Consider the following 72,089-nt stretch of genomic DNA (forward strand, 5'->3'; position numbering starts at 1 on the left):
TCTGCAGTTGCTCAATTAGCAGCTGAGATGGAGAGAGAAGAGGTCGCGGAGCTGACATATTTGATGAGAATGCTTGTATCACAAATGCAAGAGAGTGATAGGGATATGGATACTCGAATCCTTGCATATTTGAAGTCACAAATAGCTCGATTAAAGTGAGATGCAAGAAGAAGAGGTTTATCTTCTTTGAGAGCGGTTTTTCTCCTAAGGAAACCGTGTTGCCCAATGATGAGGATGACTTCTATGACTCGGACGACGAGTTCCTATCATATTTCACTACCCCACGCGAAGATTTCAGCGGCAGAGGGAGGAATCACTCGATCGAGTGACAATTATTGGTCGAACGAGTGATTTTCCGGAAAGACGATCCTCGATCGAGTGATATCCCTTCTCGATCGAGTGACATGCAGGAGGATAGTTATCGATCGAGTGATGTTTGTACTCGATCGAGTGAATTGCGGGAAGAGATTGGTCGATCGAGTAGTAATTCTGCTCGATCGACTGATTTGGTCATTGGGAGCTGTAATTCGTCATTTAGGCTTGATTTAGATGACGACTTTGATGATGACAACGGTTATGGTGAGTCTCCCTTATTCAAAGCCGAAGCTGGATGCACTTGAGGTGAGATTTACGGGACGGATTCGAGGGCGACAAAAGGCGGTGAGTCGGTAATTACTCCTAGCACGGAAGAGGTAATGAATTCTTTTATCTATGATTCCGTCATTAAGAGTGATCCACCTGAGGTAGTAAACGGTAATTTTATTATTATTTGTAAATTGCCTCGTCTTATTCATGCTTCCTTTTTCAAAGCTATACCCCCTCATATGTGGACGCATAAATTAGCAATTTCTCACCATCCTTGTCATTTTAGAATTGTTAATCTAATTTGGAGCCCTGAATTATTGACAATTGCTCCCGCGCTCCTTTATTTGGTGGATAAATTTAGGAGCGCCCATAGGAAATTTGTTAGACTTAAATGTCTACATATCTTTATTTCCTACTTTGCTATTCCACTTTTGTGCTACTTATGCTTTTGTGTAGCACATGCGCAGATGTATGATTTGATGCTGCGCGCTTTGAGCTGTTTTGATCGTGATTAATTATGTGGCTCGAAGAAAAAGAAGGTCGAGCTGGGACCTGACTGAAGCTAGCGCTACCCGGGAGGCAACCCGGAGATTTTATTTTGCTTTTTATTTACTTTCAGTTGTAATAAATGGTTTTATACCATAGACTTTCTCAGTATGCTTGTCTTGTTAGTTTGCGGGCTGTTTACATTGTGTTTTGCAGGAAATACATTGAGGATCACTCGATCGAGTACTTGTTTTACTCGATCGAGCACTTTAGCTGAGAGATCTTCTCGATCGAGCAGTCAATCCTCTCGATCGACCACCTGCAGAAACAAAACCACTCGATCGACCACACCACCATTCGATCGAGTTGTTCTTGGATGCCCACTCACTCGATCGACCAATGTTGGACGGATATCGAGTGTTTTTGACTTGGATTAGCTTCCTGAGACGGTTTTCCGGGCCTTTAGCAACCTCCCGTGTTCATGGTCGGTTTGGGGAGGTCCCCTTATTCGCGCATTTTGTGAGTTTTTCCGCATTTACTCTCCTTCTCCTTTCAGTTTGCATTTCCTTTCCATGTTTTGGTACAATGGGGGCATTGTACGGTTTGGTTTGGGGAGGTTATGCATCCATATCTACGTCTGCATATTGTTTTTATTGCATTTCAGTAATCACGTTTAATTTTCTGTTTGCATTGTTTTTATTTCATAAAAATTTAAAATTCCATAAAAATTCAAAAAAATTGAAAAATTTCAAAAATTTCACGTTTATTTTAGCATATAGGTTGAGTCGGAACGGTAGATTTCCATGATGATATTGCTCTGCAATTGTCTTTTGCTTAAGCCCTGCATTGAACTATTATCTTTTTAGCTTTGTCTTTTGCATATCTACGAGTTAATGTTTAATTTAGCTGAACGAATAGACTTGACCTGAAATTTTGGCAACCTACTTATAATTTCTAAGATATTAGAGCCTTATAAACTGGTGTCATTTATGACCAGTTTCATGTAGGATTGTGAGTAGTATACTCCTTGCATAACATGTTCATCAATTTGCACGTACATGAGATTCAATTGCTTTTTGCCGTCATACATTCGGGTTAGTGGTTGGTGTCACACGCAGGGAGGTGCTTACAAATTCCCTTTCTTTCATTTTTACCCATTTAACTCCACATTAGCCAAATTTGCCAGTTGACCCTTAGCTACATCCAAATTTAGCCTGCCTTGTCAAGCTAGTTTAGATTGTTTTTGCGGTATATATTTCATTGTATCAAATATTGGCGCATATTCGATTGAATCGGAGTTGGTAATCTATGAAGAAAGGGAGGATGATGAAAAGAAAAAAAAACGTGATGAAAAAAGAAAAAAAAAAAGAATCGAAAAAAGAAGATGAAAAATGAAAAAAAAAGGAATGAAAAAGAAGAAACCGAAAAAAAATAGAAAAAGAAAGGAAAAATTTGAAAAAAGATGTTGTTTGGTTGACGGTTTCTACTCCTATGTTCTATCTTACATTATTTGAGGAGTGAGTTCAGTTTGGTTTGGTGAGTTTTATGCCAAATGAAGGGCATTGTGCTTATTTCATAATTGAGTTGAGAATTGGATTTGTTCCATATGGTTTTGTTTAGGTACTAGCTTGGCCGCCTATACCTCCACATTCCCATAAATGTTTTGCCTTTTCTTACCCATTGCCTCACTTTACCTTATTTTTGTAAGCCCTCTATTTGTGTGGGACCTTGTTGGTTGGAATGTATGTTCGGTAGCTAGAATTGTCTATCATATTAGTTGCATGCATGTTTATGTGGGTCGTAGTTTAGGTGAGCGACTATTTTTCTTTCTCTCTTACATATATATGTTCACCCTTTGCTTCATGAGAGAAGAGTGACCCGTGAGAGTCCATTATTAAAGGTCTTGCAAGGTCGAAGGTTCAGCTTTGTTTATAAACATCTTATAACTCGTTTGCATTTGACTGTTTAGCTATAGATGTTAGTTTGCTTGCATTAAATTGGCTTAAGCGGGCATTTGTAGCTAGCTCTGAGTTATCTTTTTCCGTTCCTTTAGTTGCATTTTGGTTTACTCGGGGACGAGTAAAGGTTTGGTTTGGGGAGATTTGATACGTGCATTTTATATAGTCTTTTTAGCCTATTTTATGCACGTATTTCTATGCTTTTATCGTGGTTTTATGCTACGAAATGCCCCGAATATGCTACTTTGGGTTATTTTGTCTTATTTGTAGGAATGGACCATAAAGTAGTGAAATCAAGCCTTTTACCGCTCATTTAGCATGCATTTGGAGGAAGAGTGGATTTGGAGCGGGATTTATTGCTGTCTTGGGATGCGTGAAGGTGTTTTGGGCGCTAAAAGGACAAGTCAAAGTCAACTAACGATAATTACAAGCTGCTGAAGTCAAGTACCACTTGATCGAGTGATTTATTACTCGATCGAGTGGTTTTAGGTGCAATAATCAGTCGATCGAACTGTTATATAGTCGATCGACCAGTTCTCTATATGCCCTTACTCGATCGAGCACTATGCTTGGTCGATCGAGCTGGTTTCGAGGCAAGTTTGCTCGATCGAGTGATTTCTTTACTCGATCGAGTGGACTATGCCACGGGTTGGGCTTTTTAGTCTAAATTCCGTCATTAGGTTTAACCTTTACTCCTAATTTCTTATAAATAGGAGTAAGGGTTGTCTTTTGCAAGGAGCCAATAATCGGGGGATCACGTTGCTTTTCTCCCTTTTCTCTATACACTGTTACTTTGTTCTCTTATTTCCGGATCGCTTAATTTCAGTAATTCTTCTTCCCTTCTCTTATTATTTTTCATATACACTGTCACTGTTACCTTTGTTCTACCTTCATTTTCCGGATCTCTTAATTTAGTAATTCCTTCTTCCTTTCTCTCTTTTTATTTAATGTTTATTGTTCTCTCCCCCTCTTTATTTATTGTTCTTATTTACTCCATGTCTAGCTAAATCCCCCTAGTATGTTAGGATTAGGGAAGCCGTGGTAGCATGTTTTAACTGTATTAAATAGATTAGCCCTGCGATAAGAATTGTATTAGGCAATTTAACTGTTATCCGGTCGAATGAATGCATGCAGGAGACCATAAACCTAGTTAACCCCGACCTAGATCGAAAGATTGGAAGGGAAGGCTTGCTTAATTACAATAGGGTATTGCAGTGAGGGCGAAAGTTAAGCTGTTTACGCTCTAGGGCGGTTTAAGGACCGAAAGGTGACGACCATAGCTCTTCTTATCAATAGTCTAATCGCCTTAATATTCCGATAGTATAAGATCTGATAGCTGCCACGGTGGACCGACTCCTAGCATACTCCCTTCTCTCTTGCTGTTAATTTCTCTTATTTATTTCCCTCGTTTTAGTCTCTAGTTAGTTCACAATCAATTCAACCCCCATCGTGACATTAGACAGATAAATCGACAAATAGATAGTACACCGCCTCCCTGTGGAGATCGACCCTACTTACCGCTGACTTCTGTTAGTAGTACTTAGGTATTTTATTTTTGGTACGAAACGACAGTATCAATCTTCATGTAGCTTTTGAGGTGATCCTCCGTTTGATTCATTATGAGATAAAATTTACCTCTGACTGGTTCCAAAGATCATTGACAAATCACTTTTACCCTTTGAAAGAACACACTACAAACCATCAAGGAACTATTCTTGATTATATTACTGATGAGACAAAACCCACGAATAAATGAAAAATGTAAAACCCGCCCCGTTAGGACCCGTTGACTGCCTATTGACTGACCTTGGACACATGTTATACCCTTAGAACCTTTCACACAAGCGACCTTGCGTCATTGTAACCTATGGGATGTGGGAACACGATCTAGCGTAGGCTAGTCGATCGAGTAGTCTGGTGACTCGATCGAGTAGAGGCCACTCGATCGAGTAAGTCCCATACTCGATCGAGTACGGCGAGTTTAGCATAAGTATAGAAGTCGTGAGTGTGGACATGGGCCACGTCTCGGTCTGCGGATTTGGGCCGAAAGCCGATATGCAGTCTCGGGCCACCTGCACGCCAGGCCAATCTGTGGACATGCAGCGGTCTTTTGAAAGCCACGCTCGGCGGCGTAAAAATGCTTTCGACCGGATCGCTTTAGATCGGTCGATTTCATCTCGGTAAGGGTCTCGAACGATTAGAGATGTTCGGAGTCGCCACCAAGCATTTGTGGGATGCTTGGAATCCGTTCGAATCAACTTTATACCTCGGTCAAACGAAGCACAAAGCAGTGTTTGACATAGGTACTAAAGATAAGGACTCGTCCCCCCTTTTAGCATTCTATATCTAAAATGACTCTCGTACGCCCTGGATAAGGTCGTCCACTATCCAAAGTTTCTGAGTAAGGGGTGAGGGTACGTATTGGGAAGCCCTTTAATCGGACACCCAATCCCGCCCGCGTTAGCGGCCTCTACTGATCGATCGTGGTTGTTTAAGTGCAAAAGTTGATAAAACGATGTAAATGAATGAATGCACATCCAAAAGTGTTAACCTAATATGTGAGCTTCCTAAGTCGGTTTGTTAATCCAAATATCCAGCATAAGATGTCAAGTTGGATTTATGGTTGATTTTCATGTGAGAACGGAAATTAAACATCCATTTACCAAGTTCGGGTTATGATGCTTGACACGATCCATTATTGAAAAAGGGTGTCAAATGACAAAGTGTAAAAACGTAAGCTTGTCAATCTGATCCGTCATGTATTCGGATTAACCGTAATCGGGATCGTCCAAGATAAGTGCTAAAACCGAGGCAGAACAATGCCAGGCAGCCCTGTTATGGCGCGAGCCTATTGGCGAGATAAGGAGCTCTGCCCAGGTTTTGAAATATGAAAGCGAAGGGCTTCTTGTGGCGCGAGCCATGGGGCGACCCAAGGGGGCATCTTCTGGTTTTGAAAAGGTTGTTTAAAACCGTATTTATGATTAAATAATTTGCAAGTATTGTTTGCGTGACTCGGAATAATTACTATTATGTTAGTAATATTCGTTGTCGGATTTGCATGTTTGAAAAGTATAATTTACAAATAAAAATGTAAAATGTGCAAAAGGAAAATGTTTGATTTGAACTAATTGTGTTAAGTTCAATTATTTGTAATTAGTCAAGTTTTTCATCGTACTCGGATTAAACCGACATGGTATAAATAACCAAGGTTGATTATGAATTATGACTAATATGTTTACAAATGTAAACAAGTGAGAAAAATGCTAAATAAAAGAAAAGGGTGTTAAAATACCCATTAAAATGTAATTAACCAATAATATCACCGAGTCACGGAATAAACCGTCATGGTATAAAGAACCAAGGATAATTATGATTTATGGTTAAAAGGTTTATCATAAAAATGATTTGAAACATGTGAAATGGTAAAAACCGATTACAAATAAAAAATGAAATAAAGAGGAAAGACGAGAACAATCACGGATGAGTCTGACCCGAGACCCACAAGAGGCGCGAGCCACTTTTGACAAAAACGGCTTGTCTCGGTCCAAAACTCGGTTTTGGCTCGTCTAACCTATATTTGAATCGTGTTATGCATTGTTCATGCTTATAGACTCATAAAAACAGTAAAGACATGAAATAAAGTGAGTTTTTTACACCCTCAAACTTACGTGTATTGATGTTTGCGAAATAGACAACTTTAGAGACAGTTTTCTCGTTGTGACTAATCGCGATCAAAGAAGTTTAAAAAGGTGACTTAGAAAAGGATTTTGTTTTGAAAATATGTTGATTAAAACATGTTGATTGATTAGTTGAGTTGGTCGAATGGGTCGGTCGAATGCACGGCGACGGTACCAAACAATATGTGTAAGGTTTGTGTTTACGATCGGTAGGTCGTAAACACGTGTCGATTTTGTGACTTAGGAAGTCGAGTATAGAAGTTTAAGGGAGAAGGAGGGGACGGACTCTCGCGTGAATATTATGGTGTGTGATGTTGGGTATTTATAGAGAAATGTGGGATGGTAGGTCGGTTGTATTTGCTTGGAGGCTAAGGAGACACCCCATTGAGGCGCGAGCCACCCCGTGACTCAATGGGGTGTACTGTCCCTTTCGCGAATTTGGATTTTGCATTTGTTCTAACCAATGTTTTGTTGGTTGTGATTTGTGGCCTTTGAGGTTTTCTTAGCCGTGTAAGCTTCCTCTTAGGTGATATTTGGGGTAGGTATTTTGCGTCTTTGACTCGGGTTTGACCCGTGTGAGTCGGGATTTGAATTTCGAGTCGGTTTTTGGCTCGGTGTCGGTTTTGACTCTAAATAGGGTCATTTTAATGGAAATTACACGATGAAGACATTCATGGCATTACTTTTGACATTCGAGATTTGGGTTGACTCGGGTTGACTCAGGTTGACTCGAGTTGCGGGTTTCTGAGTCGGTTTTGGGTCCGAAGACGGTTTTGACTCTAAATAGGGTCATTTTAATGGAAATGACACGATCAAGACATTCATGGCATTATTTTTGACATTCGAGATTTGGTTTGACTCGGGTTGGCTCAGGTTGACTCGAGTTGCGGGTTTCTGAGTCGGTTTTGGTTCCGAAGACGGTTTTAACTCTAAATAGTGTTATTTTAATGCAAATGAAGTTAGAAAACTTTTGAAATCATTTTTCATATCCGAGTAGTGCATTAAACCGTCTCATATATAGCCAATCCACACACGCATATCAAAAACACGTTATAGTCCGATCATCATCGGGTGGTTTTTGGAAGGTGCAGATACTGGGTATCTACAGAGCCCCTACTTTGACTGAGGCTTGGACAGGGCAAAAGTCAAAGTATAATCTCCAGGTCAATCGAAGATTACAACCTGAAGACCATTGCGACGTCGAGGCGACTCAAAAGGGTTTGAGCCAAGGACCTGCCTTCGGGATGGGCGACGTCGAGGCGACTCGGGGATTCGAGTCAAGGACCTAGCGTCGGGAACATTTTAGAGTATGTCGACTTCCGATTCGGGTCGCTTAAAGTCCATTAGACTATGTATAAAGGCTCGCCAGCCATAAGAAGGAATCATACCTGAGGCATCTTCGGGATACGTCCTTCAATCATTTGCGCGCAAAGGCTCGCCAGCCGGTGTTCAAGGTGGTGCGTTTTGAGGCTCGCCAGCCATAAGAAGGAGTCATACCTGAGGCATCTTCGGGATATGTCCTTGAGTCGTATCTCGTGTGCGTGCAAAGGCTCGCCAGCTGTGATAAGGAGTTATACCCGAGGCATCTTCAGGATACATCCTTGAGTTGTACCTTGTTTACGGACAAAGGCTCGCCAACTTGTGAAAAGGAGTCGTACCTGAGGCATCTTCGGGATACATCCTTGAGTTGTATCTTATTTACGGACAAAGGCTTGCCAGCTTGTGAAAAGGAGTCGTACCCGAGGCATCTTCGGGGTACGTCCTTGAGTTGTATCTTGTTTGCGGACAACGGCTCGCCAGCCATGGTGGTCGAAAGATCGACTATGGGAAATAGCATGTGTGACATCCATTTGAAAATCGGTACTCGCTGGGGAGTTAGAAACTTCTCAGGACTCGCCGGGGATCTGAGTTGCTGCTCGCTGGGAGGTAGCGTATGCCATATAATCGACGGGGTTAAAGCCCTTGGACTTGATGGGTCGCCGTTTGTTGGGAAGAACCCAGTACTCAGTTGGAGTGAGTTTGTCTTCTCAAGATTATCTGCATGGTTAGTGACCACACAAATCCGCAGTCGCATAGACAAGCACTTTGAATGCAAGCATATAAGCACGTACGCACATAAGCATGTGAGCAATTAGCATAAAAGCAACTACCATGTAATATCTCACGCGAAGGGAGATAGAAGTTTTGAATGTTGTGAAGCTTAAAGGTGAGCCTTGTTACTCGTAGATCTGTGATTTGATAAATTGGAGACACGTGGCTATTGGGACACTGACTCACACAGACGCATACTGACAGACTGACAAATGGGCAGTCGTGAACGTGATGCCTACTCAGTATCGACACGACACGGGGGTGACTCTGACAGACTTCGCACATGTAAGTGCAACTCCTTAGCCAAGAAAGGGTGATAACGCGCATCAGATCCCTGGATTGGAAGGTCCGCTCAGCTGGAGAACATGAGATGATCATCTTCTCCAGACATCTTTGCCCTTGTTTGCTTACTTGAGATCCCTTCTCGAGGTATGATGATTCGGAGGGCGGAACCAAGACCTTGTCATCGCCCGAACCGAGCAGTAGACTATGGGCGATTTTATTTTGGACTGTAGTTGAGACTCAAGAGATGTTTGAGGATAAAGGATGGGTGGCGTCTTCAAAAAGAAGCCCCCAGAGTGAGAAGGTGAGATTCTGACAAAAGGAGGAATGGGCAACGAATTAAGGAAGAAGCCGCCAGTAAAGAGGTATAAGATTGATTTTTGCAGCTGGGTGGGCGGCTTTGAGGATTGATGTTGATGGTTGAGATTGAAAGGGATATGCGGTTGTGTCTTTGTAATAGGATTGCCTACGTATTCGCGTGTTTGCGAAATCAAACCAGATCGTAGTTCTGAGCTGGTTATTGAGGATTGAAAATTGGAAATGTTTTGAAAAGGATGTGAGGTTGTGCCCTTGTAATAGGACTGCCTACGTATTCGCGTGTTTGCGAAATCAAACCAGATCGTAGTTCTGAGCTGGTTATTGAGGATTGAAAATTGGAAATGTTTTGAAAAGGATGTGCGGTTGTGCCCTTGTAATAGGACTGCCTACGTATTCGCGTGTTTGCGAAATCAAACCAGATCGTAGTTCTGAGCTATGTGTGCAGTGGGTTGCAAATTGAAGGTGTGCAAATTGAATGTGTGTGGGGGTGTTGTTGTGTCTTAGTAATAGGACTGTCTATGTATTCGCGTGTTTGCGAAATCAAACTAGATCGTAGTTCTGAGTGTTTGCCTAAGCGAGATGTTAGGACCTTGAAGTGATTTTGAGTTGTATGGTTGTGTCCTTGAGGGACTGCCTACGTATTCACGTGGTGTGAAATCAAACCAGATCGTAGTTCTGAATGTGTTTGTGTGCCTAAGCGAGATGTTAAGACCTTTAAGTGTGTGGGTCATGACGGTAAAAGCCGTTTGGTGACTCGAAAAATTGATTTGAGATAATTCCTTCTTGATCATGAATCGAAGAGGTGTAATTTTTGAAAATGTTCCTTATCATGTGAGCACACTAAAAAGTGGACCCTAAGGGTAGATTGGGTATGTCCCATTTCTCGGTAGCAAAGCATTCGAGGACTCCGTATATGGGTCAGGGTGAAAATGGCTTCGACATTATGGAATGTGGAGCTTGGTAATAATGGTGTGTTTGACAGATAAAAATCTGGACTTGAGCGTCACGACGGGAAATTCCGTTTGGTGACTCGAAGTTTGATTGGAGATAAATACCTCTTGATCATGAATCGAAGAGGTGTAATTTGTGAAAATGTTCCTTATCATTTGAGCACACTAAAAAGTGGACTCTAAGGGTAGATTAGTTATGTCTCGTTCTCGATAGCAAAGCATTTGAGGACTCCGTGGGGTTTGTGGTGAAAAATGGCTTCAACATTAGGGAATGTGGAGCTTGGTAATAATGGGTTTGCTTAACAGATAAAAATCCGGAGCAAGAATTTTGTGGTGTTTAGGCCGAAGGGTAATGGCTTGTAGTGTGGTGCGGAATGGGTTCTCCGGCTTGATGTGGCCTGAGCACGAAATGGTTGGTAAATAACATGGGATCAGATTTACATGTCTGGTCCTTAAAGGTTAAGGTGCGATATTGCGAGCTTGATGGGAATCCTCAGAAGCCTAGATAGGTCTCCCCGTAGTAGTATCTGAAAGGACTTAGGGATGAAACAGTTTTGATTATGATCTTTAGGGGAATCCCCAGGATCCCAGATAGGTTTCCTTGTAGTAGTCTGCAGAAGGACTTAGGGGTGAAGGAGTTTTGGTTGAGGTTTTGGTGTTTGGTGTTTTGGACTCGTGGGTCCGGGACTTGATGTGTTGGACTCGTTGGTCCAGGCTTTGGATTTGTTGGTCCTGGACATTGTATTTTGGACTCACTTGTCCAGGATTTTGTGTGTTGGATGTTTTCTTTGGATTTTGGCCTTTTTGGGAAAAGGGTTTCAATCTTGTTTTGTTTTGATTTTGGCTTGAGTCTCAGCCTTGATGTTGGGTGAGTAGCCTTTGGCTTTGGTTTTTTTGCTTTGAGCGAATTGATTTCGGCTTTGGTTTTTGCTTTGGCCTCGAACTTTGGCTTTGGGCGAATGGATATTAGCTTGGGCCTTTGACTTTGGCCTTTCGCTTTGACTTTGGGTGAATGGCTATTGTCTTGGGCCTTTGATATTGGCCTTGAACTTTGGCTTTGGGTGAATGGCTGTTGGCTTGAATGGCTTTTGATTTTGGCCATTCGCTTTGGCTTTTGATTGAATGGCTATTGGCTTGGGCCTTTGATTTTGGCCTTTCGCTTTGGCTTTGTGGGAATGGCCATTGGCTTAGGCCTTTGATTTTGGTTTGGTTTTTAATTTATTGGTTCTTTGCCGTCCTTCGTTCGAGGCAGGTAAAGGTGCGGATGAGGATGTACCCGTTGGTGAGAGGTTGATACTTGGTGATGGGATGTTTTTGTGGGGAAGGCCTTCCGTCATTGAACATGAACAGGGAGATGTCCTGGTTTGTTATGTAGGTTCGTCGTAGAATCCCTTTGATAGAAGCTCGTTCTAAATAGGGCGCTAATGAAAGGTTTCTATTTCCAGACATAGAATAGGTAAAGAGAATGGACACGGAGTTTCGAGTCCTCTGCTTACTCGGTACGGAACGTCACTCGAGTGTACTCACATTGAATTGAAATATATTGTTCGTTTTAAATCAATTCTCAAATAAATTCTCGTTGTCAACGGGAAGTGGTAAAGAGGAGAATATATGATAGTTGAAAATTATGCCTTTATTTAGATAAATAAGATGTTGGCACAGACTCGATGAATACATGTGACTCGTGGGGACAGCCCCCAGTTTGTCACTTAGGAATAAAAGGACAGACGCTAGGATAGATATGAGAAAGCCTAAGACTCGGACTCGGACTCAGACTTAATCGTAGATACGGACTCCTAATAATCATCTTCCTCCTCGAAGATATCCTTCGCAAACATCGAGTGGCTTGAATGTTTGATCTTGAGCATTGACCCACTTTAGCACTTCACTCTCGTTGTTGGGGATGATATGAGGACAATAGTCGATGAGGCTTTTATCTCCTTGTAGAAAGAGATGTTGATTAGGGTTGTTTTCATCACTTGGTTGGCTTAGGGATGACGCTATCAGTTCATGATTGTCGATCATATCTTGAATAACATGTTTCAGTTTGAAGCACGTTTCAGTGTCATGACCTTTTCCTTGATGATATTGGCAATAGGAATTGCCGTCCCAGAAACGGCTTTTCTTGCATTCAGACGGGTCCAGGGTGGGCCCGATTGGTTGTAGCTTCTGTTTAGTCATGAGCTTTTGAAGAGTTGCGGCATAGGTTATGTTGAGCCTAGTGAATGTCCTTTGAGAACGTTCAACCTTGCTGTTTGACTTGAGACATTCAGGAGGATTGTCCTGACTGAGAGGTGCAATTATGATTTTGCCAGCTTCAATCATATCTTGAATGGCATGCTTGAGTTTGAAACAGGTTTCGGTGTCATGACCCTTGCCTTGATGGTATTGGCAATAGGCCTTTCCGTTCCATGAACGACCTCTTTTGTGTTCAGGTTTGTCCGGAGTCGGACCAATGGGTTGGAGCATTCCTTCTGAAGCAAGTATCTCCAGAGCAGTGCCATATGTTATTCCCAGATCTGTGAGTACCCTTTGATGTTTTCCCATGGTTCCCACATTGGTGTTTTTTGGGATGTTTTTGTGAGTTTTGTTTTTGTCAATCCTGGGCGGAAGCAGGATTTGGTCATTGTCAATGGGAAGGTTTTGGGAAGTTGTTTTGTATTTTGAAGGGGATTTTGGTGAGGTAATTTCATGTTCTTTGTTGGTAGGTTCGTGGATGTGGGAACCATCGGATGACTCCTCATTTTCAACAGCTGTTGGTTGGTGAACCAAGGGTTGGTTTCCTTGATGGTCAGGTTCATTTTCTGTACTACCAAACCTCTTCTCCAAATTAGCTACCCGGGTGTTCAAGTCATCGATAGCAACTTGCAACTTTGAGAATATGTTGTTGATGGAGACGGAGAGCATCATTATAACGCTTTGTAGGCCATCCTCTTCAATTGCATGAATTTTCTCATCGTCAGGAGAGATGAGGTGAGAGCAGTCCAGAGAAGATTCCTCACTGTGTCCAATAGGGTTTTCTGGAGGGTTATTTTTGTTATTTGCTGAGGGAGGTAATGGTAACACGCCCCTTTCAATCATATCAAGGATAACGCCTTTTAGAGGGAGACACATTTCAGTGTCATATCCGCGACCTTGGTGATATTGACAAAAGAGGTTTCTATCCCATCTTTGACCTCGCTTGTTTGGTAGAGGGTCCGGAGTTGGACCAATCGGTTTGAGCTTTCCTTGGGAGATTAGCCTTTCCAAGGCTGTGGCATAAGGCATACCCAAATCAGGGAAGGACCGATGAGGTCGTCTCATTTTGGTTTGGTCGTTGGCCGATGAGAGAAGCTTTCAAGGAGCTTAACCCTTTGCTCAATATCAGAAGAGAGAAAATTCTCAGTTGCCATTTTGTCCTCAACCCGGGAGAGACGAGTGCTCAAGTTTTCCATGGTAGCTAGGAGTCGAAGGACCATGTTGTTGGTTTTAGCATGAGTCATGGTGGATGCAGATGGATCAGCTTCTTGAGTTCCTGGTTGGCAATCGATGGCACCCAAGGGATTCCTATTTGATATAACGATAGGCGTTATAACTTGTCTTGGCAAAGAATCGCACAAACAAAGGCAAGTACGACACGTATGTATAAAAGACAAATACATCGTGAAGACGCAACGGTGTGACTAAGTTATGAGTTCATTAAAGACCGTGAATGACCTCTCGTGTTTGAACTCTTGATGCATGACGTTGAACTTAGACTCGAGTGTCAACTTTGGCATAGTGATGCCCAGACAGACGACTCTTGACTTAGTTTCGATTTGCGTTGATGGCGTGACGCCATTGGACGAGACATGTACAGATGCTTGACCTTTGGCTCGTAATGTAGAGGAATCGACTGGACTTGAAATCGACTGGACTCTAATCGACTTGACTTGAAATCGATTGGACTTGAAATCGACTGGACTCTAATCGACTCGAGGCTGAATCAGAAAGGTGGATTGAAATTTTCGAAAATAGAAATTTTAAAAAAGATTCATTTGTCGTTTTATCGACGGTTCCGAAGAGTAGGGATCTCCGAAAGTCGATCAGTTGAAGAGTTGTCTTAAGTTTGTTTTCAAAAGACGGTTTGAGTTAAAATTGTGGCGGCTCTGAAAACAAAGTGTTGTTTCCAAAGACGGTTTTTTAAAATTCCGAATCACGGATTAGAAAATCAAGAATCGAATAATTTGGAATCGTCATCACAATGGCCATGAAAACGGTTAAGTTTGTTTTCAAAGGATTTTAAAATTGGGTTGAAAATTTGAAAACGGTTAGATTTGTTTTCAAACATTTGAAATTTGATTGAAATCTGAAAACGGTTAATTTTGTCTTCAAAGATTGAGTTTTGATTTGAAATTTGAAAACAGTTAAATTTGTTTTCTAATGATTTGATTTTGAATTGAAATTTGAAAACGATTAAATTTGTTTTCAAATGATTTGAAGTTGGATTTGAAATTTGAAAACGATCAGATTTGTTTTCAAAGATTTGAGTTTGAATTGAAATTTAAAAACGGTTAAATTTGTTTTCTAAGAATTTGAAATAGGATTTGAAATTTGAAAACAGTTAAATTAGTTTTCAAAGATTTGATTTTGAATTGAAATTTGAAAACGGTTAGATTTGTTTTCAAATATTTGAAGTTGGATTTGAAATTTGAAAACGGTTAGATTGGCCTTCAAATGATTTGATTTTTGAATTGGAATTTAAAAACGGTTAAATTTGTTTTCAAATGATTTGATTTTTGATTTGAATTTGAAAGCGGTTAAATTGGCCTTTAAATGATTTGATTTGAATTGGAATTTGAAAACGGTTAAATTCGTTTCCAAATGATTTGATTTTTGATTGGAATTTGAAAACGGTTAAATTCGTCTTCAAATGATTTGATTTTGAATGGAATTTGAAAACGGTTAAATTCGTTTTCAAGATTTGAAAATGGAAATCGTGAGGAATGAATTCGTCATTACAACGGGTTAGAAAACCGTTTTAACCTTTGAAAGACGGTATGCAAATCGAAAAATGTGAGAATTGAAAACGTCATTACGACGGCTTAGAAAAGCCAAATTTGATTTCGAAAATGACATTTGAAATTTTGAAAAGTTGCACGGGTCAAAATCGTCATTACGACGGTTTGAAAAACGTTTTTGTTTAAAAATTGATTTTGAATTTGAAAAATTCGAGGGTAGAATTCGTCATTATGACGGCGTAAAAGGTGATTTGAGACTGCAACGGTCGGCGAGAGACAGAGGTTTGAAATGGCCATTATGACAACGTAAAAGGGTATTTTTAAATAGTTTGTGAAAACCAAGGTTTGAAATCGTCATTAAGACGGCATGAAAATGTGCATTTGAAACGGTTGTAAAAATCGGATTTTGAAATTGCCATTATAACGGCATAAAAAGGTGCTTCGAAATGGTTGTAAAAACCGGGTTTGAAAATCGTCATTACGACGTCCTAGAAAGGTGTGTTGAAATGGTTGTAGAAAACCGGTTTTGAAAATCGTCATTACGACGGCCTATAAAGGCGTGTTGAAATGGTTATAACAACCGGATTTGAAAATCGTCATTATGACGGCCTAGAAAGGCGTGTTGAAACGGTTATAAAAACCGGATTTTAAAATCGTCATTACGACGGCCTAAAAAGGCGTCCAACGGTCGGCGAAAGACCGAGGTTTAAAATGGCCCTTATAACGGCGCAAAAATGTGCTTTTGAAAGTTTGAAAATGATACGGAAGGACTTATGATCAAGTAGCACATAAGCATTCACAGTTTCATTATATTATGCATCATGCTGACACGGTTTTGGCTTAAAAGGGTGGGTTACACACCAAGCGATCAAACCCCGATTTGCGAGAGGGATACCAATCCAAACAAAATGTGTAAGTAGGGTGCCCTAGCCTCGTGCTCGAAAGTGATGAAAGCTCTTTGACGAAACAGAAATGTGTAACGTCAATGGTATGCTTGACTCAATCGGGATTCAAAACGCGGGGATGAGAAAACTCACGCCGAAGAGACGAGCCAATTGGTCGAAAAAGGTTAGGTTGTGGGCCCGGACAAGGAACCCGACTTATGACCATAATATCAATTAATGCACTTTAACCACGGCCTCGTTCGAGTTTCACCTCTAAGGATCACAAAGACCCAAGTGTCCTAGTTTTCCCCAGCGGAGTCGCCAAACTGTGGACTTGGGCCACGTCTCGGTCTGTGGATTTGGGGGTCCACCTACCGGTCCATAGTCATGGGCCACCTGCACGCCAGGCTAATCTGTGAACATGCAGCGGTCTTTTGAAAGCCACGCTCGGTGGCGTAAAAATGCTTTCGACCGGATCGGTTTAGATCGGTCAGTTTCGTCTCGGTAAGGGTCTCGAAACGATTAGAGATGTTCGGAGTCGCCACCAAGTATTTGTGGGATGCTTGGAACCCGTTCGAATCCACTTTATACCTTGGTCAAACAAAGCACAAAGCAGTGTTTGACATAGGTACTAAAGATAAGGACTCGTCCCTCCTTTTAGAATTCTATGCGTAAAATGACTCTCGTACGCCCTGGATAAGGTCGTCCACTATCCAAAGTTTCTAAGTAAGGGGTGAACGTACGTATTGTGAAGCCCTTTAATCGGACACCCAATCCCGCCCGCGTTAGCGGCCTCTACTGATCGATCGTGGTTGTTTAAGTGCAAAAGTTGAGAAAACGGTGTAAATGAATGAATGCACATCCAAAAGTGTTAACCTAACATGTGAGCTTTCTAAGTCGGTTTGTTAATCTAAATATCAAGCATAAGATGGCAAGTTGGATTTATGGTTGATTTGCATGTGAGAACGGAAATTAAACATCCATTTACCAAGTTCGGGTTATGATGCTTGACACGATCCATTATTGAAAAAGGGTGTCAAATGACAAAGTGTAAAAATGTAAGCTTGTCAATCTGATCCGTCATGTATTCGGATTAACCGTAATCGAGATCGTCCAAGTCAAGTGCTAAAAACGAGGCAGAACAGTGCCAGGCAGCCCTGTTAAGGCGCGAGCCTATTAGCGAGGTAAGGGGCTCTGCCGAGGTTTTGAAATATGAAAGTGGAGGGCCTCTTGGGGCGCGAGCCATGGGGCGACCCATGGGGGCGTCTCCTGGTTTTGAAAAGGTTGATTAAAACGGTATTTATGATTAAATAATTTGCAAGTATTGTTTGCATGACTCGGAATAATTACTATTATGTTAGTAATATTCGTTGTCGGATTTGCATGTTTGAAAAGTATAATTTACAAATAAAAATGTAAAATGTGCAAAAGGAAAATGTTTGATTTGAACTAATTGTGTTAAGTTCAATTATTTGTAATTAGTTAGGTTTGTCATCGTACTCGAATTAAACCGACATGGTATAAATAACCAAGGATGATTATGAATTATGACTAGTATGTTTACAAATGTAAACAACTGAGAAAAATGCTAAAAAAAAAAAGGTGTTAAAATACCCATTAAAATGTAATTAACCAATAATATCACCGAGTCACGGAATAAACCGTCATGGTATAAAGAACCAAGGATGATTATGATTTATGGTTAAAAGGTTTATCATAAAAATGATTTGAAACATGTGAAACGGTAAAAACCGATTACAAATAAGAAATGAAATAAAGAGGAAAGACGAGAACAATCACGGATGAGTCTGACCCTAGACCCACAAGAGGCGCGAGCCACTTTGCAGAGCAAACGGCTTCTGTCTCGGTCCAAAACTCGGTTTTGGCTCGTCTAACCTATATTTGAATCGTGTTATGCATTGTTCATGCTTATAGACTCATAAAAACAGTAAAGACATGAAATAAAGTGAGTTGTTTACACCCTCAAACTTACGTGTATTGATGTTTGCGAAATAGACGACTTTAGAGACAGTTTGTGTTTACGATCGGTAGGTCGTAAACATGTGTCGATTTTGTGACTTAGGAAGTCGAGTATAGAAGTTTAAGGGAGAAGGAGGGGGCGGACTCTCGCGTGAATATTATGGTGTGTGATGGTGGGTATTTATAGAGAAATGTGGGATGGTAGGTCGGTTGTATTTGCTTGGAGGCTAAGGAGACACCCCATTGAGGCGCGAGCCACCCCGTGACTCAATGGGGTGTACTGTCTCTTTCGCAAATTTGGATTTTGCATTTATTCTAACCAATGTTTTGTTGGTTGTGATTTGTGGCCTTTGACGTTTTCTTAGCCGTGGAAGCTTCCTCTTAGGTGATATTTGAGGTAGGTATTTTGTGTCTTTGACTCGGGTTTGACCCGTGTGAGTCGGGATTTGAATTTCGAGTCGGTTTTTGGCTCGGTGTTGGTTTTGACTCTAAATAGGGTCATTTTAATGGAAATTAAATGATGAAGACATTCATGGCATTACTTTTGACATTCGAGATTTGGGTTGACTCGGGTTGACTCAGGTTGACTCGAGTTGCGGGTTTCTGAGTCGGTTTTGTGTCCGAAGACGGTTTTGACTCTAAATAGGGTCATTTTAATGGAAATGACACGATGAAGACATTCATGGCATTATTTTTGACATTCGAGATTTGGGTTGACTCAGGTTGACTCGAGTTGCGGGTTTCTGAGTCGGTTTTGGGTCCGAAGACGGTTTTAATTCTAAATAGTGTTATTTTAATGCAAATGAAGTTAGAAAACTTTTGAAATCATTTTTCATATCTGAGTAGTGCATTAAACCGTCTCATATATAGCCAATCCACACACACATATCAAAAACACGTTATAGTCAGATCATCATCGGGTGGGTTTTGGAAGGTGCAGATACTGGGTATCTACAGTGAGTCATAAACCCAAATCAGTTTTCATTTATTTTCTCCCTAAACCTAATCGATGATATATTTTCTGCCTCACCAACCTTCAACCTTTTGAGACCCTTTACATTTGGAGACACCGTGGGGATGGAGACTTGAGTCGGGTGTAGTCTTGTCGCCGGAATGCCTAGCATAGGCAAGTCATCATCATCATACCTAGGTTTGTTTATGGTTATGCTTGTGAGTAACAGGGTTTTCCCCTACTGGTTGTGATAGGTGTTGATGGAGGTTGTCTTATCTCGTATGGATGTATGCGGTGTTGCTGTTAATTGCTAAAGGTAGGTTTTCCTACTCAGTACCGTTTATTGGTTGTTTATGTGGTGTGTAACATCGTTGATTGTGTGATAGTATCATTATGTTTATGTACGGGGTGCATCCCTGGCTAAGTGGAAGCATCATCGTGAATGGCTTTACGCCCTTGATTCGCCCCTTGTGGTTCCCGTCATAAGAGGGATGTGCACATTAATGGACATGGGTTATTCGCTCGATGAAGATGAGCGGGGCTTAGTGGTCGTACTCACTTGGAGGTTTAGTTTTCGGTTACTTGTCGTTAGGAGCACCTAGACCAAAACAATATTTATAACTTGACAAACAACTCTACTATTAGTAAAGAGGCAAGTAAAGGTCGGATCCCAAGGGACGGGTATTGAAGTAAGATTTTCAATTGTAAGTAGCAAGATGATTAAAAAGGGATGTAAACAATTGATAAAAGGCACTAGGGTGTCATGGGGTCATAGGGAATTCTTGGGAATTGATCATACAAACATATTCTCAAATTATAAGCAAGCAATTATTGTTGTGAAGGATCGAGTTGGTTTATATCTTACAATCCTAGGAAGGTTTGGGTCCCGGAGCCGAATCGATTAGATTGTACAACACCTACAAGTCGACTTAATCCTCTCTACTCAACTATATGCATGGTCTAATGAGACTCGAGTTGGTTTATGTCTTACAAGTGTCATTAAAAAGGTAAGTGATGGGTAAAAAAATGCAAGGATTCATAGGCTCGCATTTCATCAAACATAACATGTGCATAAGTTGAGATCACAACAAACAAGCAAATAAACTATGAAAACATATTAAATTAAGCATGAATCATTCCCCATGTTGATTTCCCCTAATTACCCATTAACCCTAGTTAAGGAAACTACTCACTTATTATCAAGTTTAGCATGTTAACAAGGTTGTCAATCACATTAACAAAGCAAGACATGATGAATAAATGAAAATAATTAACAATAATTAAAAAGGGATTAAGAGAATTATACCTACTAATGATTCCAATAATAAAGCAAAGTATAATAGAAGTACTTGATGATTGATTGGAAGGTTGTCAATCTCCCAATAATGTAGATACCCAGTATCTGCTGAGACTCCAACAAACACCCGATGATTATCGGACTACAACATGTTTTGGGGATCGCAGAGTTTGATCGACAGTTTGTGTACAACTTTACGTCGGAAAACTTAAAACGATTTCGAAAACAAAACATTTCAAAACATTTCAAAAATACCTGGAGTGTTTAATGCAAAACGACGGGGTCGCAATGACACTAACTAGAGTCAAAATCGACACCGAGCCAAAAAACCGACTCGAAAATTCAAAATCCCGACTCCAACAATGAGTCAAACCGAGTCAACCACAAAAACAAAATATCTCAAGCCTTCTATACTAAGTTTTCCCGGATTCATGAATGGTCAAGTACCAAACATGTGACTACAAAACCTAGGATAGAACAAATCATGATTGCGTTTGTTGTGATAGTGACAACACAACTCGAAGTGCCGCGACGTGGCTCGCGCCTCTTTGAGCAGCCCAGGTGGCCACGTCGCTCAAAACTCACACAACCACTCATTCTCCTATAAATACCCCTCAAATGTCGCCCATTTGAGACTTACGCGAGTGTTCGCCCCCTCTTTTCTCCCTTAAAATTCTCGACTCGACTTCTAAAGTCACAATCCGATGCGTGTTTACGACCTACCGATCGTAAACACGAGTCTTACACATTGTTTGGTACCGTCATCGTGCATTAAACTACTTGTCCGACCACTTTGACCACTACACCATCACTAAACATTTAAAACACTCTTTTACTTACCAAAACGGTTTTAAACCGAGTTTTTTCCGATCAAACAAGTTGTTACACTTACGTCGGTCACTCGCCACAACCAAACATGTAAGTATGAGGGTGTAAAAATCCTCTTTTATTATGTTTTCTTTCGTTTCATGACTTTTACATGCTAAAACATGCATAACATGAACCAAAACATGGAATAAACGAGCCAAAACTGATTTTTGGTCTGAGGCAGAAGCCCTTTAGGTCGCCTACTGGCTCGTGCCTAAATGGGGTGCTCAGACCAGAGATCAACCGTGTTTGTTCTCGTCATTTCCCTTAATCCATTTTTCATATTTGTAATCGGTTTTTACCATTTCAAGTATTTTCGAAACCTTTTTATTTCATTTTACATGTTTTAACCATAAAGCATTTTTCACCCTTGGTTCTTCATACCATGACGGTTAAATCCGTGTTTCGGTGATAATATTTGGTTAATGGCATTTAAAAGGTATTTTAAAGACTTTTATTTCATTTCTTTACATTTTCAAAACAAACATATTAGTCACCAACATGAAATCATCCTTGGTTCTATATACCATGCCGGATTTTAACCCGGGTACGATGATGAGTACCGACTAATCACATTCAAAATGAACTTAAAACAATTAGTCCATAATCATTTTCAAAACTATTCATGTCATGCTTGTCAAGACCGAACCCGACACCGAATATTATCAAACAATGATGATTATTCGAGTCTAGTTCTTCAAATCAACAAATGCGGTCTAAACGACCCTTTCAAGATCAAACCAGGTTCAAATACCCATTTTCAACACGTTTCATAACGTTTTCTAAACAGTCAGAACACGGCATACAGCCGTTGGCTACCCCGCGCCTCAAGCAGGCCTTTTCTTTCTCATTTTCAAAACCAGAGGGAGGCCCCTTACACCGCCGGCTGGCTCGCGCCTCTTATAGCCGTCCTGCAGTATGTGGTCATTCCCTTCAAAGATTAATCTAGGACGATCCCGACTCCGGTTAACCCGGATATAGGACGGATCAGATGACTATTCAAACCATATTTGCCAAATGCCTTACTAAGACAAATGCATCATGTTATGCACCCTAAACCTAATACGGTAAATGGATGTTTAATTTCCGTCTTGCATGCAAATCAATCATTAATCCAACTCGACATCTTATACTTGATACTTGGATTAAATCAAACCGACTTAGAAAGCTCTCACATATTAGGTTTAAATCATTGGATGCGCGCATTCATGCATTTAAACCGTTTTATCAACTTTTGCATTCAACCAACCAAGATCGATAAGTAGAGGCCGCTAAACGCGGGCGGGATTGGGTGTCTGATTAAAGGGCTTCCCAATACGTACCTTCACCTCTTACTCAGAAACTTTGGATAGTGGACGACCTTATCCAGGGCGTACGAGAGTCATTCTAGAGATAGGATGCTAAAGAGGGACGATTTCCTTATCTTTAGTACCTATGTCAAAACGCTGCTTTGTGCTTCGATTTGACCGAGGTATAAAGTGGAATTCGAACGGGTTCCAGGCATCCCACAAATGCTTCGTGGCGACTCCGAACATCTCTAATCATTTCGAGACCCTTACCGAGACGAAACCGACCGATCTAAAACGATCCGGTCGAAAGCACCTTTACGCCGCCGAGCGTGGCTTTCAAAAAGACCGCTGCCATTGTCCACAGATCGGCAGGGCATACGCAGGTGGGCCATGTCCATAAATAATAACCCAAATAATCTTCAATTACCCAAAATAAAATATGAACAAAAGAGAGATTAAGGAAATGAGATTTGTATTAAGACTTAATTAAAAGTTGATTACAAGATTAAGAAGAGATTAGAATGATATAAACTACACTAGAGATTGATAAGAAGAACATGATTATTTAATTAGACTAATGGGGTATTTATAGTGGGGATTAGGTACAGAAATTAGGGTTTAATAAGGGCTTAAATGACGATTAAGTTCTTGAGGAATCGCTCCTCTCAAAAGAGATGCCGGTCTTCTTTTTGCCGGTCTTTCCGAAATATGCGCATCCTTCATAGAAGAAGAAGAAAACGGAAGTTGCTGTAACACAATCTGAGCATCCAAGGCAGCGGGACGAGCGGATTGCCTGGCTGTTGGACGAGCGGATTCCTTGGTCGGACGCTCGGATTCTGGCCTTCTTGGACGAGCGTCCCGAGGGTCAAGCCGATCGGATTCTTGGTCAGTTTCCTTTTTTTCTTCTTTTCTTCCTCCTTCTTCCAACAATCCTTGGGGATCTTGTCGGAGATGCAAGGATCTTTCCTCATCATTGTCCATCTACTATAATATGTAGAAAGGCCTTCTAGTCTTGTCTTCTCTTTGATGCTTGGTCATTGAATTCAATCAATTTAGCTCTATTTAGCCATGAAAATGCAAGGTTTGCACTCCTTTCCTACCAAGGGAACAAAACCTCAAAGAATATGCAAAACAAAGGATTAAAGACAAAAAATGACCTAAATATGCACTAAAAAGCATGGGAACAAGGCTAATTCGGGGACTAAATACGCTCAAATAATGGTCACATCAAATATCCCCAAACCGAACCTTTGCTTGTCCCGAGTAAAGAGGTGACAAAGACTAGGACCGTTATTTAAACTAACCTAATAGCATAGCCGATATGAGACAATTAGCGCGTCTCACTCCGCCCCTTCAACTCACAACAAGACAACCATGAGGTAGGATGCCTTCTTGCAAGGCAAGTTGGGTCTTGCCAAAATGGCGACACATCCAAACATTAAAGCACACAAAATCAAGTAATGGATGCATCTACAAAAGATAGCCACTTTCCTCATCTAAGTGGCGGAAATTATCTACATGGGAAGTAATTCAAGGGTACACACTCTTTCATCGATGCAATTTCTTCAAACTACTAAGACTAGAAGGATACCAATAAATCACCTCCAAATTGTGTCAAGCTAGGGTACCTTTGTCCTCAATCGTTAAATTCTTTTGTCAAGAATAGACTCCCTATGGTGTTAGAAACACTGGAGGATCGCGGAATTCCCCTTCTTGCCTAGACAAGAAGAAGGGTCGTCCCCTCTCTACCATGCACAAAAGTGGATACGATGGATAAAGGGATCGATATTATTTGAGTTTCATTTGGGAGTTTGCTTTTGTTATTTGTTTTTCCCCCCAATTTCTTGTGGCATTTGACATTTGAGAACACTTTCTTTTTGCCATTTCTTTTGATGTTTGGCATTTCAACACTTGACAACTTTTCAACTTTTTGCATTTTCATTTGAACATTTTCAAAGTCACCCCAATTAGTAACGAGGGTGCCTTATATTTGAAGCATATGAGTTCTATTTTTTGCTCCTCTTTTCTTTTGATGCATTTTGCAAACTTTCTTTCACTTTTCATTTCTTGAACTCAAATTTTTGAACAATTTCTTTTTGTGCCCATTCCCTTTGATGACAAAATATATGGTAGAACATGGATGAATGATGGTCACCTTGGAATAAACGGTAGCCAAGGAGTTATCACACCACAAGGTACTCTTGACTAGGCCTTAATCTATGGGTCAAAGGATACTAGCATGACAGATCCTAGGGTGTTTTACAAGTATTCTAACAAGCAAAGTCTTAAGAAGAAAAAGAATCTACTAAGGCCTATATACACTTGTCACGCTTCCCAAGTAGACGGTTTCACAAAATTTTCCTAACATGCAAACTACATGTCATGATGCAACTAACATATATATATATATATATATATATATATATATATATCCTAATGCATATGATTCTATTAACTAATATGCCAAATAATCTAAATGCAAGTCCTAAATTCACATTGTTCATACCGCATCAATCAAAATAAAGCCACATAGTCATTAACATAGAGAGGAAAAAGGAGATTGGAAAGATCATACCATGTGGTCTTCAATATCCTCATGTCTCGGATGTGGCGTAGTCGATCAATGTGAACAAGGATAGACAAACATAATAATATATACAAGACTACACTACAAAGGAAATGAACATGTTTTTGGATTTTCAATTTTTGGATTTTTTTGATTTTTCGAAATTTTTTGATTTTTCGAAATTTTGGATTTTTGAATAAAAGTCAAGTTATAATTTCCCATCCCCAGACTAGTATGGGCATTGTCCTCAATGGCCAATATGATAGGAAATTATGCAAGTATGATGCATGATTTCTAAACTAAATGCAAGCTATACTAAGCTACACTACATGATGCATGGGTTTTTGTTATGGCGGAGAGCGTAATTTAGAATACCTCCCGATGCGTATGCATGTACTTCCCCAAACCAAAATAAACATTATTTCTAATGTCTTCAATTTTGGGGTAGTTCATGCATACGAAATGCAATGCATGAAATAATAAATTGTCATTTTGGATTTTTCATGTGGGAACAATAAAAAGAACACCTTAGTGGAGCCAAGGTGTTAGTCCTCCGTGTTGCTAGGACTCTCAAGACTATGATGAAGATAAAATAAAGAAAACAAAAGAAGTAGACAAACCATAAGGGTGTAGGAGCCTCCAAGGTTTGCTAATCCTCTATCATATCATCATTATCATCATTTTCCTCCATAGAACTGGAATCATCTCCACTCCTGCTTTCACTTCCTTGATCTTCCTCACTTTCTTCTCCTTCCTCATCTTGAGCTTCTTCTTCTTCATCATTCTCTTGAACCTCTTATTCTTCACCTACCTCTTCATCACCACCCTCATCATCGACGACTTCATCATCAACATTCTCCTCTCCACCCGGTCTTTCACCACTAGATGTGCTTGGAAAGAAAACCTCTCTATCCGCCCAACTAGACAAAGGACATGATTGATCAAGTAGTCCTTGCCTAGCTAAATGAAGGAGGGGCGGATATTGGGCCTTGTAGGCATCCACTCGATCATTATATGCTTGTTGGTGCATTTCTCTCATGAGAAGGGTCAAGTAATCATTTCCCACTGCAACATCCTTGGGTTTGAACTCTTGATATTTGAATGGGTAGGGTGGTGTGACAATGGAGGAGGAAGGCTCTTCGATTTCGACTCTTTGTTGATGAATGATATACTCGGCTTCCTTGGAGAGTGGAAGAAGGTAGTTTGTTCGGTGAACACTCAATCGGTAAATCTTTGAAGGCAAGGTGAAGGATCTAGCTTCATTGGTTAGCCACCCATAGTTGGTGTCAAGAGGATCATGCTTGACCCACTTAAACTTGTTAATCATGGCATCCATATCAATGAGATGGCCTCCTTTCACCGCTACATATGTTTTGTCTTTGGTGAAGTTTGGGTCAAAGTGGCTGGCCAAATAGGTAACTAGGCCTCCATTCACAATAAAAGCGGTTTCCTCTTTGCCACAATCGACATTAGGCCATCTTTCAACCAAAAGCCTTAGAGCATTATATGGCTTAGTATACTTCCTTCCTATGTTCAAGGCCGACTCAAGAAGAACAAAATCGATCTTGGTAAGATGATTAGTGTCATTTCTCGCTATCAAAGTATTTCCAATGACCTTGTGCCACACTCTAATGCCCAGATGGTGGACCCTAATAGAGCACGACAAGCATAAAAGCTCACAAATTTCTTTCCGGAAATTTCCTCCCAAAGAGGAGCGGGGTCATACTTTTCGGGGATCTTATTATAGTACGGGGCATCACTAAGGCCTAATATCTTACTCAAAACATCAAAGGTGATGCGTCTATTCACATTTGCAAGACGAAACTCGATGTATTCTCTAGTCTCCACCTTAGTAACTTTCAATGAACTTATGAATTCCATGGTGAGGGAGGGGTATGTCAATTCTCTCATGGTAAACAATTTACCTAATCCCATACATGGCCTCAAAGAAGGCTTTGGTTTGCTCAAGAACACCCAACTTTGTCAAGGCATTATCACAAATAAATTTTGTTGGCATAATGGTCTTCTTAGCAAAATGGACAAATTTATCCCTATGAGAATCGGAAGTGAAAATTACCTCCGGATAGTCGGATAATTGAGCAATAACCGTAGTTGTTGATGTTGTTGCTTCCATAGGGGGGTCATGTTGTTGAATTTCCAAATTTGCATTAGAAATTACCAAAGCCTTTGAAGCTTTCTTTGCTTGAAAAAGTTGTTGCCTTTTTGAAAGTGCCTTTGCTTTGAGTGCCTTTGTTGCTCCTTTAGTTCTTGCCATTGTTGATTTACACCAAAGGAAGGTTGAAATCTCCAATTTCTAGCTATGCTCAAATCGATTCAAGATGAAAGAATGTTGCTTTGTATCCCAAAAATCGATTCAAAAGTTGAATATTTTGGTGTTTGAATCAATTGATTTTGTAAAAGGAGTGATTAATTTTTGTTGTGAGGAAGTTTTGATTTGATTTTGTTGAATTTGGTTGAGGAAATCTTGTTTTTAGTGATGGAGAGGATGAGAGTTTTGGGGTTTATGGGTAGTGTTTGAATGTTGAAAGAATGAAATGAATGAGGGAGGGGGTTTAAAATACCCGAAAATTTCAAAACAGCAGGGGAAGACGAGCGGCTGGAGGCACGGGACGCTCGGATTCTGCATAAATAGGCTTCAGGAAAACTCGTCACAAGACGAGCGTCTTTCAGTGAAGACGAGCGGATTCTGCTATGTGGGACGAGCGTCTTTTCAAAAAGACGAGCGGATTCTCTTACAGGAATTTTTCTTAAAGTGTTGCAGCAAAAAGACGAGCGGATTCTCCTTAAGACGAGCGTCCAGAACCAGACGAGCGTCCTCTCAGGTAGGACCCTCGGATTCTTTTACAGACCAAATTTTTGATTTTTGTAGCTCAACAGAACGAACGTATTCCTTCTCAGACGCTCGGATTCCTGCAAGACGAGCGGATTACCCTTAAGCCGCTCGGATTCCTCTTGGACAACACGGATTCAGGTCCATCCGTGCACTGCATAACCCCTTTCATTTCCATTCGTCAAATCTCGTGTTCTACATTGTAGGGGCACTACAAAGGCATGGATATCTTAAGCAAGTGCTATCCCCACACTAAGTTAAAACACTACACATCAATAAAATCATTAGTCCCTCCCTCACTTCTCTCAAAAATGATGAATATCTTGATCAAGGCACAAAAATCCAAAAATGACAAAAATGCAATGTAAGAATTAAAATGCAAGTTAGGGAGTTAGAAAATTTACAAATGGTGGTTTGGAGAGGACTCCACCAAACTCTCATCCTTAGTGAGATGTCATGGGGGCATTTCAAGGTGTTGTTGATGTTACCCAACACCTTGAAGAAGTAGTCGAAAGCTTGTTCATTATCATGATAAAGATCCACAATAGATCTTTGCACTTGTTGTCCTTCATGATGGTTTTGATCGATAGCGTTGCCAATATAGGGATTGAAAATCCCTTCAAACTCATCATCCCAAAGACCGCAAACTTCGTCTACTTGATCATTAAAAATCTCTTGAGTTGATAGAGACAACTCTCCTCCTTTCTTGATTTGGCCAATGAGGCCATCCTCTTCACTTGTCATAGGTGAGCTTTTCAAGCTCTCTTTATTGCTATTCTCTTGCTCTTTTGATGGAGCATCATCAACTTTCTTTTTCCATTGGAATTCGGACTTCTTCCCATCATCCTTCCGGCTATAGTGATCAACCATAAAACATGGTTCATGCAAACGGGGAGCTCTCATGGTCTTATCAAGATTGAAAGTTATGCTCTCATCTCCCACTTCTAGAGTAAGCTCTCCATGTTTCACATCTATCACCGCACCTGCGGTGTGCAAGAAAGGTCTACCTAGAATGATTGGAATATTGGAGTCTTCTTCCATGTCAACAATAACAAAGTCCATAAAGGATGAAAAATTTCCCAACTCTTATGGGAACATCTTCCTATATCCATAATGGTGTCTTCGTCGATCTATCGGCCATTTGGAGTGTGATGTTGGTACATTTAAGCTCTCCCATCCCTAACCTTTTACTCACCGAATACGGCATAACACTCACACTAGCCTCTAGATCACATAAGGCCTTGTTAATCGTGGTGTCGCCAATGGTACACGGTATTGAGAAGCTTCCCGGATCTTTAAGTTTTGGAGGTGAACTCCCTTGAAGGATTGCACTACTCACCTTAGTGAAGGCGATGGTTTCAAGCTTCCGGATCGAATTATTTTTTGTAAGGATGTCCTTCATGTACTTTGCATAGGCCAGCACGTGATTGATTAATTCCGTGAAAGGAATCGAGACTTCCAAATTCTTCACAATTTCCATAAATTTTCCAAGTTGGTCATCAAATTTGGGCTTAGCTTGACGACTTGGAAAAGGAAGTCTAATCACAATGAGTTCCTTCTCCTTGGATTTGTCTTCACTTTTCTTTGAAACTTCTTCCTTTGGTGGTTCTCCATCCTTGGAGTTTTGCACAGCTTCTTCTTTGTCACTAGCTTCCACAACTTCATCCTCAACTTGCTTCTTCGGTCCTTCATATCTCGTACCACTCCTCAAGTGGATGGCACTAACCGTTTCATGTCTTGGGGGTTTACTTTGAGGTGGTAATTGCCCCTTTTGTCTTTGAGAACTTGAAGATGCTAGTTGAGTCAATTGGGTTTCCAACATTTTGGTGTGGGCTAGGATGTTGTTGATGGTGATGTCCTTTGCTTGACTATCCTTTTGCATTTGAGTGAAAAACTCTTGTTGATTCTTTTTCATTTGGAGGACCGCTTTTTGAACATCAAAACCTTGGTCATTTTGTTGATTGTATGGAGTTTGGTTTTGGTAACCTTGGTTTTGGTTGAAAAAGGGTCTTTGATTTTGGTTTCTCATGGGAGGTGGGGTGTATGTTGGTTGAGGGTTTTGAACATTTTGGCTTTTGTATGATAGATTTGGGTGGAATTTGGTGTTTTCATTGTAATAATTGGAATAAGGGGTACCACTCTTGTATGCTTGAAAAGCATTCACTTGTTCATTTGTTCCCCTACATTCACTTTGGTCATGTCCCAAAGTTCCACAATTCTCACATATCCCACTTGGGATTGATGAAGATGCCATCATGGCATTAACATGATGCTTTGGTGATTTTGAGGCTTCTTTAAGTCTAGCCATAGCTTTTTCGAACTTTAAATTGATGGTATCAATGTGAGCACTAAGTTGAGCACCCAATTGAGTAGAGACAACTTCATGCTTTCCTCCTCCAGTATCCTTGCGAGGTCTACTATATTGTGAATTATGGACCGCCATTTCCTCAATTTTGTTCCAAGTTTGATTATCGTCAACTTCGGTGAACATACCATTTGATCCCATGTTGAGAATGTTTCTTGAGTCTTCATAAAGACCATTCCAAAATTGTTGAACCAAGAACCACTCGCTAAGTCCATGATGAGGACATGAGCGACAAATTCCCTTGAACCGCTCCCAAGCTTCATACAAAGATTCTTCATCCCTTTGCTTAAAACCCGTAATTTGAGCTCTTAGCATGTCAGTCTTTTCCGTTGGGTAGAACTTTTTTTAGAAAGCTAGAGCCAATTTCTTCCAAGAGTCAATTCCGAGAGTAGCCTTATCAAGGCCTTTTAACCATTGTTTTGCGGTGCCAATTAGAGAAAAAGGGAATAAGACCAATCAAATTTGGTCTTGAGTTACACCGGTTTGTGAAATCGCATCACAATAGTCACAAAAAGTCTCCATGTGAGAATGAGGGTCTTCACTAGGCATCCCCCCAAATTGGCTTCTTTCGACTAATTGGATAATCGCGGATTTGGCAATGAAGTTTCCGGTTAAGTGTTGTGGTGTGGGAGTACCATTGGGTAGGTTCTCCTCGGTTGGTACGGAATGTGATGAAAATTTAGGCATTGTGGGTTTATTTTGTGTTGGATTTTGTGTTGGGTTCTCCTCACCTTCTCTTGCAAAAGGTTTGACGAACTCAATAGTGTTTGGTTGAATATATACAACCTCACCAATACCTCTCAAATTTCCTCTAGCAAGTCTTCTATTATTTGTCAAAGTTCTTTCAATTTCGTGATCAATGGGTAACAAGTTACCTTGTGATCTTCTAGACATGCAAAATATCAAACAACTTGAAAATAATTAGAACAAACCTTGAGCAGTTTTACTTCCCCAAGCAAAGAAAGACACAACTAATAACAATCTAAGAAAATCTAAATCATGTTAACACCGTCCCCGGCAACGGCGCCATTTTTGGTCGTACTCACTTGGAGGTTTACTTTTCGGTTACTTGTCGTTAGGGGCACCTAGACCAAAACAATATTTATATCTCCACAAATAATTCTACTATTAGTAAAGAGGTAAGTAAAGGTCGGATCCCAAGGGACGGGTATTGAAGTAAGATTTTCAATTGCAAGTAGCGGTGTCTAGGGGTGTCACAATTTGGAGTTGAAGTAGAAGATCACTAAACTAAATAGTAATGAAAGTAAACAAGCAAGATGATTAAAAAGGGATGTAAACAATTGATAAAAGGCACTAGGGTGTCATGGGGTCATAGGGGATTCTTGGGAATTGATCATACAAACATATTCTCAAATTAAAAGCAAGCAATTATTGTTGTGATGGATCGAGTTGGTTTATATCTTACAATCCTAGGAAGGTTTGGGTCCCGGAGCCGAATCGATTACATTGTACAACACCTACAAGTCGACTTAATCCTCCCTACTCAACTATATGCATGGTCTAATGAGACTCGAGTTGGTTTATGTCTTACAAGTCTCATTGAAAAGATAAGTGATGGGTAAAAAATGCAAGGATTCATTGGCTCGCATTTCATCAAACATAACATGTGCATAAGTTGAGATCACAACAAGCAAGCAAATAAACTATGAAACCATATTAAATTAAGCATGAATCATTCCCTATGTTGATTTCCCCTAATTACCCATTAACCCTAGTTAAGGAAACTACTCACTCATTATCAAATTAAGCATGAATCATTCTCCATGTTGATGAAGAGAATTATACCTACTAATGATTCCAATAATAAAGCAAAGAATAATAGAAGTACTTGATGATTGATTGGAAGGTTGTCAATCTCCCAATAATAACCCAAATAATCTTCAATTACCCAAAATAAAATATGAACAAAAGAGAGATTAAGGAAATGAGATTTGTATTAAGACTTAATTAAAAGTTGATTACAAGATTAAGAAGAGATTATAATGATATAAACTACACTAGAGATTGATAAGAAGAACATGATTATCTAATTAGACTAATGGGGTATTTATAGTGGGGATTAGGTACACAAATTAGGGTTTACTAAGGGCTTAAATGACGATTAAGTCATTGAGGAATCGCCTCCTCTCAAAAGAGATGCCGGTCTCCTTTTTGCCGGTCTTTCCGAAATATGCGCATCTTTCATAGAACAAGAAGAAAACGAAAGTTGCTGTAACACAATCCGAGCGTCCAAGGCAGCGGGACGAGCGGATTGCCTGGCTGTTGGGTGAGCGGATTCCTTGGTCGGACGCTCGGATTCTGGCCTTCTTGGACGAGCGTCCCGAGGGTCAAACCGCTCGGATTCTTGGTCTGTTTCCTTTTTTTCTTCTTTTCTTCCTCATTCTTCCAACAATCCTCGGGGATCTTGTCGGAGATGCAAGGATCTTTCCTCATCATTGCCCATCTACTATAATATGTACAAAGGCCTTCTAGTCTTATGTTCTCTTTGATGCTTGGTCATTGAATTCAATCAATTTAGCTCTATTTTGCCATGAAAATGCAAGGTTTGCACTCCTTTCCTACCAAGGGAACAAAACCTCAAAGAATATGCAAAACAAAGGACTAAAGACAATAAATAACCTAAATATGCACCAAAAAGCATGGGAACAAGGCTAATTCGGAGACTAAATACGCTCAAATAATGGTCACATCACTTAGGTGGGAAAGGCTGCGGTCCCCCACTAGCGGTGTGGAATATATGTTGCGATGGATTTTCTGGCAGGACATTACCCTCGGATAAGTCAGATGATTGACGGATGATTGGAGTTGGAGATGGATGTGTGTATGTTGTATCTTGTGTTGTGTGTTGTGTGTTTTCTTAAGTTACTGACCTTGTGTGGTTTTGTTTTTTTTCTTTCTTGTTATGTGTCTGTCGTGATCCATTATGGTGATCAGTCAATCTTAGTAGGTGTTGAGATGTGGATCTTAGTTAGGTGCGTTGGAGGGACGAGTCTTAGCATGAAGTAGTATCACCATAGTTGATAGTTGTTGTTGATCAGTTGTATCTCTTCTTGTTAAGTTAAACTTGTAATAAACTTTAAATAGTTCTTTTATTGACCTTATGATATACTATTCCTTGGGCAACTAGATGGTAATGCCCGTATCTGCTTGGGAAGATCTTGTTAAGGCTCCTTGTTAGATGGGGGTGTTACGAAAAACCCCGAAATAAGGGACTGAAAGATTATTCTAACCAAAAGGGAGACTTTTATGGAATAGAAGATAGATCTTCGTACCATTGATTGAAATATGAAACACTTTTGGGGCTTACCATCGATTATTAATCAATGCAAGCCCCGCATATAATTGATGCAGACAAGGGTTTTTGGAGAGATTTTTTTAGAGAGAGAATGATTATCAGTACCTTTCGTCATTTTTTATTAGTTTTATTGTTTTGAATACAAAACTAGGTTAATCAAACGATAATTCATGCGATGAAAGAAATAAATGAGAAACCCTAGAGAAACCCTACGTAGGCGATTTCTAGTGCATATTCTTCATCCTTGATTCTCAACCATGGCCAGAAATTCTTCGAGTAAGACTAAGAGCAATAAATCTAGTAGACTAACCATGGTTAAGAATGCAAAAAAGAGTAGTGCAAAGAATGTTGAGACGAAAAAACCAGGGCCGTCAGAAGAGGACGTGTTGAAAACAAAGTCCATGCAGGAAATCACAGGAAACCCTGGTTTGTCTTTTGATGAAGTAGCTGATGAAGAGTTGGAGGCAAATTTCCAATGGATCACTCAGAGAGGCAATAAAGGTGTCCTGAAGGAGGTGGAGACTGCTGAAACAGAGGATCTCATTCAGTTTACACAAGAAGACATACAAGATGAGATATCTTATTGGAATAATGCAGTGTACTGCTTTGTGCTGGGCGGCAAACCCTCCATAGGAAGTTTTGAATGGATATATTCACCACATATGGCAAAAACACAGCATTGATAAGGTATCCTTTTTACCCAATGGTGTTTTTTGGTAAGGTTTAAGGAGAGTAAAGATAGAGAGGTTGTTCTTCAAGCAGGACATTTTATGTTTGTTAACAAACCTCTGATTGTGCGTCCTTGGGATGACACTGTGGAACTTACCACGGAAAATGTTAAGGATGTGCCTACGTGGATTAGAATTCATGCCCTGCCTTTGAAGTTTTGGGGAAGATGCCTGCCAAAAATTGCAGGCTTGGTAGGAAAATTCCAAAAAGCTGATCAAGTAACCATAGACAAAACTAGATTAGGGTTTGCCCGTGTGATGGTTGAAGTTTCTGTGGGTCAGAAATTTCCTAATAAAGTGAAATTTCTAGATGAAAATGGTAAAGTGGTAATGTTGGACGTGGAGTATGATTGGATGCCAATCATATGCTCCAAATGCAAGGGAATGGGATATGAGCAGGCAAAGTGCAGGGCTAGTTCTACTGATGGGAAGAAATCAGCTGTCATAAAGAAAATTTGGAAGCCTGTGGATAAACCTCTGGCCCAAATCTCCAAACAACAAGATATCCCTACACAGACTATTGTTAGGACTGCTGAGGGAGAATGCACACCTGTGTCAACTCCTACGAGACTGATCTCCTCTGCAGGTACTACTCCTGAGAAATCTTTTAAGGATGTTGCAGTGAGAGGTATGAATCATGTGAGACCTAGGGATGGTGTAGGTCAAAATGGTAACCCAATTTTATCACATAATTATGAATAATTTAGGGTTTTGGAATGTTCGAGGTCTAAATATTGTACATAAAAAAAATACTGTCAAATGGTTTACTCATAATAAAGATGATGGTTTATTTGGTTTAGTAGAAACAAAAATAAATGGTGCAAATGTGGGTAATATTTCTAGTACTATGCTAGATGGTTGGAGTGTTACTACCAATACAAGGTATCATAAGGGAGGTAGAGTCTGGCTGCTATGGAAAGCCAATCTATTTGATGTGCGAGTGTTACAGTATGATGCACAATACATTCACTCTAGTGTAACATGTAGGATCACTCAGCAGCAATTTTTCTTCACTATGGTCTATGCATTTAATGAGGGTGTGGACAGAAGGGATTTATGGAGGAAGTTGGAGCTGATTGGTACTCAGTTGCTAGGGGCTTGGCTAATTACAGGGGATTTCAATACTGTTATAAATCCTGCAGAGAGATTAGGTGGGAACACTAAGCAAGCTGATATGGATGAGTTTATTGAATGCCTGGATAATTGTGGGATGATTGACCTGCCTGGAACTGGTGCTTTTTATACTTGGTGTAATAAGCAAGAGCCTATGACTAGGGTCTACAGCAGGCTTGATAGATATTTGGCTAATCAAGACTGGTTCAATAGTTTTCCTGATATGGTTGCTCACTTTCACCCTGCTGGACTGTTTGACCCTTGCCCATGTACTGTGAGTAACATCAAGTTGGACTCAGGTAGGAGAGCTAGCTTTAAATTCTTCAATATGTGGGAGATGCCCCTTCTTTCATTCCCAAAGTGCAAGAGGAATGGAATCAACACTATCTTGGGTATAAAATGTTCAATGTGGTGAAGAAATTAAAGAATCTTAAGTCAAAACTCAAGGAGTTGAACAAGGAGTGCTTCTCTGATATTGAGAATAAGGCCAGCATTGCAGAGAGGGAGCTACTTAATGTCCAGCTGCAGCTAGAGATGGATTCTCATAATGCTAATTTGATTCAAAAAGAGGTTCAGATTTCTGACAGTCTAAAAATTCTCAACAAAGCCAGAACCAGCTTCCTGCAGCAGAAAGCAAAAGTCAGATGGTTGGAGGAGGGGGATAGCAATACTACTTATTTCCATGGTGCTATAAAGAAAAGATGCAATACCAATAAAGTTACCCAAATTGAGGATCGTATGGAAACTTGATTGTGTAGAGAGCCACGATATCAAGATGCTTTCTGGATTATTACAAGACTATTGGGGAGTAGTACACCCTCTTTGAACCAGTCAGGGCTCAAGTAATCAATATGGGAAGGGGTGCGATCGGGATCATCACCTGATCTTGAATTCCCCTATTACCAATAAAGAGATAAAGAAAGCTTTCTTTGACATACCTATTGACAAAGCACCTGGCCCAGATGGTTATACCAAATGCTTCTTCAAGAAGAGCTGGAATATTATTGGTGCAGATGTAAGTGAGGCTATAAATGATTTCTTTGCCACTGGAAAATTATTAAATCGGTGAATGCAACCAACATCACCTTGATTCCTAAGTGTGATAGGCCAACATCTGTGAAGCATTTCAGACCTATTGCCTGCTGCAACATGATTTATAAGGTGATCTCTAAGCTTATCTGTAATAGACTGTCTTTGGTTTTGCATGACATTGTTGGTGAGAATCAAGGAGCGTTCATTAAAGGGAGGTCAATTATAGAGAATGTGTTAATTTGTCAAGACATTGTCAAAATTTATAACAGAAGGTCAGTATCCCCTAGGTGTCTATTCAAGATTGATCTACCGAAAGCCTATGATACTATGGAGTGGGGTTTTGTTGAACAATTATTCAAGGCTCTTGATTTTCCTGATAGATTCACTCAAAGAATTATGGCTTGTGTGACATCCACTTCTTTCTCTTTATGTTTGAATGGAAATAATTTTGGCTATTTTAAGGGCCAAAGAGGCCTAAGACAGGGAGATCAAATATAACCTTTGATCTTTACTCTCTGCATGGTCTACCTTACAAGAATGATCAAATATGCCACAAGCAGATGGCCTTTTCAATTCCATCCTCTCTGTAAGGGTATTAAATTAAACCATCTCATATTTTCTGATGATTTGCTGATGTTTTGTAAGGGAAACGCTCGATCTATTATGCTCCTAGTCGAGCTTTTTCATTTTCTCTAAAGCTACTTGTCTTACTATGAGTAGCACAAAGTCTGAGGTGTACTTTAATGGCATGACTGAATCACTAAAGATGGAAATCATTCAAGCAATTGGATTTATTGAAGGATCTTTGCCATTCAGATACTTAGGGGTCCCAATTCAAGCAGGCAGGTTGACTAAGAAGGATTATAACATTCTTGCTGAAAAAATGGTAAATAGAATAAGGAGCCTTGGTGCCAAGAAGTTGTCTATCTTTGGGAAGGTTGTTCTCATTAATTCGATTCTCAACACTCTTTACTCCTATTGGGCTAGCATTTTTTTGATACCTAAGGGAGTCATTAAGAGAATTGAGGCCATTTGTAGGAATTACTTATGGGGAAAAGATCTTGACTATCACAGGTCCCTCTCATAGCCCGAGATAAGGTTACTCTACCTAAAGATGAAGGAGGATTGGGCATAAAGCGGTGAACTATGGAACACAACCACTATAGCTAAACTGGTGGATTGGATTTATGGCAAAGCTGATAGGGTGTGGATTAGGTGGGTCAATCAGATTTACATTAAAAATAAGGATTGGCATACCTATTCTCCACCAAATGATGTGTCCTGGAATTGGAAGTGTATTTGTAGAGTAAAAGAGATTATGAAGCAAGCTTACATTGATAACAAATGGTCGAGATCCTAAAGGATACTCTATCGGGAGTGGCTATGAATGGTGAGACCTAAACAGCCTTACAAAGTGGAAAAACCTAAACTACCCTAAACATGCTATGATTAGCTGGATCACCATGAATAATGGTTTGAAGGTTAAGGACAAGTTGTTCCAGTTGGTTGTTTCGATAATAGTTGTTGCATATGTGATGATGCTATTGAAACTAAGAATCACCTCTTTTTTGAGTGCTCATACAGTAGACTCATTATTGCTGCAGTGGAGTCCTGGTGTGGGTTTAAGGTTGATGTAAGCATCTCTACATCACCTTCTGGAAGTGTTCCCAGACGTGCTTTGAAGCAGGAGGTACATTCACTCATTTGGACTGCCTATTTATATTTCATTTGGAACCAGAGAAATAATGCAAGATTGAACTTAGTCTTTGATAAAGCCCGATAAATCTTTGTCACTATAAGAGAGGAAGTGAAGAGAAGAATCGGAGCAAGACCGAGTAAGGAGATTGCACAGAATAATGAGAATATGGCTTAGGAAATGGGGCATAGCAAAGAGGCGAGAACGTGTCTGGTCTAGTTGAGTTTGATAGGTTTTATACAGTTTTGGTATTGGTACTGCAGTGGATTTTTGTAACAGGAAAGCTTTATTTTAGACTGAGGCTGGACTGTCTATCCTGTATATTGTTTTCTTCCTTAATATATATATCTCACATTTCACCAAAAAAAAAAAGAATACAATACTAGTTTTGATACTTGTGAAATACACCGGAAATAACAAAGAAAACAACTAAACAGAAGAAAACGGAACTAAAAACAAAACACAATCAAAAGGGAACTTTCCTAGGCCACGAAACACCGCCTATATCCTGTTGCATCAAACTAAACCGTTACCTCAGTATGTCGTTCGCTTAAATATTCATTAGCTTGTAGTGCTCTTTGATCAGAGCAAGTCGTTGTTCACTCAATCAAATACATTTATAAATCCAACAAACAACTAGCAAGTGGTAAGTCGGAGTCGATCCATGGGATGGTTGTTTTGGGTTCTAAGTCTATCTACTCTAAGAATGCAAGTGCCATAATTATTTCAGGTTTTGCGAATAACTAAACTAATGAAAATTAAGTAAACAACAACGAAAATCAAAGCAAGTAATAGAATAGAGATGTAAACAAAGGATTAAAGACACTAGGGTGTCATGAGATCACAGGGATGATCAAATGGTAAGTCCAACGGTATGAGTCTAGTATTTGGTCAAGGTCATAACAGAATATGACTGAAACTTTTGGTTTTGCGGTCCTTAGGTCGAGTCGGGTTAGCTTCAGGCGTACACCCAGTCTCCCCACTAACAAATTGCATGGTCACTCTTGGGGATGTGTGTGAGGCTATTAAGGATTTCTTTCATGAAGGTAAATTACTTAAACAATTTAACCATACCTTGGTCACTCTTATTCTAAAGTGTGATATACCAAAAAATGTGACCAAATTCAGGCTTATCTCTTGTTTTAATGTGGTATGTAATACCCCGTTATTTTGATAATAATTTATGAGAATAATTTATGTAATATAAATAATTATGTAAAGGCATTTCCAATAATAATTACAAGTAAGACGATAATTAATTAATAAATTAATAATTCAAGTTGGGAATTGGGCTTAGCTAATAATTGAAAGCTGGGTCGGGTGCCATTGTTTATTGGACCGAATCTTATTAATTTAATATGAGTGTGATCGGGATTTGTGTCGGGAATTAATAATAATTTATATGGAAATAATAATATGTAAAGGTAATAATAATTATATCGATGATAATAATAAAGTTATGGCAATAATAAATTAGTAAAGATAGTATGAGGGAATCCTACTTATAGTAAGACTAATACATGTAATAATAATAATAATAATAATAATAGTAATAATAATAATTACAATAATACTAATACTAATGGTATTTGTATAATAGTAATAATATGATAATTACATAGTTTCCTAATTGGTGTCGATATAACCTTAGCCTATCTATATAAATAGATGACAACCTACAACAATAGACCTATTTCATCATAAAATATAAATAATTCAAATAACAGAATAGAGAAAGAAGGATTAGCTGGGAGATCGTCACAAGGTAATTTTATAATCGTCTCATAACATACGCGCCTTAAGACTAATATAACTCGTTAAATAGACAACCGTTGACTGACCCGAGACCATGACCTTGACCGTGAGACACCAGAGATTGACCGGACCTACTGTTGACCACCTTGGACCGATGGTAATGGGTTGTTTTCTGGGTATTTTTGTTGGTGGTTTAAAGGGGTAGTAATATGGGTTTGCACGGGTTTAAACCCTTGTTCGTGACTAGTCTTGACTCAGACCTGGGTTGGTTGGTCGTGGGGGGAGGAGTCGACCACAGTGATGGTGTGTTGGTGGCGGTTTGTGGCGGTAGTGGTCGGAAAACGCGAAAAATAGGGGAGGGGCTGCTTGTGTTGTTACCGCGGTGTTGAGTTGGTGATGGGGTGTTGTTAATGGGTCGGGTTTGGTTTGGTTGTTAGTGGCGTGTCGGGAGTGATGGATGGCTTTCTTGGTGGCCGGAGGTAGCATAGGGTGGTTGATAAGGGGGATGGTTATCACGGTTTTTGTAGGGGTTTGCGGGTTATGTGTGTTGAGTGGCAGGTTGTGGTGGTAAGGTTTAGGATTCGGGTTTCTGGTCGTGATGGATACGGTGGAGGTCGGTGGTAGTCCGTAGTGGTGTTGGTGGTCATGTATAGTGGTTAAATCGTGAGTTTGTTTAGGTTGCGTAGGGTTCGGGTTCGGGTTTGGGTTTGTATATTGTTGTATCGTGAGTTAGGGCGTGGATGGGTAACCACATGTGGTGGCTTGGAGTGGAGTTTGGACCGTGGATGGACCGTGCAAAGTGGAGGTTCTCGGTGGTTGCGGTGGCAGGTCATGGTGGTTGTCGGAAAAGGGTTGACACATGGTTGAAGAGAGGTCTCACGGGTTGATGATCGGGATTTAAAGGAAGGTGATTCGGGTAGTAATACACGTGAGTAATTCAATTATTTTATTGTTGTTGTTGATTATTGTAAGACGGATTCACATGGGTTTTAATGGGTAATCGGATTTTGCTTTGTTGAAACAGGTTAACTCGGGTTGAATAAGTAATCGGGTTTTTAATATCATAAACTTTAAATAATTATCAATAATTAATTTGAACAATGAATATAAATTTACAATAATTATTAAATAATAATAGAAGGTAATAATTTATAATTAAATAGTGAATATATAATTTATTTTATTAGGTGACGGAGTTGTTGAGACAATTTAATTGGATTTCTACGTGTTGGATTGCTTTGCTTTGGTTGGAGCGTTGTATATGGAATATTTGATGATCATGTAGGGATAAATCCTACTCAACGTTTACTCGATAATGTTTGTTGGATGATTAATATTAAAGTGAATTGATTATATGAGAATTGTGTTGGTTGATATCATTGAAATTGTTGGAGGGGGGAAATATATTGTAAATGTTGGTTGGATTAGTTATGATGGAGTTACTGTTATTGCATTGGTTATTCAGATTAATACTGGCAGACATCCCTTCGTGGTGATGTAGATTATTATTGAGGTTATATTGGCAGACGTCATGGTAAGAGCCTTCGGGTGACGTATTTCAGATTTATTCTGGCAGACGATTTTAAATCGTGATTACTCGGAGCGCGCACCAGTTGTTCTCGGGCCATCGGTGGATATTACTCAACTATATGTTGAGCGCGACATTACCTTATGGTAATGTAGTGTGTGTTTACTCACCTTGGTTGAGTTTTGCCCCGGCCAGGGATTGGCGGGACGATTTGTGTAACGAGTAAGTAAAAAAAAGGAGCACGTTGTCAGGGACTTGTGCAATGAAAAAGGAAATTGGATTATTTAACGTATGTTTTTGTTGTTAGTATTTATTCCTACTCAACCTCGCGGTTGACTGTGTATTCCTGAACACCTGCGGTGAACCGTTTTATGGGGAGCAGATTTGACAGGTACTAAAGATTAGCTGACTTGGGAGCTTATGGGAATGCGTGAGGACTTGGACAACCTACCTAGAAGTCTAGACCACATAGAATGTTTTATCACTTTATTTATTTCCGCTGCGAGTTGTAATTAATTTATATTAGGTTTTATTCGATTAATTTGTAATAAACATGTAATCGTTAAAGTTTTAATTTAAAGTACTTTGGTGAGTTGGACTTTGTTATTCACTACCTCGGAAACCGAGATGGTAATGATTCTATTTACTTGGGAATGTCTAGCTAAAGGCTCCACGAGTAAATGGGGGTGTTACATGGTATATAAGTATATCTCAAAGTTGATTTGTAATATATTATCTACGCGCTACAAGAAACAGGCATTTACCGGAAACTTACATTTTGCATATAAAATCAAGTCGGTAAAGTTACTTAACGACCGAATCCGGTCGGTAATTATGATTGGTTCGGGATCGGGTTTGGGTTTGTATATTGTTGTATCGGGAGGTAGGGCGAGGATGGGTAACCACATGTGTGGCTTGGAGTGGAGTTTGGACCGTGGATGGACTACGGCGGTGGAGGCTCTCGGTGGTTTCGGTGGCGGTCATGGTGGTTGTCGGAAAAGGGTTGGCACATGGTTGAAGGGAGGTCTCACGGGTTGATGATCGGGATTTAAAGGAAGGTGATTGGTGTAGTAATACACGTGAGTGATTCAATTATTTTATTGTTGTTGTTGTTGATTATTGTAAGACGGATTCACACGGGTTTTAATGGGTAATCGGATTTTGCTTTATTGAAACGGGTTAACTCGGGTATGAATAAGTAATCGGGTTTTTAATATCATAAACTTTTAATAATTATAAATAATGAATTTGAATAATGAATATAAATTTACAATAATAATTAAATAATAATAGAACGTAATAATTTATAATTAAAAAGTGAATATATTATTTATTTTATTAGGTGACGGAGTTGTTAAGATAATTTAATTAGATTTCTACGTGGTGGATTGCTTTGCTTTGCTTGGAGCGTTGTATACGGAATATTTGATGATCAGGTAGGAATAAATCCTACTCAACTTTTACTCGATAATGTTTGTTGGATGATTTATATTAAAGTGAATTGATCATATGAGAATTGTGTTGGTTGATATCATTGAAATTGTTGGAGGGGGGAATTATATTGTAAATGTTGGTTGGATTAGTTATGATAGAGTTCTTGTATTATTGCATTGGTTATTGAGTTTAATATCGCAAACATCCCTTCGTGGTGATGTAGATTATTATTGAGTTATATTGGCGACGTCATGGTAAGAGCCTTCGGGTGACGTATTTGATTTATTGCGACATAATTTTAAATCATGATTACTCGAGCGAGCCCCAGATTGGTGCGGCCATCCAGTGGATATTACTCAACTATATGTTGAGGCAGACATTACCTTATGGTAATGTAGTGTGTGTTTACTCACCTTCGGGTTGAGGCTGCCCCGGCCAGGTATTGGCGGGAAGATTAGTGTAACGAGTAAGTAAAAGAAAGGAGCACGTTGTCAGGGGGTTGTGCAATGAAAAAGGAAATTGGATTATTTATCGTATGTTTTTGTTGTTAGTATTTATTCCTACTCAACCTCGCGGTTGACTGTGTATTCGTGAACACCTGCGGTGAACCGTTTTATGGGGAGCAGATTTGACAGGTACTAAAGATTAGCTGACTTGGGAGCTTATGGGAATGCGTGAGGACTTGGACAACCTACCTAGAAGTCTAGACCACATAGAATGTTTTATCACTTTATTTATTTCCGCTGCGAGTTGTAATTAATTTATATTAGGTTTTAGTCGATTAATTTGTAATAAACATGTAATCGTTAAAGTTTTAATTTAAAGTACTTTGGTGAGTTGGACTTTGTTATTCACTACCTCGGGAAACCGAGATGGTAAACTTGGGAATGTCTAGCTAAAGGCTCCTGAGTAAATGGGGGTGTTACATGGTATATTAGTGTATCTCAAAGTTTATTTGTTATATATTATCTACGCGCTACAAGAAACTGGGCATTTACCGACCGGAAACTTACGACCGCATATAAAATCGGTCAGTAAAGTTATTTTAACGACCGAATCCGCCTGTAATTAATTGGTCGGTAATTTTACCAACCGACCATAAATCGGTTTTAATTGACCACAATGCGGTTGGTATAATAAAATTTACCAACCGATTTATACGATCGGTCGCAAAATTCAAGATTCGGTGGGTAATGGTCAATTTATCTAAAACAAACCGCACCATTTCTCCTTCCTTATTCACTTAGAAAATTAAAAAGTTAACACACACTCCCTCACCACACTCTCTCCCCTCGGCGGCTTAACCTTCACCACACCCATCTCCCCTCGCCGCCACCACTTTGCCACCATGCTAACGAGCGCCTACCACGCCGACGATCCGCCCACCATGCTTTGACCCCACCGCAAATTCACTTTTCTCTAGTACTTCTATTTCCTAAGTTGATTTAGGTAAGTTTTTTCCCTAATTTTTTTTGGTTTATGTTTAATTATTGTTGTTTACACCTAATTTTGTGTAGCATTTGATTAGTTATTATCATTTGAATGTAATTTCAGAATTTATTAAGTTAGGGTTAGGGTTAGGAGAAATTGGGGATTTTTATAATTTGATTATTGGGTAGTGATTGAAATCTGATGTTGTTTGTATATTTGGATTTGTAGTTGATTATTGCCATACCCTTTTTTTTCGTTCAGTTTTCTAGTTGATTCAATTGTGCTACCATACATTATCTGATTTGTAGTTGATTCAATTCTGCTACCATACTAAAGAGTATTCATGTTTTTGCTGTGTCTTAATCTGTGATTGAATTGATGTTTATAAAAAATCCCATATTTTATTCTGTGTTAGTTTTTATCTCATTTGGTTAGTTTGATTGTATCATTGATTTTTGTGTTTTAGGCTTTAGCTTTAGCTTGTGACGGATAGTGCCCATCTTCAATGAGATTTTGTGTTAATAAATACTCGTATAAGACTAACCTGACAATCTGACATAGAGCTAAAGTAAAATATGAAGACCAGTTAAACCTTTGTCCATCACAAATCATATTGTCCTCACTTATTTTTATCTATATTTCGTATTGAGTTCTTTAAAAATCCGCCTTATATATTAACATTTCTCCCAACTTCATACTAAAAGACGTGTTTGGCAAAATAGAGCCATTTTCCTGCAAATGTATCAGCTTCTGTAAGCTGCACAAGAGTCTCTTTGAATCATTGTACACTCAAATTTCTACATATTTTGATAAACACATTCTTGATCCAACAAAGGTCACGTGGTCACTTTTTCCACTTTTTTTTTTTCTCTTATGTAAATTTTGATTTTTGTAAAAATGGATTTGTTGCCTTTCTTGTTTGGTTGTGTTCACGTAACCCATTGGCTTTCGTTTGATAATGAACCCATTTACTCTTTTTGACATAGTTTTCTCTTCTCTTGTTAGTTCATAATAGCGAGTAATACACAAGAATTGGTTTCTTGCTCCTTTTTAGCAAAGAATGCTCCTTTTAGCAAAGAATGCTTAAGTAAGAAAAATGAGCCGCTCATTATACGTTGGATTATAAAGTGATTATTACTTCTTTATGATATGTTTGTTCTATCTATTGAATTTAAATGTAGAAATGTTTAAGTTTGTGTGAAATTGGAGTTTAGTTTGTTAAAATTAGTTTAACTACAAATTTGTGAGAGTTTAATTTGTTAAAACTAGTTTCACTACAAATTTGTTTAACTACAAATTTGTTAAAATTAGTTTAACTACAAATTTTTTTTATTGCTAATGAGTTCATTCATGTCTTTTTTTTTATCCTAAGTTGTATTTTCTTTTTTATAGAACAATAATGAAGAGGCGGAGAGAGAGAATGGATGTATGAAAGGGTGAATGTTAGAAATATGGTTAAGTATGAATATGTAGTTGGGGTGAATAGTTTTATAGAATATGTTAAAACCCAAGAGGAATTTAGTCATTCACAACTCATTAGATGTCCATGTGTCAAGTGCAAAAATATGAAATACTTTAGTGAATTTGTGGTGCACGAACATCTTATTAGGAAGGGTTTCACGGGAAACTATTATGAATGGATGTGTCATGGTGAGCCTTTTTCTTTTACAATACCCAACAATGAACCAAACATTCATGCTTCCATTGGCGGATCATATCGAGACATGGTAATAGACGGTTTAGGCGACACGGCGTTAGACCTTTTGGAGGAACCTCCTATCGGTGAAGAAGAAACTCCACACCCTCAATTGAAGAGTTTTTTTGATATGTTAGAGGAGGCGGAGATGCCTTTGTATAAGGGGAGCGATATGTCAGTGTTACAAGCAACTGCAAGGCTTATTAACATAAAATGTGAGGATAACTTATCGCACAAATGTGTAGATAAGGTTGCCTCATTTCTTGAAGCTGCTTTACCTCGGGATAATGTGATGACCCGCACATTCTATAACGCAAAAAAATTGCTTAAAGCTCTTCAACTTCCCTATCAAAAGATTCATTATTCTAAATAGGGTTGTATGCTCTTTTGGAATGAAGATGTGTCACTTGAAAAATATAAGAAGTGTAGCAAAGATAGGTACAAACCAAAACCTGCAAGTGGAAAGAGCATACCTCACAAATTCTTAATCTACCACCCTCTAGGTCCAAGATTACAACGACTTGAGTAGGTGTGTTTATCTAAACGATCTCACTCTTCATGGGATGAAGAGTCACGTTTGTCACGTATTAATGGAAAGATTATTACCAGTTGCCTTGAAACACTTATCGCCGAAAGATGTGTGGAATACAATAACTGAAATAAGTTTATTCTTAGTGATTTGTCTTGACCCTCAAACTCAAAAACATAGAAAATCTAGAGCACAACATTACGAGATCCTTTGCAAGCTTGAAAGAGTATTTCCGCCGTCATTTTTTAATTCTATGGAACACTTACCTATACATTTGCCTTATGAAACGAGAGTAGGAGGCCAGTGCAATATAGGTGGATGTACCCTTTTGAGAGGTAAATGAAAACATCTCTAAGTTAAATTACTTATTCAAACTAATATATATATTTTGTATATGCTACTAACACTAAAAGTGTATGTAGGTTTCTAAATCACCTAAAACAAAAAGTTGGTAATAAAGCAAGAATAGAAGGGTTTATTTGCAATGCTTTTTTAGTGGAAGAAATATCAATTTTCTGCTCCCAATATTTTTAATAGCATATATACACAAAGCCTAAAGATTTGGATTTTGGAACCACATAGCAAACTGATTCTACTTTACCCGAGCTATTCCAAAAACATGGAGGTAAATCATTCACAAAATGAAAAATAAGATACTTGGATGGAGAGGAATATGAGCGTGCCCATCTTTATGCCTTATCAAACTGTGAACGATTAGAAAAATATGATAGGTACGTAAGTATAATAACATAATTAGTTTTATGAAATTATCTAACTTTAATAATATTTATAGTAGTAAAAACTTTGAAATTTTAGGTTATCCGAAGCTTTCATCCGTGAGCAACATCCACAAGTTACTAATGACGATGAGGTTTGGAGTTCATATGAGAAGCACTATCCAATGTGGTTTAAAGAACATGTAAGTTTCCTAGGTAAACATTAGACAAATATATACAAACCTTAAGTACAAAATATATTTACTTATCTAACTTTAAAATTAGGTATTTCAAGAGAATATCAAAGATGATTTGTTGGTTGCCTTAGCAATCGGTCCTTCTAAAGAAGTACAAACTTGGCAGAGATATTCTATCAATGTCTTTAATTTTGACACATTGAAGTATGGGAAAAATAAAGCTAGTATGATTTACGGTGCTTGCGTAAACGGTATTGATGGAGATGACTATTATATGGCACCTTAGAAGAGATCATTGAGTTAAGGTATTGTGGCGAACAAACGGTTTACAACGCCATCTTGTTCAAATGTTGTTGGATGGATAATTCTTCAAACCGGAATCTATCCGAATATGTTTGTGGGAAGTTTGTCGAATACGTGTACACTAGAAAAGAATACAAGTTTGGAGGAAGGGAGTATATTCTTGAACTATATTTGTTATTGCTTATTGAAGATGAAATCGAACATCTGATTGTCTTACTTAATGTTTCTGATAAAAGTGGTTATTTGTACAAGTGATGGACTTGACTGCTCAAATATTACTTGGGAAATTTGATTGTTTCTTTGTCAGCCTGTCTGTCGCTTTAAAATTAAGTTGATGTCCATGGTCTTATTTTCTGTTCCTAAATCTCCACCTCCTTTGACGTATTATTTTCCATAATTTAAAATTGTGATTCAATTATGAACAAATGACCCGTGATTTTTTTTGTATCAATTTTCGTTTTATATGTCTACCTTCCATTATTTTTAATAGCCCACTTAATCATTTTGTAAAAGTTCAATGTTGGTGTGAGTTTCACTGAGATGAGACATCTTAGTTATAGCTTTTTCATGCTTTATTGATTATGAACATCATTGGTGCTTTCTTTGTTTATGAACTGAATTGAGTTTTCTGGTCTGTGCAGAATGTGCTTCTTTGTCTAATGTACCCCATGATAAATGGTATTGTAAATATTGTGGAAAGTTTGTCGAATATGTGTACATGCCAATCTGTGTATAGAAAAGAGATTAATAGGGGGTCACCCTTACTGCCTTACTGCTTATTTGTATGTTGAGTCGCTTGCATTCTTTTGTTTATTTTTCATTACCAATGCAGCCTTGATAATGATTCTTTGTTTGGGCTTACCAGTTAGTGTCTTATTATAAGTATCTCCCTTGAAAATGATTCTTTGTTTTGGTATTTCAAAAGGCGAAGGATAGGGAGGAAAAGATCCCTAATGCATTCGAGCTATTTCTTGATACTCATAGGAAGATGATCGATGGCAAGGAAGTATGGAGCCATCCGAAAGCAAAAAAAAAAAAAAAATGTAAGCATCACTATTTTAAGATACTTAACTTTTATTCAAATATTAGCTATGATATTATTTTAACTTGTTCTTTTTTGGGATAATGTAGGAAGATTATTTAACAAGGGTACGTGACCATGAAAGTAGAGGAAAACCGGTAGATCCTAATGCCATTTGGTTTGATTTGAATAACGGATTTGTAAAGGGTGAAATTTTTGGTTTGGGAACGGCCGCCCCAATGTATTACACTCAAACCCCATCTACTTCTAGAAGAGGTAAGTCTTCCGCCTCCCAAACCTATCTTCCCGATGTTCTAACTCAAGCAATGGAGGCACGTGAAAGAGAGGTCAAGGAGTTTAGGAAGTTTAGAGAGGAAGCAATTCAAAGAGATGAGCTAATCTTGAAAAATCAAGAAGAATTGAAGCAACAACACTTGAAATGTGAAGAAGAATTGAAGCACTAGCAATTGAGAAGTCAAGAAGAAACTTTGCGAAGTCAAGAGGAAATGAGACGACAAATTAAAACCTTGACTAAAATGTTTCAATCACAAACTCAATACCATTGCAATACTAAGTTTTTGAACACTCCCCATAATCCAAAGATGATAATTAAACGGAATTGGAGGAGCCGTGTAGGATGTCAAGTTAGTTAAGTAAGTCTAGACTTGTTTCATTTGAATGCGGGTTAGCTAAACTTGGTATGTATAAGACAATGTAGTGGTGTATAGAAGACTTGGTTTGTGTAACTCGGTATGATTTTGAGATAATTTGGCAATGAATGTAGAAGACTTTGTTAATTTGAAGCGCATTTGTTTGTTGGCAAAAAAATGTACTACTCGAGTTGTAGAAAATTGCATGAACAAATCATGGCAAAAGGGGATTAGTAAATCGGCAAATATATACACAAATCTACTATAAAATAGCGACAAAAACGACATTTGCGACCGATATCATTAATTTACCGTCCGAAAACATTCTGCCCAAATTCACATTCCACAAAATTATCAGGCCGAATAAAAAAATTACCGACCGAATAAAAGAATTACCTACCGACGTAATAAATTTACGAACGCTGGTGGTGGGTAAATTATAATTTTTCAACCGATTACATATTACAGGCCGTTTCGGTGGGTAATTTTATTCCTTTAATGACCGATATTGAATTTCTGCCGATACTACCAATCTCGTTGGTGGTCAATTGCTTTATATTCAGGCCGAGTTTTCGTATTTACCTACCGCCAAATCGGTAGGTAATTCTGTTAATTTACCGACCACTCTCAGTCGGTCGGTAAAATAAATTTATCGTCCATATTTCCGACCGATTTTTGCGGTCAGTAAATACACATTAGTCAGTTAGTAATGCTATTTACCGACCGATTTAGAGCTTTTCCGACCGTTCAAAACGGACGTAAATGAACATTTCTTGTAGTACAATCCCCGATATTATTAGTGATAAACAAGGCGGCTTCAAAGGGAGAAGCATTGTTGAAAATATATTAATATGTCAAGATGTGGCCAGGATATTACGATAGAAAAGTTGTATGTAACACCTCCATTTTTTAAGAGCCTTTAGCAAGACATTCCCAAATAAATAGGATCATTACCATCTAGGTTTCGAGGTAGTGAATAACAAAGTACAACAAACCAAAGTAATTTAAATAAAAATTTAACGATTACATGTTTATTACAATTTTACCAAACTAAAAACTCAATATAAAATTTATTACAACATGCAACGGAAATAAATAAAGTGATTAATAAACTATATGATCTAGACTTCTAGGTAGATTGGCCAAGTCCTCACGAATCCTCATAAGCTCCAAGTCAGCTAATCTTAAGTACCACAAATCTCCTCCCTAGTTACGGTTCATCACGGTATTCACGAATACTTTATCGACCACGAGGTTGAGTTGGATAAAATCGTCATAATTATAAAGCAACAATTCGGTCTCGCTACTATCAACATGTCTATGTCGACATCAATCGTCCCGTTATCACGAGAGACTAAGCCGGGGCCTTCAATCATTCACACACGTTATCCACCGGAGGCTAAGCCTGGGGCAGTCAATATCCATTCACATTATCCACCGGAGACATGGTGCAGGAACTTGACCTATGGCCGTCCAATATTCACAATCCAATATCAACAACTTCCCATACATAACATAAGCAAATTCAACCAATTCATAACAACAACTCAATTTCGATAATAATAATAATCCTTCTCATGACAATATATCAAATCTCAACAACAATTATCATATTTCATGCTCAAGTCAATTTAATTCAAACAGACACACTTAAGATGAGTAGATTACCCTATCTGTCAAGCAAATCCAAGCACACACAAGCCAATTAGTATCGATCTTCTATAAATTCGGATCCTACAAATATTATAACATATATTAATTAATAATTAAATTAATTATTTTGTTACTTGTGGATTAACTTAAACAATTAATATTTAAATAGATTAATCCCTCCCTTAGTAATCTAGGTAAGTACCAAGCACGACATATTTTTTTTACGAGTAAATAACCAACCTTAAGGACCCAAAGCTCACGTCATGAACCATACCAACCCACTCCATCAATTCACCCAAACAACGACTTGAATTACCATAATCTACACCCATCTACAACCACCCACGACACCCAGCTCGCCCCCTTCAAACCATAGCCCACTCGACACTTTGATTGTCACCATCTCAAGCAGCCCAAAACGACCTACCATCGCCACTAACTTTAGCAACAACCGGTCAGCAGGGGAACACAAGGTCGCTGTCACCACAACGATGAAAAATTGACCGAGACCGCTACAACCAGTTGACCGAGCATTGCCCGACACATTGCATCTATCTACGCACCTTTATCCTATCTGTCAAGCAAATGACACACACAAGCCAATTAGTATCGATCTATAAATTTGGATCTTACAATTATTATAACATATATTAATTAACAATTAAATTAATTATTTTGTTACTTGTGAATTCACTTAAACAATTAATATTTAAATAGATTAATCCCTCTCTTAGTAATCTAGGTAGGTACCAAGCACCACATATTTTTTTTACGAGTAAATAACTAACCTTAAGGACCAGAAGCTCACGTCTGAACCATACCAACCACTCCATCAAATCACTTAAACAACGACTTGAATTACCATCATCTACACACATCTACAACCACCCACGACAACCAGCCTCGCCCCCCCTCAAACCATAGCCACACCGACACCACAAGACTGTCACCATCTCCAAGCGCCCAATAACGACCTACCATACGCCACTAACTTTAGCAACAACCGGTCGCAGGGGAACACAAGGCACGCTGTCACCACAACGATGACAAATTGACCAGAGACCGCTACAACCATTGACCGACATTGCTTCTGACACATTGCATCTATCTCGCACCTTAATTCGGTCCATACAGCGCACGGTCTCGACGAGTCATCATCAAAATCGTACCTAAAAGAATACATTACCACTCCTATAAAAAAAACTAATAGACCTTGAAACATCAAGAAAATAACTTAAAAGCGATGCCATCGACACCTACATCGGACCCCTAGTGACCCATACGGAACTACCCCAACCCGACATCATATTACGAATTATAATGTATGTATTAATATACTATTTATGTAATAAAGCGTGAAGTTACGAAATATTATACCTTGCTTAAGAAGTGAAGGAATGAAGATGGAAATAAATCGACGAAATCGATAATTGGTGGCTACGTGCGATGCAATGACTTTCCTCCTCGCCATTCACTATTCTTTTTTTTTTCTTTTTGTGTCTCCTTTTAAATTTTGGACGGGGTCGGTAGGAATATACAAGGGTGATATGGTTAATAGGGTGAATATAGGGACTACCTAGATTTAGGGTTGCTTTAATAACAATTACTATTATTACTATCATTATTATACTATTGGTTAATATCATCCACCACATATATAATAATAGTATAATATATCACATAATTCTACTTCTTTATACTCCCTCAATTCAACTCCACTTCGCATGTTTGCTTTTTACACGGGTATTAAGGAGCGGATTAAAAAAACTATAAAAAGTACATAGGGAAAGAGAATGGTGGGGTTAAAAATGTTAAAAAAATATAAAGGTGGGGTTTTATGGTGGATTAGTGTGGGGTATGGATGACAATTTTTGTAAATATGGGGTGTTAATAAGGATAGAATGGTCATTTTCTTTGCCTAAAATGGAAACATGTAAAGTGGAGTTGAATGTCAAAAAAGGAATACATGTAAAGTGTAGTTGAATGGAGGGAGTACTAATTTTACGTAAGGTATATAATATAACATTATTATTATTATTTTTATTATTATTATTATTTTTATTTTTATTATTATTATTTATTATTATTATTATTATTATTATTATTATTATTATTATTATTATTATTATTATTATTATTATTATTATTATTATTATTATTATTATTATTATTATTATTATTATTATTATTATTATTATTATTATTATTATTATTATTATTATTATTATTATTATTATTATTATTACTACTACTACTACTACTATAAATTATTCAATACGCCATATAGTATAAGATATTATTTTTACACTAGTGTATTTCCGTCTTAGCATATATTCTAATACTGAATAAGGATTTTAATATGTTTATAAATAATTTATCAAGTATTTAAATAATCGGCTATTACAATCTTCCCCTTTAAAATAAACTTTGTCCCGGTCGCTGCTCACACCCAACCCAACATACCTGTCTACAATGCTCACATTCTATGCTATTAATATACCCTTAAACTCACCCTAACACACTAACTCACACGACCAAACTCACTGATAACAAAACCGAAATAATCACAAGCGTTATCAACTAAAAGCCATATAAGTGGTAGTATTACGTCTATTCCCTTAAAGGAACATTGAAATCGGAAATTGATATACTCATACAGGCAACGATAATAAAATATTATCTGATATGAAATAAGATCAGACAAATAATTATAAGTCTCTAAAATTTACGGCGTGACATTCTACCCCCTTAAGAGAGAGGTTACGTCCCCGTAACCTCAGCTACTACTCAAACCGTTATACAACAATGTCGTCTCAATATCTTTTCATTCTCCACTATTTCCACATCGAGCAAGCTAATAATAGTTTGAAATTCCTAGTAATACCAATTGTATAACAAGTATCAATGTCACGACTTAGACGAAAGCCACATAATCAATGTCCATTACTATATCCAACATTTTTTCAATCCCATACTACTTTCCCCTCCGTCAAGTTACCAACAATATCACCTTGACACGATACTTATCACTCATTTCCCAAAACTGTACTTCTCTAGTAACGTCATATTATATAAATTCGAGTATATCAGGGTCCGTGTAATCTTGCTATCATCCGGTGGGTCAATAATCGAGTAAATCACACTCATTAAGCTAGTAAATACAATTGCCTAATCATAACCCACCTTGTAATCCCGTAACTAAATTTAGCACATATATTACTATCTGTGACACATCACTTTTCATGTAAAGGTGCATTCACTAAATCGTATATAAGCACACATAAACGAAGACTAACACAAAAATTCACTAGTATCACATCCTACTCCCCTTAAAATAAACTTGTCAAACTGGCGTCCCAAAGTTTCTTATCCGTCACAACTCCAATTACCTAACATACTACCATATTCTAACCTCATGGTTCTTTGTATTCACAAGGTCAGTCTAGGTAATGAACAAAAGGGAGTAACTATCGAATAACATCATAAAAATAATTTTCCCATTCTCACAAGGACATTTCATAAGTCATTATTCCAATACTTCAATCTACTCCAATAACAATAACATTTTATCAACCTTTCCATACTCCTAGTTACTCGCCTACTAGTTCGGGTCAAGGAATTTCGCCTACGAATACAATACTACTAGACAAATCACACATTATTCATAACCCTTGATAATCATATCTACAATACAACATCTTTGTCGAAATCATATCCTCCAAAGAACCAACTCCACCATAAAATTTTCAACATTATCATTAATTCCATTTCAGCAAATCAACATTACCCATAAAAATTCCGTACATAGATAATAAACAGGCAAGAAATGGGGTCAAAGAAAACAAGGATAAAAAAAATTAGAGATATCAAAGTTTCAGTCATACTACATTCTCTACTAAGTCATATGCCACTTCTCTTGGCAATCCCCTATGTTAAACTATCATAACTTGGCATCACGCTCTAAATATCTCCATTGGTAAACAACATTAACAAAAATGGTTTCGAGAGAAACATGTCTGAAGTATATCACTAGACATGTAATTCTAATGCACACATTAAGAACACCCAATAATTAATATCTCACAATTTATGCTCATATACAAATTCAATCTTCAAAATATCTCATAAGGCAATTCACAAGATAATCCAATCACAAAATCAACAACAACCACATCCATATTCATTCACGGCCCTAGGCCATCATTTTCCATCTCAATTGTACTTACCTTTCAACTTTCTCATCCTGCAAAAAGATTAGCGATTTTCTAAACTGCATATATAAACTAACCCTTAAAATATAACTTTCTCACTATCTACCCCACTCCCAAAACCTTTTCGAGGTAACCGGTTCAAAATTGAGAGGGCCAAGGGCACGAATTAATGGATCCTGCTTAACCGCACCAAGGATCTAGCGAGTTTCTACCCGGAGTTCATTTTATGAGACACATCTTAAGTTCATTATTATTCATTGGTTAGGCATGAGAATCGTTCTCTACGATACCACTTTGTAACACCTTCATTTATTTAAGAGTCTTTAGCAAGACATTCCCAAATAAATAGGATATTATCATTCGGTTTTCGAGCCTAGTGAATAACAAAGTACAACAAATCAAAGTACTTTAAATAAAAATTTAACGATTACATGTTTATTACAATTTTACCAAACTAAAAACTCAATATAAAATTTATTACAACCCGCAGCGGAAATAAATAAAGTGATTAATAAACTATATGATCTAGACTTTTAGGTAGATTGGCCAAGTCCTCACGCATCCCCATAAGCTCTCAAGTCAGCTAATCTTAAGTACTTGTCAAATATCCTCCCTAGTTACGGTTCATCACAGGTGTTCACGAATACACATCGACCCACGAGGTTGAGTAGGATAAAATATGTCATAATTATAAAGCAATAACAATTCAGTCTCGCTACTATAAACATGTCATATCTCAACATCAAGTTTGTCACGTTATCCACCAGAGACTAAGCACAGGGCCTTCCAATCATTCACACACCGTTATCCAACATAGACTAAGCCTCGGGAAGTCAATATCCATTGACATTATCCACGAGAGACATGGTCTCAGAACCCAAGGGCGTCAATATTCAATCCAATCTCAACGCTTCCCATACATAACATAGGCAAATTCAACCAATTTCATAACAACAACTCATTTTCGATAATAATAATCCTTCTCATGACAATATATCAAATCTCAACAATAAATTATCATATTTAATGCTCAAGTCAATTCATTTCAAGCAGACCAGTTAAGATGAGTAGATTATCCTACATCAAGTAAATCCAAGCACACACAAGCCATTTAGTATCGATCATCTGTAAAGTCGGATCCCTCACAATTATTATAACATATACTCCCTCCGATTTCATTTATTGTTCCTCTTTTCCTTTCCATCCATTTTCTTTTCCTTTTTCACTCTTTCCTTTTTGGACAACTTTGCTATGGTCCAAAATCAATTTAATGTGGGGTCATATGTATTGTGTGGTCCAAATTAATTCCCTTATTTGTTATGCCAAAAGAAAGCTTTTAACAATAAATGAAATTGGAGGGAGTATTAATTAACAATTAAATTAATTATTTTGTTAGTTGTGAATTAGCTTAAACAATTAATAATTAAATAGATTAATCCCTCTCTTAGTAATCTAGGTAGCTACCAAGCACGACATATTTTTTTTAACGAGTAAATAACCAAACTTAAGGACCCAAAGCTCACGTCATGAACCATACCAACCCACTCCATTGATTCACCCAAACAACGATTTTGAATTCACCCAAACACCCGTCTACAACCACCCACGACACCCACCTACCCCCTCCTTCAAAAACCATAGCCACACTCGACACCACCCGGTGTCACCCATATCAGCGGCCCAATAATATGACCTACCATCGCCCACTAATGCGTATGAACAATGTCATTGTGAGGAACACAAGGCACGCCATCACCACAACAATGACAAATTGACGAGAGACCGCGATAACTTGATGGACTGAGCATTAAGCCGACACATTGCATCTATCTCGCACCTTAATTCGGTCCATGCAGTCACGGTCTCAGAACTCGAATCATCATCAAACTCGTACCCAAGCAGAATACATTACGCTTCTATAAACAACTCACGATAGACCTTGAAACATCTGAAAACATCTTTAAACCGTACATCCCAACACGCTACATCAGGACCCCTAGTGACCCGTCGGAACTTCCCCAACCCGACATCATATTACTAATTATAATGTATGTATCAATCTACTATTTATGTAATAAAAGCGTGAAGTTACGAAATATTATACCTTGCTTAAGAAGTGAAGGAATGAAGATGAAAATAAATCGATGAAATCGATAATTGAGTGGCTACGCGTCTGATGACTTTCCTCCTCGCCATTCACTATTATTTTTTTTTTTCTTTTTGTGTCTCCTTTTGGATTTTAGCGAGGTCGGTAGGAATAGACAAAGGGTGATATGGTTAATAAGTGTATATAGGGACTACCTAGATTTAGGGTTGCTTTAATAACAATCTTATATCTATCTATTTTATCTATATCCACATAGTACAAGTTGTTGAGAATGGAATACGACTACAAACATATGCATTTTGTCAAAAAATAGTATTATACATCCAGTTGTACCATAAACATTGTATAATCAAGGTATAAGAATCCGAGCTTTTATATATTCTTTACAGCTATTACAAAGTTCATGTTTTAATATGTAAATGGATGAACTCAATACTCTAATACTAGTTGTTGCGCGCCTTATGGTGCGGTGCCTAATTGGTGAAATGCTTAAAGTAGGTGAAAGTATAACTGTGATGGGTCATGATTTTCCGTGGTATTATCCGATATGAAAGGAGCATCTAATCGTCATCTTGATTCTCCTAGACTCGAGCTTATTAGCATGAAAAATACATTCTCATAAACCCTAAGAGGTTTCATAATTTCCACCACTTAAAAGAGTTCTACTTGTCCCTCCTGACCTCCCTCCATAGAGACGGTAAAATTTAGATCTATGTCATTAAAATTAGTCTACCTCACTTAGTTATACACAAGTACACAATAATTTTTCTCATTCACTCATCATTATAAAATTACAATGCAAAGTTTCAAATAAATCTATCTTTCTAGCAAAACATATAAATTGGCAAGATAAACCAAGATCTGAGTATGCTTGAATCTCTTTCAAGGTGTGCTATCCACGAATCGTGGGCAATTATTGCTAGTTATTTTTCTTCTGTCAATCACCGTTGATGCTTTATACCTATAAGCACCAAAATATACAATGAAATCTTAATTGCCTGCAATATCTTATGCAAAGAATACCTTTGAATAAGAGTTTCTCCTTCAAATGATGGTAGCTCGAAAAAAAAATGCACTTAAAAGCCTAAAATGGCATGTTATCACCTCCTTCCGCAATGCTTTTGATTTTCCCCTTCAAAATATTTAAAGGAACTTACGTCACACTTCACTTTCTCCCATTCTCTAGTCAATACCCATTGCACCTTTATACCATTTCTCCTTTCAAAATTCACATCCAAATTGCCAAAATCTCATTCTTTTTGAAAATTAAAGGAAATAATACATAAGAAACAAGAAATATTCAGAAAAACTAATGTAATCAAAAGCAAAAACACGGCAAAAGTGTAGTATACCCTTCCCTCCCTTTCTCTTTCCTCCTTTTCCCTCCACTCATTTTCCCTCCACTTTTACTAACCAAACACACCCTAAGTGTCCTCTTCTCCTTTGATTTCTCTTAGGACCCATTTCGGCTGATGATTCTACGACTACATTTTGATGACCCTTATTGCAAATTTACAAAAAATAACAAATGATTGTATTTTAAGTGTGGTGCGTCAAAGTTCGGAACTTTAATGATATCAGTATAGTTATTAGAATTGAAGGTATGACAAAAGGGACAAACATCATCAACGGTGAATATATTGTATCATCATTTTGACCCATGATATGTTTTTCTCTCTTTTTGCCCATTTTATTATCATGGTTGATTATTTTAATGTATGGTAGTTGTATGGTTTATAATTGCATGGTACAATTATGTTTATACTTGTTTCAAAAGCAAGTGATGTTTATTTCCCAATATATTATGGTTACTCGGTAGATTATTGAAGTAAAAAAGTTGATTTTAATGTTGTGCAAAATTAGTATCAATCGTGTATGTTAGGCCTGGAAATCCGCAGATATCCCTGATCAATGTCTCACCTTAACCTGACTATCAGGCTGCCAGGGTGTCAGGCTATCAGGACATATGAAGACAGGCGTCGGGCCATGGAGAGGACAACGGTCAAAATATCGGACAATATCGGACAAGGAACTTATATTACAAGAGGAATATCGCACAACATTAAGTAAGAACATCTCACAATTAATCACGGCAATTAAGGACGTAATATTGAGAATTATTGTAGGTAATTAAGGAGAATATTCCGCATTAATGCCAGGATCAAGTAGATTCGGCTAGTGCCTATATAAGGAACATTTGGAAATCATTTGGACAAGGACGAAAGACAAGAAAGAGCATACAACATTCTTATGCAAATCTTATATCATTTCGTCCCGTTGTGCTAAATATATAATAAAATAGTGAAATCCTCTCCTGGCTTGGTGCCCGTGGTTTTTCCCATTTAAGGGTTTTCCACGTACAAAATTCTTTGTCTTGTTATTGTTACTTTTATCATCTTTATATATTTATATTCTACCAGCTGACTGGTGATAGACCATACAAAGCTAGTTAACCCTACCTAAATCAACCCTGGACTGATCTTGCCTTGCGCAAAATTCACACAAAATAATTGGCGCCACCCATGGGGCATCTAGTTCTTTAAATCCTTTTTCTCATCTTACAAAAATTCAAAAATCCTACAAAAAATGGACCCACCATTGAAGAACAATTAAACGTGACCCTCCAACAAATCGTTGAGTTGGAAAGCTTGAAAGAAAAAGTGGCCTAACCGAGGCGATGGTGCAATTAAGAGAATCCGAGTCGACTCTGAAGCAAAAATTGTAAAAACCCAAGGAGCAGACTCTAGATTCCGACCAGGACCCCATTTGCATCAATCATCAAAAATATCGATTTCTCGGTTTTGGGAGCCCAAGTGGTTCTAAATTTATCAGCGTTGATGGTGATGATGAGCGAAGAATGACAATGAAAACCTTGATGCATCATGTAGCCATCATGATGGCGATGGTCGGAGATCGAAACTTCAATGAAAAATTCACAAGATACCCGGAGTACCGGCATGGGAAGAAGTCGCCCGACAGCGACTATGTTGATTCGCCTTTCATAGACGAAATAGTAAAATAGATTTACCCAAAGAAGTTTGTGGTCCCATCTATGAAAAATCTATGATAGAACCACGGATCTACAAAATCATGTAGCCCTCTACAAGCAAAAATCTTTGTTCGCATCTATTCCCGACGAATTCGGACAAGTTTGCATATGTAAGGGATTTGGAACGACTGGCCGGCACGATCTACAATGGTACATCAACTGCTAACTGGGAGCATCCGTTTCCTTTGCCAACCCTGATCTTAACTTGACTGACGGTTTGCAGTAGCAGAGGAGTTGGAGAAACGACCCGATGACCTTTCTTAGGATTACCACTTTGAAGAGCTTTGATGATACTCGGTTCCTTGCGAGATTCAACAAGAGAAAGTATCTATTCCCAGTGTGATGTTGGAGCAATGATGGAGCGTTGAGACAGGGTTGCTACCACCTGATGACTTATACAATTAGCTCACTAAGTATCCTGCCATGCCTTCAAGATGTCCGGCCAAGACTCTTTCTTTTATCAGGCTAGAAGAGGACAAGAGCTACAAACTTGGATCACCGGTGGACCAAAGGATTATGAAAAAAGCAGAGGAAGAGCAACAGCTGAAAACAACTACTGACTACACCCATATTCCGTGCCAAACCATTGAAGTTAACTTGGCACATGAGTATCAAAGGTAAGGCTAAAATTTTCCACCTATTTAAGAGCATAATGATGTGTTGATGTTGCAAGGATTAATCCAAAGGCTTGACAACATAGGACCGGTAGTCAGATGGCCCGAAAGCGGAAAATCTCAACCCTAGGAAGGACAATTCAAATGGTGCGAATTCCACATGAAAATTAGACACACTGACGGATGACCTGTTTCACCCCGAGGAAAAGTGGCTTATCTCTTGAAATATGGATACTTAAAAGATCCGATCAAGGCAGAAAGGCACGAATGTGGACCCGGGCAAAAGAGAACCGGGGAGCAAGCGAGGATCGCGGCCTCCCTCCACCACCTCCAATATATGAAGTAAAATTCATATCCGGTGGATCAAATCTGTCCTGATCCCGATTCAAAGACAAAAAAAGATAGCTAGGCGCCAAGGACCGTGTCACCACTGCAAACCGGATCACATCCAACAATCACTTTCAATGATTGTGACACGGTAGTGCACCCACGATGTTCATCACATGATGGGTAGTAATTCCTCACGATTGGAACCGCCACGGTAAGAAGGATGCAGTAGATGGAGCGACTTAGTAAACTTGATCATGCTTAGCGTCCGAAAGCCATGATAATCAATGAAGACAAATCACCAAAAATCCAGCGTTTTGGTGGGATTCGATGGAGAAACCGAAGCGCTCTGAGAGAAATCCACCTTCCAACCTACGTTGTAGGAGTCTCATCTTATGAGAATTTTGGAGTCCTTGATTTACGATCAAGTCGTTTAGTACCAAAAATAATATTTATAACACTAAATACTACTAACCCGGAGAAGCTAGTGGCGGTCAGGGTCGAACCACGGGGCGTCAATGTAATAGTTGTCTAATCTCAATCTAAAGTAACAAATGTGTGGGGTTTGTTTTGAATAGTTCTATAACTAAAGTAAATAAATGAGTAGTAGATAAAAATAGAAGGAAGCAAATATTAAAGGGATGCTAAGATGGTCGGTTCCTTTGTAGTTTTAAAGCGGTGGCAACTCTAGGTAGACCTGTCTTAAGCATATTAGACGGAAAAATAAAAAGACCTCTCGGTCCATTCTTAAGGAGTAGCAACCTTTCGGCCTAAGCTACGGGTCCCTAATCTCACTAATACTAACTTTCGTTCTTGATTTATGAAACTCAAAATCTAAATTAACTTATCTCTCGATCTTATTAATTTAGTCGTCTTAATTAAGTAATCTATTTTCCTCCCCTATCTTTCGATCTTGTCGGGTCGGTCAATTCCTAAGCATTCAACTAGTCGCGTGCACTCGATTCGTCAAATATAGCAATTAAATTAATTAAGTCAAAGTAAATCTAACACGCTCTGGTCGATCGACCATGTATATCGATCGATCGACGGAGGCGACAGCAGTTGCTATCTAGAAACCGTCTAACCTACGGATCCCCTACATCATAGCCTGAAAAGTTAGCTACTCATGGTGGTCTTAGTAACTGACAATAGAATATAATTAACTAATAAAGCAAACAAATTCATACTTAAATTAGCTAAATAAAAACTATCATGAAACGATAATTTGGGTTTTGGGAAATCTAACCTAGCAATTCTAAACTACGGAGGAATTAAGCGACAACTTTGAACAAAGGAGGCAGGAGAATAAGTAAGAAGAATTGAGCAGGAAAGACCAAAACCAAATGCGGAAAGTAAACTTTATTAATGAAAATTATTCTAAACTAATAAAAATTCAATCTTTGTGTGATGAACCCTAATTATTTCCCTAAAATTCGATGATCCTCTTCGAAACCTAAAGATTCGTTATATAGATAATCTTAGTAACTTTTATTCCTAAAACCTAATTACATTGGGCTTTCGTTTTCCAAATTTGCGTCGGAAATCACGGTGTGGTCGATCGACCCACTGACCCGATCGTCGACCAACCCTCATTTGTCTGACGAGCCCGACATTCGTACTCGGTCTATCGACCGAGAGCACGATCTATCGACCACTTCACTTGGTACTTGGCTCCAAACCCTTGTGGAGTTCGTCTTCGGGCCTCGATATAAGCACAAGTTTGCTTCGAGTCTTTACTCCATGTCAAATGCAATCTAAGTACTCGGGGGGCGGTTTGGCTCGATTTAATTTGGATTTTTCACATTTACGCAATATTACACAAAAACACGAAAGTAGACGGAAATAGGAAAATAGTAGCATAAACTACTGTGAAATGAGCTTTGAAATGCGTGTAAAATAGGTGTAAAACATCATATTAGGACACACATCAAACTTCCCCAAAGCAAACCCTTGCTTGTCCCTAAGCAAGAACTAGACTCGATCCTAAAACCTAATGGAACGAGTTCAATCTCGAAATAAATGTGACTATATAGCCTAAACGATTTAATGCTACAAATCACAATCAATTAGCAGCATGAATCATGCAAACGAGTTATGTAGTGGTTAAAAGCTATTTGAACCGTCAACTATAGAGACTTATCATCATGGACTCTCTGGTCGCTCATATCACACGTAAGCACGGTGAGTATATGTAAGATAGAAAAAGTAATTGTGATGACTCTCACCTAACTACGACTATAAAACATGCCTGCGATCGATATGAAAATAATCTCTACAACCGTATAAATGCATTCCAACCAAACAAATGACACACACACCCGAAGTAAATATGGATATGTGAGGTAATGGGTAAGAAGGGGCTAAGATAAATGCGGATCGAGGAGTTAAAGCCGAGCTAGTAACTAAAGGGAACCAAATTATAACAACATCGACTTTCTTTTTCAAGATTCAATCAATAAAATGGTGCCGATTATCAAGCACTAATCTCACAATTTCCACAATTAGTTGACTCCCATAAGATACAAATACAACATGGGAGCAAAATCGCCATTTAACAAAGACTTTGAATTATGCGATTTTGATTTTTTTTTTCGCTATCTGCGGCAAGCGTCGATCGACCAAGTGGAATGATCGATCGGTGATCCTCTTTTTCGAATCATTTTTTCTTTCTTTTTTTCTTTTTTTCTTTTTCTTGTCCTTTTCATCTTCCCAACATCATCTCAAAATGAGCATTAGCTACCAAAAACGAAATAACAATCCCAAGAACATAAACTACTAGTTTGACAAGGGCATGCTAAATGTAGGATGTAGTAATGGGACAAAAGGCTATTTTGGCGATCATGGGCTTATGGGCAAAATGAATAAAGCGACCTCTTCCACATGTGTCAACTAACACGAACCCAAATGCATACAGGTATTAAGTAGATTAAGTTCATATTTATGCATATTGATATGACATGTCTTACAAGGAGTAACTACTCACATTCTAAATAAACCGGTCATGAATGTCACGGTTATAGCTCTAAACCTCAGAAATATAAGTAGTTTGCCATAAATCTAAGTCAAGTCTCAAGGTTGTTGAATAAACTAACAAAAACTGCATTACACTATGCAAATGATTCTACTAATAACATGTCAATTTAGCACGGCTTAGGCATAAGCAGGATAAAAATGCAATGTCATCATTGAACTACTACAGATTAAGACTCAACCTACATGCTAAAATAAACGTGCAATTTTTGAATTTTGAAATTTTTCAATTTTTTTTTGAATTTTTGTATATATATAGGAAATGAAATAACAAATGCAAATTGAAGTGTAATAAACGTGAAATAAATGCAATAAAACATGTGAATGCAATGCAAAACCCTTTCCCAGACCAAATCACACAATGTCCCCATTGTGCAAAACTCCATATAAGAAAATATAAGGAAATGGGATTTTGCGTTATTATAACTAAACAAGACATGAAGTTAAACTCGGAAACTCACAAGACTTTAGCTTGTTATGGAAACCTCCCAAACCAGCGTGAGCTAGGAGGTTTCGATAGCCATCATGCTACCATAGGTACGAAAAGAAACAAAAGTACCACAGCGTAATTCAAGAAAACAATTTCTGAAACATAAAATTATGTACCAAATAAAAATAGAAGAAAACAGAATGGATGGAGAATAGTGGAGAAAAAAGCTCCTCAACTCCATGATCGACCCAAACTGGCCAGGGGAATGGTCGTGGAACAGATCTGGCATGGGACGCGGGACGATTGACCATACGGGGCCATTCGATTGGCGGTGTGAAGCGAAGCCCACAGAATCGCGGCTTAGTCGATAGACCATAGCATGACGATCGATCGGCCCGAAAACATTGTAAGTTCCCGATTTCTTGACCACCTCAATAAATTGAGCTAATTATGGTCTATGAACCCCGCAAATACACACATAATAACGCGCCTAAAATTCACATAAGAAACCCAAATGTAAAGTCTATAGCCTAAATAAATCCTAAGAAGCAAATTAAGCGAAGTCTCGCGCAAACCCAAAACAATAAAAGTCTAACAAAAGCAATAAAATGTTTTTAAAAAGGTCTTAATCAACTAATAGTTTATCAAAAATGGCCACGGAATGGCCCACTTGATTTCGGCTTCTGGCTTAATGCAGCCTCTGACAAAGTGCTCATCTCTCGGTTGGGCTCCTGACTCAATATCCGGCAGAACTCAGCGGATCGACATCTCTAACATCTTCCCGATCAATGACCTAAATGCTCGGCTCATCAAAATCCAAAATCAGACTCGTCACTTTGGCCGACTCCTCATCGGGCTCCTCATAGGTTCGCATAAGCTCGGACATACATAGGGGCCACCTCTTTGAATGATTGGCTCCTTCATTTGGAGCAACATGCGGCTCAAATTCCCAAACCAGCTCCTGCAATAGTCAAAACAGAAGAATCTTCCTCTAATTTGCTCCCAATCGGGGCGGAGGTATTATCATGAGAAATAGGCAGGGCGGGCATATTAGAAGAACAAAATAAGATTTCTTCTCGGAAATCGCATTATAAGTTGGCCATATAGGGTCTTTCTTCTTAGCGGTATGTAGGCAAAAATAATGGTTTTCCCTACTTTAAAGGTTGATGTCCCTGAGCCAACATCTATAAGCGCACGGGTGTGCAAAAATGGTCTACCCAAAATGATAGGAATGTGAGCATCCCGGGTATATCTAGTACAACGAAGTCAAGTGAGGAAAAAGAACTTTCCTATTTGCACAGGAATATCCTCTAAGACTCTTATAGGCTGGACCGCAGAACGATCGCCATACATCTCAAAAATCATGTTAATGTTCGCAAACCATTCAATTTCAATTTCTTAGCAAGAATCAAAGGCATAACACTAATGCTAGCTCCTAGATAACATAATGCCTTCTCAATTGAGAAGGTAGCAATATTACAAGGAACAGAAAAGATACCAGGGTCAGCTAACTTATGTGGGCGATTGATGAGTCAAATAAGAACGACTCCTCGATTTAGTGCGACAGTTACCATGATGTCAAGTGACTTCTTTTTAGACAAAAGCTACTTCATAAATTTCATGTAGCGGGCGCTTGATTAACTAATTCTAGGGAAAGGACTTGCACATTTAAACTACGAATAACATTTTCAAATTTGTTCGCTTGATACTGTTCCTTTGTAACCATCTCTCCTACGGATAAGAAGTGTAAAACTAGCCCTCTCCTCTAAGTCTCTGTCTGAGCATGGTGGATTTTGTTGAAAATCTACTCGTTGTCCTTATTGTAACTCGAACCTTCTGGACCGTCTCGGAATGAACCGTTAAGCCGTCGTGGGTCATACTTGGGAGGCCGGAGGCGAGCCCATCGGCATTTGGATCTTGCCTCAATAATTTGGTCGTGTACCGAAATAAGTGGTCCCTCAAGTTATACGGCATTGGAGGATGAAAAGGTTCGCGATCAGCGGCACCTTGATCGATCGACCATGGCAAGTCGATCGTGATTGCTTCCACAAAAAGTATTTATCTTATTCGGTAGTCGATCGACCATGTGTAAGTGGATCGTGACCGGCCTGTGATAAATCGTCTTTTCTTACTCTGTTACTCGGCCTTTTTCTTGCTGGATTCGCCTCATCTTTTTTAGGTAACATCTTGACCATAGCGGACCCATCAAAGGTAGACCACTCCTCAAGTGATTGCATTTAGTGTCTCTTTTGATCACATTCTGACAGTAAATGCCCGGTAGCTGGTGCACTTTTGCTTAGCGGAGTTGGGCAATTTGACTCTCAACATTTTTGTAGAAGTCTCTCTAGCTAGAGACTCCTTTTGCGACAAACCCAAATTCGAACCATGTTTTCAATTCGGAAATATCGAACCTTGAAATTCTTCTTTAAGAGGCACATAGGGAGGCTTTAATCTCTGCTTGCTTATGAGGGCACGTAACTCTTTCTGCTTAACAGCTGTGGTGGTGGACCGGATTAAGGGAATTAGAGGATCGGGATAGGTACTGTAATACTCCGTATTTATGAGTCTCTGGATACTCTGTCAGTAGGCCTTACTCTGTCAGTAAGGGTGAGTTGCGTTTTATAAAGTTTCGGCTGTTGGGTACTCGATCGAGTAACGTGGGTACTTGATCGAGTAAGGGGGCACTCGATCGAGTAGTCGGTTTTAAAGGGAGTTATTTCTCGGGTTTTGTTAATAATACGATTAGGTATATAATCTTTTCCGTCATTGTTCTTAAACACTTTTTAAAAACCTAATCAACATCGTCGAGAAGACAAAATGCGTTCTTCGCTTTAATCGCATTGTTAGCAAATCCGGGAGTTTGGAAGGTCGGATTTCACCTTTCGTAATCTACCGTTGAGATCCTTGCGTCGAGGTAAGATCTATATCTACCGTTTTACAGTATTTCCTTTAAGTTTGTTTAAACCTGTATGGGGATTTGGGGGTTTTGTGTAGATTATGATTTGGTAGTGTTTATGTGTTTGTATAATAGGAGGAGGTTTTGCGGAAGAGGCTTTTGATAAATTTGTTGATCTGATGTGATTATTGTGCTTTCCAGGTAGGGTTTCCTACTCGATATTGAATCCTTAGTGATTGTTGATGTGTTGAGATTGATTGTTTGATTAATATCGTAATTGTATTGTGATGGTTGTGATTGTGATTGTTTGTCTCCGGTTCTCGAGATGCGTTCTCGGCTGAGTGGAGTCACTTGCGGGAGTGACTTTCATACTAGTTCGCCTTCGTGGAACATACGGAAGGATGTGCACGTTAATGGGTTATTCGCTCACAAATGAGGGAGCGGGGATTTAGTAAATCAAGTGCGGTCCCCAGGCGGCGGTCCGGTGGGCGATCGGTGATTGATTGATGATGGGGCTGGTGTGATTGTGTGTGTGTGTGTGTAGGTGTAAATTCATACATTTTATCGTATTGTTGATATGTAAGTTGTGTGATTCGTCGAAACCCACCGGTTGTTGTTTTGTAAAACTGCGGTGATCCATTCGGAGGATGGTGGCGGTGGTGAAGCGGGGTTTGAGTTGAAAGTCTCAAGGATAGTGGGATGTGCCACCGTCGACGATAGAAGTCTTGTTTGTAGCTTTACTAGTTTTATAACATTTAGGTTAACTCGGTGAAGCGGTTGGTTTGAGAACATGTATCGTATTTTGGTATTTGGTTTTAGTTGTAACCTTTCACTAAAGTTATACTATTTAATGTTGTTTCGTTATTGTCTTATGATTATCATTACCTGGAGTAGCAAAGATGGTAGTATCCTTATACTGAGTGGTCTTGGTAAGCCACTTGGGTATAAATTATTCTGAATGGTATCGGAGGCGGCGATCCTGAAACACATAACCAATGAATCTAATGAATCTGAAAGTCAATTAAAATGAATCCGGGGTAATGGATTTGTAGGAGCTAATGCGAAGGGCTTGGAGGCGTCCTAAAGTGGCGAACTTGCCTACAATTTTGAGCCGGTCACATGGGGGTGTATGTCGAGTCGTATGTGATGCTTGTTAGTTCATATGTGGATGTGATGATGTATGTTGTAATTGTTGGATGTTGGAGTAAAAGGTTGAGATTGTGAATACGAGTTGGTGAAGTATATAAATTATTTGTTGATTGAAGCATATTACGCAATGGTTGGTTTACAATCTTGGTTGGAATTGTTAGAAAAGTGTATGAAATTATGAGTAATGTGGTGGAAAAGGAGTAGTTCGCCGGTGATATGATTATACATAATCTTGTTTGTGTAATTTTTATAATGATTTCATATATGCCTACTATTGTTCATATGTACATGTTGTATGAAGAATGTGGTTGAAATGGATGAATTGATTGGAAAAGATGGAGTGGCAATAGCATGAGGAATCCCGAATTTTGTGATTATGAATATGTTTAGGTGTGAAGTGTATTTGTAATATTGTTGTATTAGTAACATGGAAATAGGATTTGTAATGTATGAGTATGATTTGTCTTACGAAAGGCTATAGAATAAAAGCATGTGGGTAGTGGATGATGAATGTTGTTGCTTTACTTTCAAAAAAATAGTAATATGTGATTGGGCTCTGGTTTCATGAAGTATTGGGTTGTTTTGTTTACCTTGTTGTCGTTTAAGTTGTTTGGAAGTAAAATCAAGTAGTTATGTTTTTCGATTATAAAGAGGTTGTCTTTAAACTGTTATAACTTGAGATGCATAAATGATTTTAATGTGATTCTAATTGAAGGTGATAGCTTGTTCTTTTACTACGATTCTAACGATTTGGTCACCACAAACGACCGAAAGCCAAGTGATTACGTATTTCTGGCTGGGCGATGTTGAAATGCGTGGGTACTCGATCGAGTAGCGCCCAGTACTCGATCGAGTAGGGAACTTCGATCTGAATCACGTCGATTTTCGATGTCCAGTGGCCCGGTAATTTTTTTCACGTCTTCGATCTTCACCTGTTCGATGGTAAGTCCTCTCGTCAGTAACTATACCGATCTAGTGACCTGTTTTGGGTCATATGCTTATCTTTTTGACATTCGATTTGCATATTATGTTTAATTCAAGGTATTATTTTGCTTCTTTTGCACGTTTTACATGTATGTTGATCTGATGTAAAGTTACCCAATCTTATGGTGTAGTGAGTGGCTTTTTGTGGTGAGTAGGAGTTCGGTGGGAGGACATGAGTTCTATGTGTTGTGATAGATAGTGGAAAAAAAGAAAAGGGAGATTGGTGTGCAGTAATTGAGGCATAAAGCATGTTTTTAAAGACGGGATGGTGATATGATTGTGTGTTGAGTAATGTGGAAGTAAGTGAATGTGGGCGAAAGAGTGATGTGAGTTTAAGGAGCGTGAGAATGAAAAGATTGAAAGAAAGGATGTGGATAGTAGCAACTCCAGAGATGTACAATAATTACGGAGGAGATGGTTAGAAATAGTGTTAGTAAGAATATATATAATGAAAGGTCGTTTTAGAGGAATTGAGAAGAGTGGTATATAGTGAACTTAATGGAGACATGTCGCGCGTGGATTTGGATAGTGACCTAGTTTGGAAATTTGTGTTATCGAGAGACGAAACTAATGTGATTTCCTTGGCAATTAACTGGTATAAAAGAATTTTAATTTCTAGAGATGTAATTGTTTGAACTTTAAACGTTGATTTTTATGGACAAATTAGCGACAAGTGTGAGTGAGTGGAGTGATGAGAGGGGACCCATGGTAAGGAAGAGTGAGATAATATTGATAAGAAATAATGGGATTGGTTTTGGGAGCAATGAGAAGGTGATCGGGAGCACTAAAGAGTTAGGAAGAAGTAATAAGGAGTTGAATGGTTAATTGCTTTTTGAGTGTAAAAGAAAAGAATGAGGAGTAAAACTAAGAAAATGTTCACCGGAGTTATGTGATATAAAAGTAAGAAATCGTCAAGATGCATGATACTATCATGAGGAATTGAATTAATGATTATACAGAGCTTGAACAACAAGATTAGTCTTGAGTTTTGAGGAATTATAGAAAGTAAGAAGTTGGTAGAATATCTGCAGGATATGAGATTTTGGTGGAGAGTTAGATGATGATACAATTAAGGATAGTATTGGGAATAATGTTGAGGTAATTTTGTTGATGGTTTTGATGCTCGTTATTGGGGATGATAATCAAAGATAGGAAGAAGCAGTGATGTTTAGAGATGAGTGTAAGAAGTTTGATGTACGAACGGTACTTGTGTGGAGGTGTTGTTATTTAGTGGTTAAGTTAATGATAAATAGGAAAGATGGCAATTCTAAAAAAGTGATTTTGTAAAGATTGAATTGATAGGTATGGTTGTGAGGAAGTATAAGACATAGTCTTAGGAGGCGGTTTCATAGCAGAGTGTTAAGTGTATATTTATGTATAAGCGAAATTGGTTATGCGAATGGAAGAATGTGATAAAGGGGCATGCGAGGTTGCTCGGCGACAGATAACCTTTATTGAGGTAACTCGTGGATCGGGGATTGACTAGTTAGATGTGATTATGGGTCTAAGAGATGTATATAAATGTTGGTGTGAGGTGTGACCTAAATGATAATGGTGTGATAGTTATAATGTTGTTATCGAATGTTCGGAATATATATTGGACACGGTAATTTAACGTGAATAATATTCAAAAAGGTAATAATTTGATTGATCGGCATGATTTGGTTTTACTTGTATGTATTCATGATATATGTTATTATGATGTGGTAAGGGGATGATATTCATGAGGTTATTATCATTAATTCATATAGTATGTTGCTTTGTGATTTAGTAAAGTGGATTTGAGTAAGTTTTTCTTGTCAGAGAAGTTATGTTGAGTCGTTATCTTATGGGATTGTGTAAGTTGTGATGGTATCGATTTGGTTTGGTGCCTCGGGGTGGTGATCAAAGACACGAGTATTTAGTGTTGTCTTTTGCAGGTATTTTCTTACTCGGTCTTGGCTGTTGGTGGCGGTATTTGTGATCACGTCACGGATGTAATGGAGCAGCGAGGATGATTATGATTGAGTTTAAAGAAAGTACATACGATTATACATAGATTGTTATTTTGTTTGATGTTGCTCCTATGATTTGGATTTGAAGTGCGAGATAGACGGTTATCTTGTTTATTGATATTT

General features: G+C 38.5%; 1 non-coding gene across 1 annotated transcript; it reads left to right on the forward strand.

The window, feature by feature from the left end:
* The first annotated feature begins 30,585 nt into the window (after positions 1–30,585).
* LOC141593381 (small nucleolar RNA R71) lies at positions 30,586–30,692 on the forward strand. Its single transcript, XR_012521469.1, has one exon. It is a non-coding gene; the product is annotated as a small nucleolar RNA R71 (small nucleolar RNA).
* Positions 30,693–72,089: the final 41,397 nt, after the last annotated feature.

This window comes from Silene latifolia, chromosome 7 (genome assembly GCF_048544455.1).
Source record: "Silene latifolia isolate original U9 population chromosome 7, ASM4854445v1, whole genome shotgun sequence".
NCBI classification, from domain to species: Eukaryota; Viridiplantae; Streptophyta; class Magnoliopsida; order Caryophyllales; family Caryophyllaceae; genus Silene; species Silene latifolia.